The sequence below is a fragment of the Eptesicus fuscus genome, chromosome 12 (genome assembly GCF_027574615.1).
Source record: "Eptesicus fuscus isolate TK198812 chromosome 12, DD_ASM_mEF_20220401, whole genome shotgun sequence".
NCBI classification, from domain to species: domain Eukaryota; kingdom Metazoa; phylum Chordata; class Mammalia; order Chiroptera; family Vespertilionidae; genus Eptesicus; species Eptesicus fuscus.
In genome coordinates this window covers 82,055,170-82,127,258 of record NC_072484.1, presented here as the reverse complement: position 1 = coordinate 82,127,258, position 72,089 = coordinate 82,055,170, and the positions used below count along the sequence as shown (strand labels likewise).

The following is a 72,089-nucleotide window of genomic DNA, read 5'->3' as shown; positions in this document are numbered from 1 at the left end:
AGAGTCCAGCATTTGCGGAAAATTTTAAGATAAAACATGAGACTTCACAGACATTTCCCATCTACCGTGTCCTCTCTGTGGATGCCTGCAGATGTGCTGAACGTGGTCACCCTTCCCAGCTGCTGAGATGAGGGGAAATTTGGGGAACCTTGTGAGGAGCACCACCCTAAGGAAGCATGCTCCCCAATAGGGCTTGAGACACCCACTGACACTGCCAAGCAAATGTGAGGCACTGGGACTCCTCTCCCTGGAGAGTTTGCAACTTAAAGCTCATTTCCCAGTATGGAAAGAAAGAGTCTCCCAGACAAAGGGATTCCAAGCACCATTAAGCAGGTGTGTGAGGATACAGTGGGGTAAAGGGGTTGAGGATTCTGCCAGTGCTTCTGAGATTGCCCCATCTGCACCACCCGAGCAGAAAGCTGGGCTAGCAGACAAGGCCTAGGCCACATTCAGGGTCTGAAGCTCTGGGTGTATTCAAAAGTGAAGGCATACCCAAAGGTTACAAAACTGTTAACATGTAACAATTATTCCCTTTAATATACACACCTACCATGATTTTATACACGTATGACCACATTTGGAAATATTGTGGAAAGCCTACATTTAGTTTGTGTGAGAATAAAGGTCTGGGTTGAGCCAAGTCCCATTTAAACACCACTATTTCTAGACTTGCTTTCTTCTTACTGCATGTCCAACTCTTCCTCTTCCATCTCCTCCCTCCAACCACCCACCTAACAAACAAACGCTTTGCCCTGTACATTCATATCAGTTCACACAGGCCCCACATCCTCAGAGAAACAAAAGCCAGCGGGCCATTTGGTGCTGCCTTGATCTCACTCACGCTCTGTCTTCCAAATGTATTTGCTATTTGCTCCCGTGTCCCCGCGTACCCCTGCTGTTCCCAATTGCCCATTGCCTATTAGGAACTGTTCCAGCCAAGGTATTTTTCCCCTATTTATTTGCTCCTTTTTCCCTGGGAACTTTACTATGCATGAGTAACTGGCCTGCGATGCTGCTTTTGTTTGCCATTTTGCATTCATTAAAAACCAGTCATCTGCATGTTTTATAAACCCATAGGGGTCTCTCTCCCCTTGATCAATGCTGGAAGTGCTCATTAACATCTGGGGAAGTTATGGCCCCAGGTAGGGGGGATGCGCGACCTATGGAGTGTGGTTTCAGGGAAGTTGTCTAAAAAACCCCACCAAAGCACTTTATATTCATCACCAGGGTTGCTCACTAAACAGAAATGAGCCTGCCTGCCTTTGGTCCCTTGGTGTATTCGCTTCCCCTAGCCTGGAATGCGTTTTCCTTCCACTCTGTTTGTCTAGGCAACTTCTCAGGGAAGTCCTTCCTGGGCACCTCAGCTGACTCTGATTCCTTCTTTCTCAGAAAACCACCAGTCAATTTAACCATCATACATTGGGCACCTCCTATGTGCCAAGGACATGGCTAGGCATTTCTAGGAGTTAATATATATATTTTAAAAGTCCTTTGCCCCCAAGTTCTATAGAGGAAAGGCGACACACAAATTACTAGAACTGAGTGCGGTGAGAATTTGGATGACCTTGTGCAGAAGGATCAGAGGCAGGAGAGGATCAGCTTAAGCCCTTGTTGATAAGGAAGGAAAGGCCAAAGGGAATTGGTCATGCCATCATAGAAGAACTTGTGGTCATTCTGAAGGAGCTTGCATTGTGCCCTGCTGGCCGCCATGTCTCAACTGTGTTCCATGCGGACCAACCACATCAGAATCATATGAGATGGTCGTAAAAGGCAGATTCCTGAGACACACCCCAGCTGCACAGATTCACAGGGTCTGAATTTCCTCACCTGTAATGGGTAGTGTTGATGTACCCTGAGGTTTGAGACATGCTGCTGCGGCAAATGAGAGCCACTGAAGGGCATAGTTTGACTTTTCATTGGTACATGTTTATTGTTGGTATGTAACATGCATGGGGTGGGTCTCTCTCCATCCTAGTCCTCCTGCCCACCCTCCTCCTACCCTAGAAGCAACCATTGTTACGAGTCTCTTAGATGTCTTTCCTAGTGTGCATGGTGTCCAGTCATTTGCCTACTTGGTCTCAGATTCACTCCCTGCCTTCTTCTCTTTTCCCAGCACTTCCCCAGTCCAGGCCTTGAGGTCCTGGCCCTGTTCCAATTTGGGTAATTACATTTTCCCTATGCAAATTGCCCCCCTGAATTTGCATAGACAAGCTGGTGGAGGCCCAGCCATCTTGGCAGCCTCTGCAGCCTTGCTCCAAGCACTGTCCATTGGCCTTCTTCTTGGCTCCTCTGGGGGAGGCCTGGTTCCCAGTTAGCAGCATCACCTTCCCTGCTCAATGCGGCCCTAATGTTTATGGTTTTCCTGGACATCTGGGAGCCATCATTTCCCTCTACTTCCTTGCTCTTTCAACTCCTCCCCCAACCACTTTGAGAATGTAAAAGATCACATATCTTAATAGTTGATTTTCCAGTCTGTGTCCTCTAAACACTGTGATCATTTTCAGGACAGATTGTGTTCCTGTCATCTAGAACTCTCTTCAGACAAGCCCAAGGCATGGCACACAGCAGGCACTTGATGAATGTTTACTGAGTGACTGAGAGAGACATTTAGGGTAATAAGTAGGTGGTTGGTATTAGGTATGGCCTATGTACATTTTTAGGAGGGGAGTATGATGACCCTCAAGAATCAGGCCGAGGCTCTGTCTGGACGTGATAAGCCCAGGGAGCTGGGATGGGCTCTGAGAGGAGGGATATATGGACAAAGCTTGCCTCACTGAGGGAGCTCTGTGGCGGTGGGTGGAGATGGGGGCCAGAGCCAGACTGTATGCAGACCCAGTGGGTGGTCTGGGGCTGGCAGTGGCAATGGAGGCAAGGATGACAGAGATGAAGTCTGAACCTCTGGGCCCTTTGGGAAAGGCATTGGTGAGCCTGGCAACTGCTTAACTGGAGGGGACGCAGGAGCAGGAGAAATTGGAGATGTGGTTCCCAGCTTTCTGATCTCAGAGGCTGACCATGTGGTGGCTCCTCTGATCCCATGGCAGAGGGCGTGGCAACAGCTTGGGGATGAAGGTGACGGTGGAAATGGGGAGGAACTAGGAGAGTTCTGCCCATCTACACACGATGCTCTTTAAAGAGGAGAAAATATCCATCCAGGCAATGAACAGACGGAAAAGAGAGGAGGAGGAACGGAAGCATTCGGAGGGTCCATGCTCCCAGGAGATGCGGCCACCGAAGGGGAGGTGCCAGGGCAGGTGACCAATCTGTTTGCATTGTCTGTTTCTGTTTCCAGAACTGTCCGTTGTGAGCCTCTGAGTCACCTGATATGCCAGACCAGACGGACTGTTTCCAAAACCAGCCTCCTCATCTGGCTCAACCCTCACAGAGCCCAGTGCTCAGCGGACATTCACTCAGTCAGCAAGCACCTCTGGTGCACCTGCCATGTGCCCAGTCCTGTGCTGCGCATAGTGCATGCTGCCGGGCCATCTGGACCCCAGGCCACAGAGCTGGCCAGGCCCAGGCCGCTGTCTCTCTGAATCAGGAGCAGGCAGCAGGTAATCTCATTGAGTTACGGGTGCCCCACACTGGGTCCTGGACTGAGCAGGGGACAGCATCTGTGAGAACAGACAGTGGTGGCCTCTTCCACTTCGGTCTCTGCTTTCTTCATTTTCATGGCTCTGCCCCCTCTGAGAGCCGCACAGTGTCCCTGGACTTGGCCTCCACTTTTGGGGCCAGGGCTGCCCTTGCCTGACTCCAGTGACCCTTGGCTCCCTCCCTCCAGGCTCACAGCCCCAACTCCCCAGCTCTGCCTCAGCCAAGAGCTCCCATTGTGCCAACAGCCGGGCCACACAAGGGCTGCGGACCTCACTGGCACATGCCTGGCTCCCAGCACATGCCCCTAACCAGGCATCCCTGCCGCGTGAATGTACCTCACTGTCCCACCCGTGTCTTCGCTTGGCCTCACCAGTGGCCCCTCTCCCTCCTGTCGGCAGAGGAAGAGTTGACTGGGGAGGTGACATACGCTGTCCACACAAGGCCCTTGTTCGTGTCAGCAGTGGCTGTTGGAATGCGGTCCACATGTGGCTCGCGTGTGTGCCATGTTACTGTGTGTGCGCACACTAGCCTGCGCTTTCTGCGTGAGCCAACCACTCAGAACGTGTTTATTTCTCTTTTATGATCACTTTCTCTCCCTCTGTAAAGCGGCAGGACGGGGCCGACGTTCCAGGAATTGCTTGCAAGCGGTCCTCCAAGCCTCGAGCCGGCCTCTGCTGTCCCCATGCAGTGCGAGTAATGGGTCCTCCCAGGGACAATTTGCATAAAGGATAAATAAGAGAAACACAATGTGAAGTTTATTCATTTTTAAATCCTGCAGCGTTTGTGATTGAAGGCCCAAGCTCAGATGTTTGCCGGATGCGTCCCATTAAGACTCGGGGCTTTGTCTAATGTCTGCTCTGCTCCTGCAGGGGGGTGTAATGTGCGCTCCTTCCCACACTGGAGTGCCGTTTCCAGAGCCTTCTGCTCGACAAGGGACGGAGGAACGGCGGGCTGTGTTCCCTTCTACCAGGCCCCCTCACTTTAATTTGCTGTAACAGAGCCAGCACATTAAATACAAAACATATTGATGTTCTTGAGAACCCTGGAGGGTCTTTACCCTTCCTTGTCAGAGGAGCCTGGCATGCCGGGAGGGAGAGGAGATGGTGTTTGGCATGCATGCGGAGTGGCGCCTCCGGCAGGCCACACTGATCATCTGCCAAGAGCTGTGCCCTCCCAGAGGACAGGGGGCGGGCAGAGGGGCAGAGGTGCCATTGTGCATGCCTCAGGGCGAGAGGGAGCATGTGGACAGGGAGGGCACCCTCAGGTTCAGGGCCATTGTGGACACAGCAGTGGTTTATGGACTAATTAAAAAGAATGAGAGGAAGGAAGGAAGGAAGGAAGGAAGGAAGGAAGGAAGAAAGAAGGGAGGGAGGAAAGAAGGGAGGAAGAGAGAGAGAGGGAGAGGAAGGAGGGAGGGAGGGGAATGCAGGCAGAATGCCACCCAGCAATACTGACTGACTGATCTGGTCACTCCCAGGTCAGTATCAATTAGCAAGTTCCCAAGATGGTGCAAGGGTTAGAGGAAGCTGGACGGCACTCTAACTTTTGGCATCTCTCTATTCAAAATGCTCCGGGCTCCAGGAATTTGGCAGGGTAGGTCTGGCTGTCATAGTGTAAATATTTGTTACAACAAGTGATGCAAGAAGAATAGAGGCCTCTCCTCCAGCAAATTCACCATTTTCCTAATAGGGTGTCTCCAGGGCTAGAGGAAACAGGACTGAGAGAGAGAACAAAAGAGCTGGCACACTCTGGCAGGACAGGGCAGGCAAAGTCTAGACCCCACTGATGTTAACTTTACATTCTTTTCTCAGGCTGGCAAAGAGCCCTAAACTCTGGGGTGAGAACTTGCCTTTTCCTCCTGAAATGAGCTATTGAGCAATGAATGTGGTCTTCTCTGGACAAATGCGCCCTCCTCATAGCAGCTACCTTACATGTGGTGGCTATCCTGTGCAATTGTACATCTATTGCTTCTAATCCGCACAACTCTAGGAATTATTATTATTATTATTAGGACACCAAGACTCGGTTAGTTTAAATACATTTCAGAAGGTCACAGAGCTAATAATTGACTGGACTCATTCAAACCCAGTCCTGGGGCTGTGGTCATTGTGGTTGGTGTTCTGGCGGTGACGATTGTGCTGCTGGTGGGGATGCCTGTGCTGTTGTTGGCATTGGTGGTGACAACTGTGGTGCTTGTTGGTGGTGGTGAGTGATGATGGTAGTCATGGTGGTTTGGGTGGTGGTGCAGGCACCTTCTCTCTGGAAAGCGATGCATTCTCTTTCTGTGACCCATCCCGTGAGGGGCTCAGGTCATACAGGTTGGGCTCAGAATCTTGCTTTCTCCTGGCTCCTGGCCTCTGAAGCCTAAACAGACTTGCAGTGGGAAATGGGAGAAGTTCAAGGAAGCCGTCTGGTGAGGCGTCAGAGTGAGATCATTTATCTTCCCTCAATAAAAAGGTGTCTTTAATTCCGTATCAAGGGTAGCTCATTAATCCTTGCATGGGCTGAGAGCTTCATTAAAAACACAATCCAATTAATTCTCTGTGTGTGCTTTTTTGAGTCAGAACTGGTCTGATTTTGGCTTTTCGTGGGCAAAGTCATCTTAGGAATGGTCTCTCCCTGACAGTCCCAGTCATTGCCGCCCCTTGCCCAGGGTGAGTTGTGATATGGAGTCTGTGTGTGCTCCCTTTGTGAGGGCTGACAAGTAGAGGTTATAAACTTGATTGAAAGACTAAGAAAATGAAAGCACTTATTCGGGATGGGCACCTATGTCTTCCTCGGTAGATTTTAAGTGATTCCTTTGCATCTGGTCATTGACTCCCTAAGGCTCCTGAACCTATTTTTTTTTTTTTTTCATCAACGGCTTTAGGGATTGGGAGCCATAGTGTAGAGAGCTGTTGACTGCAATGTGTGAACTGGAAGTCATGGGAAGGTTCCAGTGACTCTGACCAAGAGTCTTTTCTACACAGGACTCGTGCTCTCCATTTGCTAATTCCAGACACGGAATTGCCTAGGTTCCCTCCTGAAGTGTGGGCAGGTGTTCAGCCAGTGATGACTTAAGTTGACACCTCCCAAAGAGTCTGCAAACTCAAAGAGCTTCTGGAAGAAGGAAGCCTGTCAGAGCAGAGGTGCGGAAATGGAGTAATTGGCATAGGACCCCCAAAGCTTTTTCCCAACGCACCTTCCCAATGCCTGGTGCTGCTGTGAGATCCCCATCACAGCAGATATTCAAGAAGAGGTGGGATGACCCACCAGGAAGATTTTCTATTGCGAATGGTCCATTGGTTACATGATCTCTGAGACTCTATGAATCTTGTAGTACATCTCAAGCATGTGTGTTGACATGTATTTGAAAGGTAAAAAAAAAAATAGGTAGAGGTTGAGTCATTACCTAAAGCCCTCTGGACATTTGGTGGCTTTTATTTAATAATTGGCATTTGAAGGTATCAATTTCCAGCGTGTTCTCTACCTCCCTCTGGGGAGTTTCACCCAGGAATCAGATTCCTGGCTTCTAGTCTCAGTCCTACCTCTAAGTAGCCATGTTACCTTAAAACATTTCTTCACCACCTGATCCTTGGCTTACTCACTTTGCAAATGGAGACAGCAAAGGTATCTTTGGTGTTTCCTAGATTGCTGGGCTCATGGTCCTCTTGAGGTTAAAGACAAAGTCTGCTGAAACCGGTTTGGCTCAGTGGATAGAGCGTCGGCCTGCAGACTCGGGGGTCCCAGGTTCGATTCCGGTCAGGGGCATGTACCTTGGTTGTGGACACATCCCCGGTGGGGGGTGTGCAGGAGGCGGCTGATCTATGTTTCTCTCTCATCGATGTTTCTGACTCTCTATCCCTCTCTCTTCCTCTCTGTGAAAAATCAATAAAATATATTAATAAAAAAAAAAAAAGACAAAGTCTGCTTGCTTTCTCTGGAGTCCCTCATGGGTCAAGGAATCACATAAATACTTTTGATAGTAAGCTGAAATATGGCAATAAATGGGGGCATGCTTTAGAAGGAGAATGAGAAAAATTTCTATATGGAGATATATCTATCAATTGTCAAGTTCCTTCTAGATTTGAGGATCCATGATGCTGTAATTTAAAGGCAGTGTGGAATATTGCCAAGTCCTGACTTTATTCATCATCACCACATCCCCAGTTGTCACCGACTAACTTTTGTTGAATCATTGTGCTTCTTGGGACAATATTATGTGCCCTGTCTACCTCACAGAATTAAAGCATCAAGTGATATTGGGTATTTGAGAGTGATTTAAAAAAGTACACAACATGATTTAAATGCAAACATTACTATTAGTATTACTAATAGTATGAGTTATCATCTTTGGATGTAGTTTTTTGATTTATCATTCCCCTCAGATTATTTCTCTCAGCTGCCCTTTGTACTCTGAGCAAGTTGCAGAGTCTGTATTCACTAGGTCAGTTGAGTGGTTCTCAAACTTGAACGTGCATCAGAATCTGGAGAGCTCATTAAGACAGGTTGCTGGCATCTGTCTTGAGTCTCTGACTCAGCGGATCTGGGGTGGGCCCCGAGAATTTGCATTTCCAAGTTTTCAGGTGGTGGTGCTGCTGCTGGGCCCAGTCTACACTTGGAGAGAGCTACTGGACTAGAACTACTGGTCCCATTCTTTGATGTGCTTTGTATTTATATAGATCAGTCATAGCTTAATTATGTCCCAGGTACTTCACAGCATCCCTGTGAGATGGACATAAGGCAGTATGAAGGATATTTTACAAAATCACAGAAGAGGGCCCAGAGACTGGAGGTGATGATGTACTGGGGGGTCTTACAACAAATCAGTGGCCAAATAGGAATAAAATAAGGATTTTCCTGGGTGCCCATTTCATTGTGCTTTGCATTGGGCTGGACTGCTCCCTACTGGCTGGTCAGTCATGGTCACTATCCCCCAGAGCTCTGGCTGGTGACAAGGAGCTAGGCTGTCCTCCTAGTTCAGTGTTGCAAACATCTTCTTCAGCTGGTGCCGTGAGACATCTGCTTGTCTTAGGGAAGGTGTCTAGTCAAGGAGTGAGTTCCCACTCTTACATCCACAGTGTCTATCAGGCTCAGCAGGTGGGAACTGTTCCATAGGTCCTCCTTCCTCACTGACCAGTAAGGTGGGTGCTTTGATTAAGGTGCAGGCACTCTGCAGGAAGACCAAGTCCTTATTGGCTGACTTCTCACCCACATGGCTTCTCTGGACTCAGTGATAGGAATTCCCTTGACCAGTCAGGCTCCTTGGAGCCCTCTGCTCCACTAGCCCTTGTCCTTGCCCCTCACAGCCCAATTTTAGCAAGGAATCCTGTTAAACCAGTTAATTTTGGAATGTCCCACTTTTTTAAAAAATATTTTTATTGATTTCAGAGAGGAAGGAGAGGGAGAGAGAGATATATAAACATCAATGACGAGAGAGAATCATTGATTGGCTGCTCCTGCACGCCCCCTACTGGGGATCGAGCCAGCAACCTAGATATGTGCCCTGACAGGGAACTGAACCATGACCTCCTGGTTCATAGGTTGATGCTCAACCACTGAGCCACGCTGTCTGGGCAGGAATGTCCCACTCTTGATCAAGCTCCTCTTCCTCCACCCTTGATAACTAAGCAAGTGCCTCTTTAGACATTTTCTTCCTTGTCCTGTCTCATCCTGGTTAAACTCTCAACTGGTCCCTTGCATCAGAAGTTGAGTTTAATCTCTCTCCCTTATTGCCATAGTCTTAAATAAAACTTAACTTGCCGTTTTTGCCAAGTGCCCGGTGAATTATTTTTCTGCAACATCAGAAATGCACTTGATGCTCCTCTTTCTGTGCCCAACCTGGGCAGGTGCGTGGGTGTCCTCAAAACTGGATGATTCTTGACCCAGCCTATGAACTCTCATCCCTTGGAATGATGGGTAATTTGTCCACATTCTTCTAAGACTGCCCTTTTTCAACAGCACATCTGGAGGTACCAGCAACCCAGGAAGAGGCCACCGATGCTTCAGTCCCTTCCCCACACCCTGCTATGAAGACCCCCTCTTTCCCACCTACTGAGGTCCAAGGTCTTGTGGATCCCAGGTAAGGCCAAATCCATTTCCAGACAGGGACTGCAAGTGCCAGAGACCCTGGAAGAGGTGAGTTAGAATGGCATCGAGCCTTTCTAAGCTGCTCAGCCAAGAAAGGTGGGAGGTGTTAGGCGTGAAAACCAATACATGAGCTATAAACCCCAACTACAGCACCTTGTCCCGTGAAGCCACAGAGAAATGCGAAATCTCTTGGATTTGGTGCTTATTTTTCTTTCTCCCATTTTTCCTTTCTAGATTCGCAGCAGTCTTCTTTGGGCTGAGCGGGTTTGTCTGCTGTTATGGCTGCCGCTGCTCTTGGCTGCCTGTGTGTGTGTGTGTGTGTGTGTGTGTGTGTGTGTGTGTGTGTGTCTGCATGCGCCCGCGTGTGTATGAGAGCGTGCGCGTGTTCTCTCCAGAGTGACTGGTTTGTGCTGTCATCAGCCGTTGTTTTGGTAAATGGCGAGTTAAACAGATATATCCAAGCGTAAAATCTAAAAAATGTTCCCTCTGGGCGCCCGGGGGGTGTTGTTTGAAATCAACTACATATCAATTGAGCGGCGGCGAGCGGATCCGATGATAAATTCCAGTCCACAGACGCCTTATAAATTACATTTTTTTGTTCGCGATCTTGCCTCATCTCAGCTCCCCAGAGGCCCTTAGACTGAGAACTATGATTGTGTTGGAGAAACGTTTGCTCAGCTTGAGCGAGGCCATTAGCATTGCATGTGCCAGTCCGTCCCTGCGCTCCCCCCCGGCCCCCCTCCCCCAGCCCCCCTCCCACCCCTTTAACAAAATACAATATGTGCCTGGTAATTTTTCTGTTCATTATCTCATTGTTTTCTGTAAGTACAAGGTTAGATTGAATTACTGCGGGCTCCGCCGTCTATTTGTAATTCTCCTTCCATGCCGAGCTGCTAATGAATGGGCAATTTAGTCAATTCTTTGTAACGGTTTCTTCTGTGCGTCAGCCACTTAATTACTCTGAGCCTTTCTCACTGCTGCTTTATTGCACAGAAAGTCGCGGCTGCTTTGAGGGCTTGGCACGGGATCTCTAGCTTCCAGAAAGAAAAAAAATCCTCAGAGGCAACTAGGATTCTGGATCCGCGCTGCCTTCTGCAGCGGCAGGAGTCACATTCTGTGGTCTCTGCCACACTCTCCCTTCCCATCTGCACACAGGGTTTATCGTCCTCCTTCTCGGCTGACAGTTCGCTTAATCCTGGCCGTGGCAGTCACCGTCAGGCAGCGGGGAGGTGCAGGCTCCTGCTCAGTGTAGTCTCCGAGGCAGCAGGCCTGGTTTTTTAAAACATTATGATTAGCCTGATCGTATGCTACCTACCCCATCATCAGTATCTCCAAATTATAGCCAGGGGACCCACTCTGTGGGTCGCAGAGTTTTCTCCTTGTATGCAGCACCTCACCCTCATAAACTGTGGACAGGGGGAGGTCTTTGTTATCCCCTTTCGACAAAGGGAAGTCTCAAGTTTGGGCATTCGAAGTGACATGTCTGAGGTCAATGAGCCAGGTGTGGCGGAGCCAGAGCTAAGGGTTACTCAGGTCACCATGGCACCCTTCTGTCCTCTTCCCACTCCATCCTGCTGCCCCAGGGGGCACTGCCCAAGGGCACCTGTAGGCTGAGGTGTCCCAGAGTGGAAATAAGTGTGAGTTGCCCTTAAAGAGACAGAAATAACTCTAGAAAGAGAAGGGACTTTATAGTATTGACCAAGAGGCTGAAAACTCTTTAAATAGAATATTCGTTTACAAAGCAGCACCTTTAGATACAACTGGCCCACTACCAGGATACTTCTTTGTGCCCCAGAATTGAGATGCACATATAATTTACCATCCAAACTGGGACCCTTGGAAGTGAAAGGAGGCAGGCTGAGCAATCATGCCAGGGCTGCAGGAGTAAACTGGTACTGCCCGGAGCAAACGAGGTGGCATGGTCACCCCACCCAGGTACCCGAGAATGCACGACACTGTGCTGATGGCGTATCTTCAGCGCCGATTATTCTGATGACAGTACTTAGAGAGGCATCTTACCAGCAGGATCCACCCCTCTGCTTACAAATATTCCCTGTTGCTAGGCATCCCACTGGCAGAAGTGAGCTCCAGGGCCTCTGCACCTGTGTCTAAAAAGTGACGGACTCAGCAAACACTGCCTGAGCACAGCTAGGTCATGGAGGCGTGAGGGTGAGAAGACAAGATTTTTCTGGAGCCTTGATTCGGTTGCTCTAGCAGAAGCGAGGTGAATGGTTCTGATTGGTGCTAACCTCCCGAGCAGGCTCCTGAGCACATCAGTCCCTCTGCCGGAAAGCTCACGCCCTCCTTTGGGGTCTGGCTCAGTCCTCCTCATTACTTCAGAAGTCAGCTTAAATGTCGCTTCCTCCAGGAAGCCTTCTCTGATCTTCAAGTTTACATTAGGCTCCTTGCTATTCTATTTCATAGTATCTCTTCCCTCTTCGTTACTTACCACAATTATAATGAAGTTATTTGTGTGATTATGTGTTCAATGTTGCTGTGAGTGGCAGAGGAAATAGATTTGTATATACGCTTCACCCTCCCCAAATGGACTCATTCATGAAAGAAAGTGACTATCACCCCTTCTAGAAAACAGATATCCAGGCAGGAAATGGGAACTCTGGCTGCTGGAGGCCTGGGGAACCTCTGGATTTGGGGTGTATCTAAAATGGATTAATGACTTGGAGAAAAGCATCCTGGAATGTCATCTGGAATGCCTGCCCCTCTTCTGTAGATTTCTTGCTGAATAATAAGAACCCTTACTCAACCCAAAATGTTACATATTCCTGACAGTTTGTGCTTCTCGGGAGGTTTCACTATATGTATTTCATCTGATCCCGGGGAATAGGTAGAAAGGGCATTGCCACTTCATAGCTGGGGAAACGGAGGCCAGGAGGTGAAGGTCACAGGGCTAGTGTGGAATTCCTCCGCAAATGGAATTCTTTTCTCTACAGAGAGACACTTGCTGAACACGGAGACCTCAGCGGGGCTCAGCCACCCGAGAGGGGGCCCGGGAGGAGGTGGTCAGGAGACAGTGAAGGAAACGAGGAACTGAAGTTCTCATCCACTGTTGTAACTGCCGTGGGGGAAGCACAGGAAGGAGCACACCTGTAGGTTGGCAGGGCGGGCTCTCTAAGGAGCTGGTGATTAAACTGAGAATGAAATGGTGGGAAAGAGCTGAGTATGGGAAGAGTGAGATGAGGACACTGCTCAGAGGGAGCAGCATGTGCCAGGGCCCCGAGGAGGACTGTGGTTGGCAGCCACAAGGAAGGGGAAGAGGCCAGTGAGGGTCCCGTGTGGAGTAGGGAGGAGAGAGAGAGACTGGAGGTGGGACTGGAGGGGTGGACAGAGGCCAGATTGCTTCAGGCCTTACAGGCCAAGGTAAGATGTGTGCACGTAATCAAGTCACCTTTACTTCCATATGCCAAACCTGTGGGCGTTCACACACAACCACGCATGTATGTGGTTAACATAGCCACATGCCATTTGTACATGTACACAAACATACATGAAAATGTATACAAAGGCATATCTACACAATTCCTTGACAACACATTGTCATATGCACTTAAACACACAAATGCACACTCATATGCACCAGTGGGCCCATTCATATAGACACACAAAGGCACATCCTCTCACACACCACATGCTCTTTGTAAATACACACCTGTATGATGCATGCACACATAAGGAGAGGCACCGTAGGTCTCTGGGACACACAGATACTCACACGCGCACACAGACAGCCCACAGCAAGCCCAGCTCAGATGAGCGCTCAGCCACAGATGAACTTCTCTGCTGGCTGGTTATAATCTTTCATTGGAACTGACACGTTGATAGCCCCAGTTTCTCTAGGAAGTGACCTTCATGCCGGCTATTGATTTCCAGTGGCTATCAGGCGCCCGCCACTGGAGTGACAGGCCGGGTCGGAGGTCAGCCCTTAAATAAAGCTTCTGGATTACTAAGCACCATCCACTCCAATGAAAATGGAAATTGGCAGCCCTGGCTCCCTTTTATGTGGCTGGCTCCTGCTGATGGGCTTCAGCTCTGAGTGACCACCTCCTGTTCCTGACCCCGCCCCCCCTGCCCCCTCAGTGCCGGGTGCTGTGGGGGTTTCTGTTTGACAGGGGAGCTGGGCTGAAGGCTACAGGTGGTGGCCGTTGCCAGGGCCTGAAACTTCCTGGATTCTACTTTCTAGCAAAGCCTGGGTCTGTCCCCCTAAGCCCAGCATTCTGGTAACAGACAACTACTGCAGGTCCCAGAGGCCTACGGTGATTCACTTTCTAGTCTCGGGGCCTCGGGTACCGTGCCCCCATTCCCACTTTGTGCCCCATTAACACCCACTCATATATCCCTTTTCATGTCACAACACTGTGGTCCGAATAAATGAGTTGATGGAGGTGTGTTGAGTCGTATACACACTGCACAAGAAGATAGTGCTACCAGCACCCATGTTTTAACAGGATTACACCTCGTGAATCACATCATCTACTTCATTGCGCCCATGTTTGTGACGACCCGGGAAGCCCTTCAGATGGTTGCAGCATCTTGAGGTCCGTGACAAGCAGAGGCACGGGAGGGGAAGGGCCGAAGGAACTTTCTGGTTCTCAAAAGCTTGGCCTTTTGCCTTTCCAGCCAGGAAAACAGAGGGAGTTCACCCCGCCTCACCTGGTGTTCAGGGCTCAAATCTAGCAGCCAGACACCGTCCCTGAAACCTGCCCTGCACAGCTACTCCCCATCAGCACCTGTGGGCACCCCACCCCAAAGGCACCTTCTCGCTCCTCCTCCTAAGCAAGCAACCTACTCCCTCTCCCTCTCTCTCTCTCTCTCTCACACACACACACACACACACTCACACACACTCACTCTCTCTCTCTCTCTCTCTCACACACACACACACACACTCACACACTCACACACACACTCACACACACACTCACACACACACACGCTCACACTCTCACTCACACACACACTCACTCACTCTCTCTCTCCCTCTCACACACCCACACTCACACACACTCACACTCACACACTCACACTCACACACACACTCACACACACTCACACTCACACACACTCACACTCACACACACTCACACGCACACACTCACACACACTCACACACTCTCTCTCACACACACACTCACACACACACACATACTCACACTCTCTCTCTCTCCCTCTCACACACCCACACTCACACACACTCACACTCACACTCACACATACTCACACACACACACACACACACACACACTCACACTCACACACTCACTCACACTCACACACACTCACACTCACACTCTTCCCTGCATCCTGACCCTCAGACCCACAAGCCTCAGCATAGCTCCACAGTGCTTTCGGATCGGCCTTGGAAAGTGCATTCAGCCTGCTTCTGAACAGAGATGTGATAGTTTCCACCACGAATCTGAATTATTTTAAAGAACCTTTTCTTGAATAGTCTGGCTCGGGGACAGCTGCAAAGGCTGCCAGTTTCCGGCATTTCTGGGCCTCGCTCCAGTGCCGCTGCCTGTCCCTTTGGGCTCTATTGTACGTCTGTGACCGCTGTGGCCTGTGGGTTCGCAGCACAGGAGCCATGGAATGGTGTCGGCATGTCCTGAAGGGAGGGTAAGCAGGAATGAGAAGTGTCTACAAGTTCATTATCTGGTGGAAGAGGTCATCTGTTCATCAAAATCAGAGAAGCAAGAGCTACCAGTGTACCCCGAAACCCAGATTAGCTGCCGGTGCCAAAGGGAAGAAGGGAGGAATCTGGGGAGTCCATGGAGCAGGCTGTCAGCGCAGCTGCACCCAGAGCAGGACCCACGGGGGCTCCTGGGCCACAAGCAGAACATGCAACTCAGAGACAGAGGCCGAGCAGAGTGCGGGGTCTTGCAATTCATGGGTGAGGTTGGGCCGTTTCGCTGGCTTATCTATAACCCACGCTTCCTCCAGCGCGCATGGAGCACTTCTGGGGACGGGCACCCTGGGGACAGGAGTGTTTTACAGAACAAGCACAAAAGAGGTTCCGAAATTTGTCACTTCGGGAGTTTGAAGTGACTTATAACTAAAGACTTAACACACAACTATTAAAATGGCAACCACTTAACCGAGTTTCTATTTTTAAAATATAAATAGTTCACTTAATTTACCGAGACTGAATTCCCTGGTTTGTACGCTGTGATTTAAGGGGCTTTAAAAATCCCCTGCCTGATAGTTCTACACCAAGCATGTCAAACTCTCGGCCTGTTTATTTGGCCCGTGTTAGCCTTTGAGTTTGACATGCTTGTTCTACACCAACCTGGTAACGTGAATGAAATGTCACACTCGAGTGGCGTTGCTGGGGGTTTCCCTCCCTGGGGATCTCTGTACCATGTCAGCCTCCCTAGGCGGGGTACTGAGGCCCTCCCCCCGACACCGGGTCCAGCCTGTCAGGGGTACTGAGGCCCTCCCACCCCCATCCTCACCCCCACCCCCGGGTCCTGTGTGTTGGCTACTGTAAGGGGTGGAGAGGGGCCTGGGGAAGGTGGGCTATGGGCTGAGGCCCATGCATGGGGCAGTGGCAACAGCGGGGGACATGCTATAAACATCCTGTGCCCCAGGCCGAGTGTGCAGTCCTCACACATTCAGGGGCCGGCGTGCCGGGCCTGCCCAGCCCTTACACGGAAACAGGCTCCAAAGCAGCAGCAGGACCCCGGGCTGGACATCAGACACACTGGTTTCCACCCAGCTCTGTCACTTCCCAGCTGAGTGGCCTCGAGCCAATCACTTCCCTCTTTGAACTGCCGTTTCCTCAGCTGCAAAGCGGGGTCAGGAACTCCAAGCCCACAGTGGATGGCCTTGAGGGCTGAGCAGCACATTGTTCACAAAGGCCTGCCGCCCTCTGTGCTGCTCAGTAAATGCTGATTGTCCGGGGACTTGCAGGTCAGCTGTAGTCCTGGCTTAGGCTGCCCACCAGCCAACGTGTCTCACAATCGCAGTTAGCCAGCAGCTGTCAAAGGGAGTGATTCTGCTCCCTCCTCCCGCCACCAACACACACACAGGAGACAATTCAGTGTTGTCTGGAGTTACTTTTGATTGGGCCACTGGCATCTAGAAGACAGAGGCCAGGGATGCGGCTAAGCATCCTACAACAGGACAGCCCCACAGCGGAGAACATTCTGGCCCCAAATGGCAGTACTGCCAAGGTGGGAGGGCCCCCTGTCCCTAAGACACTGCTTCCCACTTCTCTGTCTTCCCCTCGGTGGCTCCACACAGCAGCTCTGCAGCCTTCCATCTCCCGCACACCACGGACGGGATGCTGCCTCCTCCCCTCACCCCGAGGCCACTCAGCCAGATGGCAGAGGGGTCAGCGGCAACCAAACATCTAATGACGTGTGACAAGTGTGGCCAGACAGCAGGCCCAGCCTGGGCCCCTCCGAGGCCACTCATTGGGCAAGGGGGACTCATAAATAACAGCACAGTGACAGCCCAAGTCTTGCTCAGTGGGAGGGATGGAGCTCGGGCCCCAGCCCCTGGGGCAGGTCTTTATGGGACAGGCCTCCAGCAGGAGGGCCTCTGACTCGGGGCACAGTGAACGTGCTGGTGAGACGGGGAACCTGTCACTGGAACTTCTGTCCTGACAGCGACTGGCTTTGCTGCATCCGCTCTATGCCTGATGGGGAGCTGCTTCCTCATCTCTGAGCCAGTGCAGTTTGGGCTTCAAAACAGCCCAGCAAAGCATTTGCCTGGGAGGTGAGTGGCTCAGTGGTGAGTGTGCTGAGCATTGGGGTTTGGGTCTCAAACCTCCTTTCACTTGGTTCTATGCTCTGAGCCTCCAGCTCTTCATCTGTTAAATGGGGATGTTTGAGCAGCAAGTGTGCTAATTCAAGGGAAGTTATGTACAAAGTAATAAATTAACGAAGGGATGATGATGATAATGATTATGATTTTTCAGCCATTTGGGAGAGAGGAATTGATATTTGAAAAAAGCATACTTTCTGATGCTCTAAGAATATTAATCCACTTTTAGGGTTTTCGGCAGTTCCAAATAGGCTGTTTGCAATAATAATGAGAATAATAATAATGTGCATATTAAATAGTACCTTTATTTTCACAAAGGCTTACTTTTCTCAGGCCTCATGTGGCTTAAAATGGGATCCATTTCCAAGGATGCGCGTTCTTCCCAAATAAAACGGAAAATATCAAAATGAATGGCTGGCATTCACACTGACTTTGTATTTGTGATATGGAAGTCCTGGTTCAGATGGCGTGTGCGTGTGATGGGGCACTGAGCGGAGTTTGGCGCCTCTCAGCCCAGCATTCGACTTTAGAGTCTCGGTTTTGACATTTACAAAGGCGGGGGAGGGTGGGCACAATTTCTCCTGACTACCTCAGGGCCGCCAGCTCAGCGAGAACCATGGGTGTGGGAGCTCTGTGCGGAGATTAAAGCCTCATCGCACAGGGGAATATTAACATCCAGATCATTATCTTTATCATCATTATTAATTATTATTCATAATGGTGCTTGAATAGATGGGGCTACTTCAAAGTACTGTGTCTGGGAACAGCTTTTACATACTTTCCTCCAAAATTGACGAGTGCCTGTGATGAAGAAGTTGACCTTGCAGCGCTCCTTCTGGAATCTAAGCTGATTCTTTAAGATTCTAAACAAGTCCCTTCCCCCCCCTCACCTCCCCAACTTTCCTTTTTTTAGGCTGAAAAGCCTTACTAGAGGCCCTCCCCCCTGGAGCGTGCCTTATGCGTCTTCTATAGAAATGGCTCTCTTGGCCCAACACCTCGATGCCAGCGCTCAGCAGCAGCACATTTTGCAGGGAGGGTTATACATCAGAACCCGGTTCCAATGAAACCTCGGACACCCTGTAACTGTAGCGGTGAGCACTCAGGCATCACTTACAAGAAAGGAGACGTGCAGGGCAAGTGTTCAAGGGACCCGGGGCGCAGGGAGGGTGCTGTCCTGCCTGACCTAACCTCTCTCCGTCTCCTTTCTTTCCTCCTTGCCCCACTCTTGCTCCTTTTCTACTTTAAAATTCCTATAGAAATCCTTAACTCCTGCCCCATTCTGATGCCTATTTGGGAGTCAGCCTCCTGGCCAAGCTGTAGGCGTGCCCATGTCTCCCCAGCAGACACCCGCCCTGGCTCTCCGCATGGGCCTCTTGGGGGCAATGGCGCAGAGCCTGCACTATGCCGGGCAGCAGAGGGTGGTGAGGGCAAAGCCTTGGGTCCACACGGGACACTATTCCAGTCCTGGTGTGGCCACTTCCTGACTGCATGACCCTGGGTGAGATACTTAACCTTTCCAAGACTTGGTGATTAGCTCTGTGAAGTGGGGATAACCCCTCCATGGTGAGGCTGTGGAGAGGACTGGACGAGATTGACAAAGCCAGGGAGGTGAAGGGAGGGAAGGAGCAGCAGAGACCTGAGCTGGTGAGAACAGTGTGGCGACCTCTGGGGCCAGCCCCCATCCACACTGGCTTCACGTTGAACCACAGACGTCACTCCCACAGGTTGACTTAAAAGCTGCTATAGAGGGCACATCTCTCCCCAGATATCGTTACCATTGAGGCCATCAGTGTCTTTAGCAAGTCATCTGTAAGGAAGCCATCCAGGGCCGGGCATGATGCTGGCTGGCTGGATCGAGCCTCATGTGATCGCCCCAGAGGGGGAATGCCCCAAGCCCCGAGCTCCTCAGGGAGGACCGAGTTCACAGCAGGCCTGTCCTTCACCAGGCGGTGACATTTCCGTGCCTTGTCCAGTGTGAGTTAGTCTTCTTCTTCCCTAACTCTTTCCCACAAGCTCCAGCTCATACTCTGTTCTCCCTCCATGGAGCTCCTGTAGTGTTTGATGTTTTCACCACTTATTTGGCGCTGAACGGAGATGGCAATCTCCTCGATTAGATTGTGAGCCACCCCAGGCACGTAACAAACATGCCCACAATTTCTTGAAATTTCCTAGAAGAGTTGGCTTCGTAGTTTAGTCTAATTTTTCTAATGACAAAGATTTCGTGCTCACTCACATTAGAAGTCCATGGAAGGTCAGCTGCTCATCTGCTCCAGGCCACTTCTGCTCATATTTCATTGGCCAGAGCAGGTCACATGGTCCACCAAGCAGGGATATAGCACCCACCCCAGGAAGTCAGGGCACCCAGTGTTGTGAGCAGCACCACAGTCCATCACAGAACTAGAATAGCATTTTCTACAAAGCTGTTGGTTGCTCTGTAAATATTTAATGGGGCTGACCAACCAAATACCTTAAGACAAGTATTTGAACACATAATTCTGGCGTGGCTGTTAAATCTAAACTAGCCAACTAAATCTTGGGGTAATGAATCTTGTGGTCAGCAGTGACCTCGAATTAACGAAGCCCTCTGGCTAGATCAGGGTGGAGCCAGACTAGACACGGCCCCAGTTCACTGTGGAAATGCTGCCTTGGGGAAATAGCGTTAGACACATTCACTCTCTCTCTGAAAGGCGGGCTCAGGAGCAAAAGAAGGTGGGAGTTACAGGGTAAAGGCTTTGGCTTCACAGATGGAAAGGCCCCCAGACCTAGAGTCTGCCATCAGAAGGGTGAGGCTGTGAAGTCCCTGCCCCTGCAGGTGGGTGGCATGAAGGCAGGGCTGTGTGTCATTGGGGATTTCTGCAGTGGATAGAATATTGGACTAGAGACCCAGGGCTGACTCCTCCAGCTTTAAAAAATCTGCCCCGAACCTCAAAGGAATAGATGTTTCAGTTGTGGACCCACTACTCCCATTCCGAAACAAGCAGGAGTAAGGTAAGACCCTTTGTTAAAGGCCCTAAATGATGTGCTGTGAGAGGTCAGGAAGGGGAGACAGGAGGGAAGGCTTCCGGGAGGCATTGGACCTCAGTGTGATCTGGAAGGCTGCAAAAGACCAGGATACATAGGGGTTGAAGTTGTGGGTGTCAGGTAGAGAGGGTGGGTTGCAGGGCTAAGGCTTGGGGTAGAGCAGGGATGCTCCAGGTGGTGCACCCCCCTTCCTATCTCCCCTCTCCCTCCAGCACACAGGGTGCCTGGGGGATAAAAGAAATACGATTTGCTCGTGACTAAAGGAGCCCACTCGCCTTTCATATCCTTACCCCATTTCAGGTTTGCATCTTATTTTCCTGCGAACTTTTTTCCTTCCCTTTGTTGCTCTGGCTTTTGTTGGCGTAACCTCAATTTCTTTCTGCCTTTCAAAGCTTTTATTCCCCAGGTGGAGGAAGGAACTTTTAATGTCATGCTAGGTCCTTAGCCAGGCCAATTGTCTTTCTAAATCAGTCAGGGGCTGGGGTGGCTGGGGGGGGGGGGGGGGTGCGCAGAGACTGGGAGAGAGGCGATAGCAAGGAGGGAACAGCCAGTGCAATGGATGGAGGTCCCCGAGGTGATTTGCAAATCTGCTGAAATCCTGAACAAGCTTTGATTTAACCCAAGCTTGAAATGGCTTTTATTTACTGTCTATTGTGGAATAAATGACATCTCATAAACAGGCTTTATCCATTACCCCAGAATGGAGAGCGCGATGTTAGGGACATTTTATCCTCTTGATATCAAAGGAGATATGCGGGGTGTGTTATTACAAATAGAAAAATCAATGCTGAGACACACACATCTGAAATTTCATTTCGTCGAACCACATTTTCAAAGGGGGGAAAAAAGGCAATTGCTAATAAAAATGACTACAGAACCGGAGGATTTACCAAGCTTGAGCAAGGGATGGGCTGCTGGGACCCGGCCCAGACAGGGAGTAAATCGGGCCTGAGCCCTGGGGCAGTTTCTGCTCCTCCGGGCAGACAAGCCAGCCCTGCCCAGGGAGGGCCCCAAGCAGAGCTGAGGGACCCTCCAGCCTCCCAGCTCCTCTACCCCAATGACCACGCCCTTCCCACACACTGCTCACACCCAGTCCTCCCATCCCAATCACACACTGCTCACACTCAGTCCTCCCACACCAACCACACACTGCAGACCACATGGAAAACACCAGAAACAGTGAGACCACTTCTGTTTCCTGCAGGCCTTCACACCCTTCAGGCAGGGGCTTCCGAACTCCAGGTCCCTGTAAGAGTGAAAAGGCTCCAGCAGTGGGGGAAGGAAGTTGACCAGACCCCACGGAAAGGCTCAGCCTTTCATTTCCATTCCCCCAACCCCCTTCCAGAGAAAGTGGGTGAGGGGTAAATACTTCCAGCTTTTCATAAAATGTTCTTGAAGTCACTGCCCTGGGCCCCCATGCCTTCATCCCATTGTGTGGCCCTGCACTGGGGGTGACGCTGGTTTAGGGTCTCGCTTCCCCGTGAAGCTGTAATGGGGCCTGAGACCAGGCCTGACGCTGGGCTCTGTTGCATTCCCAGGGCCGAGCACAGGACTTGGCCCATAACAGCTGTTCAGTAAACACTAGTTGAATGCATGGGAATGAGAATGCATGGGTGTGTGGAGGGGATGAGAGAGGCTGCCGGGACATGGAGCTTCTGCAGGACACTGACCTCAGCTCTGTCTTCCCCGCGGTGGAAGCGCTGAGTTCTGGTCAGCAGCTCCCCACCTGAGGCAGGGACTAGGCCCAGGTTGCTGGTTTCACGCGGGTATTAGGCTCAGGAATGCCCGACTCCGCTGGTTGAGAAAAATGGGCTAGTAGACTCTGCGTGGGTTTTAAGGCCTCACAGTAAATCCCTGCCTCCTACACACACACACACACACACACACACACACACACACACACACACACGAAGAGCCAGACAGACCCATGCCCACTCCTGGGGAAAGAGCACAGGCAGGGGTCACTCTGTCTGTAGTCTTGCGAGATGGGAAAGCCACGGCTCAGGAGGGGGAGCTAATGTACCCGAGTCACACAGGAAATCGTGGCCAAGTGGGGGCCCCGTTTGGGTTTCCACTCACAGCTCTGAGCTCTTGGCTCTGCCAGAAAAGAGTCTAAGGAGAGAAAATAATAGGCCCATACATAGCAACTTCACTGCAGACAGTCATGATGTGGAGATGGCTGTTTTTTAATAATTTAATGATGAATGATCTAGAAGGCCTCCACACTGTACCAATGGTAAGAGTTGTTGCTGGTTTTAAAGAGGCACGGTTCTCATTTTCTCTCCAGACTCTGCGTGGTGGAAAGCCACTGATCGGAATGGGGAAACTGACTCCTGAATGAAGCGTTTCGGGAAGACGGTCCCCCGTGGAACGTGTCCCCACTCCCATGGACACACAGACTGCCTATTTCTTCCCCGCGTGCTTCATAAAGGCCGGAGGAACAAGCCTAAGCCAGCCAATACCGCCGCGGTTCTGCCTGAAATAGGTGGCAGTATTTAAATAAGGTTTCAATAGGAAGAAAATGTCTCTTCAGACTTGGTCTGTGATGTAGTTATCAGGAGGAGAAATTTGCAGAACCCATTACCTGCCACTTCTTCCCCCAGGAAATCCCTTGTTTGTGGAGCGTGAATCTCCCCGGCTTTTACTGGCTTTTTGTCTCTGGATTGTCCTGGGTAAACATCTGCCTCACACGGTGTGTTTATAAGAAGAGGCATTTGTGGCTTTGATTGTTTAGAGGTTTCTGCAGACACACTGGCTCTCTCTCTCCTCCTCGCCTTCCCCTCCCCTGAGCAAACAGCCACCGATGTTTATTTGGGTCCAGTTGGCACTGCACTGCATCCTTCTGTCCAGAACAGGGAAGATACGTGCCATCACCCACCTGCTCCTCCTTGGGACAAAGAGGGTTTTTATTTTTTTGTAGCAAAGTCAGTATATAACTGTATTGTTATTACTTATCCCACAAAAAAATTTCAAGCATCTTCTGTGTGCAGAGTGTTGAGTTGGCTAAGGGTGAGTTGTACCAAGAGACCCTATCCCCATCTCAAGGAGCGTATGGTCTTGCACACATTAAGTTTAAGATTTTACTTACTTACAGACCTCAGAACTTTGGAGGGACAGGAAATCTGCCACTGGCCTTCTTCCTGTTAGCCAAATTGAGCCTGTCATCTTGAGTCCTTGGGTAGTTCATGCCCAGCCATGGACCAAGTCTTTCCATATCTACCCTTGGGAAAGAGGGTGACAGTCTCCTTCTGATTCTCACATGTCTCTGTGGAGAGCTTCCTTGCATGGGGAGCTCAGACCACCAGTGAGTATCCTCACAGTAAAAACACTGTTACCTGGAGCTCAACAACATTCCTGGTAGATGGACTTATTATTATTTGTGCCACCCCAATTGAAGTCAGAAGCAAATTGCAAGCCAATAATACCAAATACCTTGTTGTTGTTTTTTAAAAAAAGACAAAAACAACACTTGGCTCAGACTTAGCCCAGGTTCCCCACTCCTTCACCTCCAGCTACAGCTTGGACAGAGAGCACTCCTGTCTTCAGAGAAATGACCAGAAGGGGTCACGGGCAGCCAAAAACAGTGAAACCAAATAGCAAAGGTGCTGCTTCGGGTTTCATATATATATGAAATAAAATAGGACACGTAGGAGATTAGATAGCTAGATTAGATAGATGATAGATATAGGTATAGGTATAGATATAGATATAGATATAGATATAGATATAGATATAGGCATAGGTATAGATAAAGGTATAGGCATAGGTATAGATGATATAGATAATAAGACATGTAGGAGATATATGCGTTTATATGCATGAAGTATATATGAAGAGGAGATACACATCTGATCAGAAAGAAGGGTCAGGCTGCATTTGCAACAAGCAAAGTCCCCCAGTCCACGCAAGCATGAAGCCCCGCTCGGAGGCTGGTGGAAAGGATGCAATTTACCTTTGGGTGGTGATGGTGAGATTCCCATTTAAAAGTCTAAGCCGGCTGATTATTTATTGATGTCTCTCTCTCCATAACTGTCTGACTCTTACTGGTTGGAAGAAGCTCCTGTGCGCCTAAAGGATTTTTTGAATTAAGTTCTTTGCAGTCATTTTCCCCTCAGGTGTTAACCAAGGAGACTGCACTTTGACGGAAGTCAGCTTCTCCCCCCCGGCCCCCAACCCCCGACCCTTACTTTATGTCATGAAGTAAAATTAAGTACCAGGAGAGAGGCCATCAAACAACTGGGCCTGACATGGTTATTTGGCATTTATTTTTTATTTACAGAGAGAGAGAATAATGCATTGGAGCCATTCATATATTACAGTGCCTATGCCTCCGCATCCTAGCGGGACACAAACAGGCACTTTAATGAGTGAAAAGGCTCACTCTGGATGACTGTCCAGTGTCCTTGCCGCTAGCTCAGAGGTAGTCCTTGAAGCTAACATTTTTCTCAATTCCCTGAAATCAGTCTGCTCACCTGTAAAATGGAATCATAGTCCCTTAGTCACTCAGGGGACTCAGGTCCCTTCCAGTTGAAATACTCATGGTTTCATGAGCTGCCACCTTTTTTCCCCACAGATTGTCCTACAAGTGACCCCAACCAGAACAGCCCTAATTTTGGCAAGAACCCCCACATTTCAGCCACCAGCTACCCTCCCCTACCCCATCCCACCCAGGAGGAAACAACAACCAAAGGAATATTCTGGAAGTATAGATGGAGGAATAGGGAGCACTTGGTAAGGCTGGCCCAGCAGAACTGGAAGCCAACAAGGAGCTTCCGGCCATTCAGGGTCCTTCTGGATAATAGGGCACATGCTGGTCCTATCTCTCCTGCATGTGGAGAGGATTTACCCTGAATCACCCCATTCTCTGGCAGGCAGAGACTTGACTCTAAATCTCTCCCCACTCTCTCCCCACCCCCCACCCCCTGCCCCACCACACACATACAAGTAGAAACAAGGCCTGTGGGGCAGTTTCTATGTGGAAAGGTCCCTCATCCTCCTGCCCCCTCCCCCAGGAGATGCCTAAAAGTCACTGACCAGGAAATACACCTTTTCATTCATTTGTGCTGGGGAAACACTGGCGCCTCTCGGGGAACTTTCAGGCTCGTGGGGGAGACAGGGCCCACCTTGTGTCCAGGCTATGGCTATTTGGTTGCCAAGATGAAAGGTTAATAGGTAGACACCTCCCCAGTCTGACCCTGTTACTGACTGCCCCCTCCACATTCTGAATCTCTTTAAGCCCCACGAGGTGGTCACCTCCGCTGAGTGGCTGAGAGATGTGTGACTACATGTAGAAAAATACAACCAGTCATTGAATTGATGGCTCCATCAGGATATTAAACAATGATTGTAACCATATGCATTCCAAAGGCAGGCCTCTGTGTCCACTGGAAAACTGGGAAACGTATTGGGTGCTTTCCGGGGAGTCTGGTGGGCTGACGATGTCTCCGGCCCATCAGGAAGGTTGCAGGACACAGAGGTCCACGGACCCCCTGCTTTTGGCAAGGAAGAAGCAGTCCCGGGGAAGAGCAGAAACCAGCTCCGGCTGGCTGACAGTCTTTATGCCCCTGACCCACAGGTGACGTCTGTGGGCAGCCAAGGTACCAAGTGAAGCCAGAGGTTGATTCCCCAGGAGCTCACGAGTTTTGCTTTGTCCGTGGCCCGGGATGCCCCGCTGCTCCGCAGCCCATGCTAATAAATCACATAAACAGAAGTCATTGATCACAATGGAGATGGCCTGAGAGTGAGGATGGCTTCATGAAAACTCAGCTTTCCTACTGGAAAATTCAATTAAAACCAGCCGACACTCAGAGGCTAAGCCCCTGCCAGCAAAGGACCCCTGTCTGTGCGAGGGGGCGGGGTTTGGGAGGGGGGACAGGATTAGGGGAAATGCAACCAAACATGAGATGTTTTCCTCTGATGGTGGGTCAGACCCATCACAACTATATGAGAAAGACGGGCCTAAATCTGCTAGTTCCTGTTTTCAGAATGAGCGGTCTGTGTGTGCATGAACTTAACCTGGTAGGGCTCCTGGGACCAGGTGTTCACAGGAGAGGGCCTGGCTTTGCAGCCAGACAGACTTGGTTTCAAATACCAGCCCCACCACTTACTGAAGGTTCTTAGATTGCTTGCTGTCTTCAAGTTTCTGTTCTCTCATCTGTTAAATGGGGCTGATATGGTCTTCATTGTTAGATTCAGTAGGAAAGCTGAGCAGCAAATCCCTGGTAAAGCAACTGCCATTTAGCTGGTACTCACTGAATCCTTCTCCTTCATTTGGTGGACCAGAATTAGTTCTGAATGCAAACCGGACAGCTATCTGCTCAACTACAAACAGTAAGATGTCAAGGATAAGATGCCCTATCCACACTACAGTCCTACCATAGTCTGAAGATAAGTGTTATTATGTCCATTTTACAGATAAGGAAACTGAGTTTGAGAGAAGTTATGATGCTTTCAAAACATAGACCCACAATTCTTTGATGCTCTTCTCATTGACAAATGCAACTCTCTGTCCCCTCCCCTTGAATCTCGAAGGGCTCTGACAGCACCCATCAGTAGAGGGTAGCAGAAGGATGCTATGTAACTGCTGAGGCTGGGTTATAAAAGGCCAGGCAGCTTCCACTTTCTTCACTGGAATACCATGACCCTGGCACCGTAACCTACGGCCTTGTGTTTCCACTGTCAGTAACAGTACAAATACCAAGGAGACCTCACATTTGCATTCCATGTTATAATTTCTAAAGCTTCTCCCTGGACATTATATCATTTGATCCTGAATGCCCCGAAGAGAAAGTGGAACAGGTGCTATTTCCTGGATTTACAGCACGTGTAACTGCATGGAGATGGTAAGTGACAAACACAAGGTGAAAATGTCAGACACGATTGGAATCCCGGTTAACACAGGAAGCCCTGAGTTTCTGATGCCCACACAGCCCTTCTGAACCAAACAGTGGCAGGTGCTCCCTTACCCAGGCTTCTGGACCAGCTCTCCTTGGCCAATGGTCCGCCCACTATTCCATAGGTCAAGGATGCAGCAGGGAGGCTTCTGGCCTCCTGCCGAGGGCCTTCTGGCAGCTCATTGGTTAGGAGCAGACAGGTGAAATGCCAAAGGCTGAGCGCCAACATGGGGATCAGAAGGGAATAAGGGAACTCTGCTGGGGTTTCCCAAAGGGCAGTGCGGGGCCTTCCAGTCTCTTTTTTTTATTATTATTATTGAGTTTTTACAGAGAGGGATAGAGAGTGAGAAACATCGATGAGAGAGAAACATCAATCAGCTGCCTCCTGCACACCCCGCTACTGGGGATGTGCCCGCAACCAAGGTACATGCCTTTGACCGGAATCGAACCTGGGACCCTTGAGTCCGCAGGCCGACACTCTATCCACTGAGCCAAACCGGTTTCGGCATGGTCTCCTGCATGTTAAAGAACATCAGCAAGGGGCAGAGTACGGGTGATGAAGAGCACGGACTCTGAGCCAGATGCTGGGTTTGATTCCTGCTGTGCCACGTGCCAGCTGCGAGACCTCGGCCTCACCTGTCTCCCTGTCTGTAAGACGGAAGTCACAACAGCACCTGCCACACACGTTTGTTATGAGGATTAAGCGAGTTAATATCTGCCAGATGCTTAGGGTGGTCCTGGCACATGGTACGGGGTTTATAAATGTTTGTGAGACAAGGACAGACGCTGACCTGGCGCCACGATTAAATGAAGGAGTAGGACACACCATGCCCCCAGGGAGCCCGCTGCCTCGTGGCTATCTGAGCAGCATGGCCATGCCCTCCACTGGGCTGTTGAGGTCAAGGTTTTATTATTATAACTGATTTATCAACAGGGTGTGTAACAACTGGTGGTATGAGCGAGAGCTAAATCACTTTAACGTCAAGGGTTATGCACCGGAAGATGGGAGTGAGGAAGGATAGGCTAGGGTCCCTGCCTGCGGATGTTCTGAATGAGGCCCAGGCCCCCACACCAAGCGTGCCAGCCTCTACCTCTGCATTCTCCAAGCAGCGGCCTCCAGGTGCCCACGGCTGTTGAGCTCTCAAAAGGTGGCTGGTCCAGACGGAAGGTGCTGTGAGACTTAGAACCCAAACAAGCAGCAAGTACCTCATTGATAGTTGGTTACATTCACCCCATGTGGAAATGATAGTGTTTTAAACACACTGGGTTAAACCTGCTATTACAATTAAGTTCGCTTGTTGCTTTTTTATCTTGTTGATGTGGCTGCTAGAAATTTTTACCTTGCACCTGTAGTTGTCCTGTGGCTCACATTCTATCTCTATGGGATGGTGCTGCTCTATAGAGGCCAATGCTAAGTGGAAGGCTCCCAGCGGATAGCGAGCTGGACCAGGGCAGGTGAGAGTTCCCTTAGGACCGCCCTCGGGAGAAGGGGAGGGCTGATGTGAGCCTCAGGGAGACACTCTGTCCTGTGTGTCCAGTGCCTGACACGGGTCCCTCCTTAGCGGCTGCTCATTTTAGATTTGGTAAATCATTGGCACAGTGTCAGTTGGCCATGGCGTGGGAGAGAGGGTGGGAAGGCAACAAGGCCTGGAACAGAACCGTCATGGCTCCGAGGATGCTCTGACTTGAAGGGCATTCCTTGCACACCTCGAGATGATGAACTCAAAGCCGGTAGAGCCCACCTTCCTCCAAGTGCAGCAATGACAGGCCATCGGGGGTGTTCATTTCTCAGAGTTGGCCCCTCCTTAAATGAAGCCCGATGGAGGACCCTGCTGACAGTACCCTCACGCCTCCATTTGAAGATGCTGTCCCCAGAAAGGTTGGGTCTTCACTGCCTCCTTGTTTGGATGGCTGAACTGAGCGAGCCCTCAACTTCCCAGGGACCGCATCCCCACGCCAACCACCTGCGGGAGGAAGTTTAGCGAAAGTCCTGCCAATGGCTCTCTCGGGAAGGGAGGGGGAGGATTCAGGAAGGCGGGCTGGGCCGCCCTTGGAGAGCCAAGACTAATTCGGCAGTCTAGTCACTCCGTCAAACATTTAGTGTATCCGGGTGATTGTTCCCTGGTAGGCCGCGACGGTCTATCTGCTGGGCCTTTTGTCATGTTAACTGCGGCCGATCAATGGATTGAGGTCAGGACTTCTGATGTAGGTGCAAGCTTAGAGGGAAAAAAGTCTCAAAGATTCATTTTTTCTCGTCTGGTAACACTCCGGTCACTTATTTTTTCTCAGTTAGCCTCTGCCGCTCTAAAGTGGATATTGATCAGTGCTTTAATGCAAACCTGTCAAATTAATTTTGCAGACCTGGGATATGACTAGCCTAAAATTGCTTCTGCATCTGTTCTCTGCAGCAAGCCTATGAATTTTAATCATGGCCAGAATGGGCTGGTGGCTTTTTTTGTTAGAAACTTGAATAGGAAAGGTTTAAACTGTAAATGCCAGGGAATGATGCTGTTTTGTTCTTTTCAGAAACTCATGTGGTGGAGGTCAAAGGAATTATTATGTCGGGTGTATTCTTGGCAGATGTTGTGGGAAGCTTTGTGGGCTGGCTTTCTATGAGCTGCGCCCAGGGACCCAGGGAGCCAGGGAGCACCGGTGCCTCTGTAAACACCCCCAGCCTGGGAGCCACGTCCTGGGGAGTGGCAGGCAGTGCTTGCAGGACATGGCACCCCAGCCTGCCCGAGCCACCCCTGGCTCCTGCTTTACCATGATTCAAGACCATTTGGCCTCCTGGGGTGAAAGAGCCTCAGATTTCTCTTTTGTGGAAGACTTAGCTTGACCTCTCTCCACTGCATTGTCAACCTGGCCATCCAAGCCACCACCTGAACCCTGGCGGGAGGCCCCTCCACACCTCCACATCTGGGAGTGGAGCCAGGGCTGTGACACCCCAGCTGCCATGTCCACTTTGAGCTGCCACTGCAGCTGCCGCCAGGCGTCCTTGCATGACTCTGCCTCCTGCACCCCCTCGGCTTTTCTTCCTATTGGACACTGGGGCAGACAGGCCCTTTTGCAAGGCAACCCCACTTCCTTGGGAGAGGGATAGTAGCATTTTGGCCACAAGCACCCTGTGGCTCTGTCTCCTCCCCTTTGTTGGCCTCACCCCTCCCCAGAGACAATTTTGCCAAAGTCCCCTCTTCAGAGAATCACCTGATGGCAGCCCTACCCATATTGGCCTTCGCTGTACATCAACTTTTTATCAAGTACTTACTACGTGCCAGGCTCTGTTCTAAGTGCTTTCCTATCTTACCATCAAAAACAAGACTGCAGGCCCAAAATGGAGTCACTTATGCTAAGCCCCCTCCACCAAGCTGAGAACTAACTTAAATAGTTCCGGCCCTCCCAGAAATGGAATCTTAAACCAGACAATCAGGAGTCACCTGATAGGCCCCTGTCATCCCCTAAACCAGAGGTTCTCAATCTTTCTAATGCCGCAACCCTTTAATACAGTTCCTCATGTTGTGGTGACCCCCCAACCATGAAATTATTTTTGTTGCTACTTCATAACTGTAATTTCACTACTGTTATGAATCGTAATGTAAATATTACATAATGTAAATATCTGCAGCGGTTCTCAATATTGTTGACCCACAGGTTGAGAACCACTAGTAGAGTCGCCTAAGACCATCGGAAAACACAGATATTTACATTATGATTCATAACAGTAGCGAAATTACAGTTATGAAGTAGCAACGAAAATAATTTTATGATTGGGGGTCACCACAACATGAGGACCTGTATTAAAGGGTCGTGGCATTAGAAAGGTTGAGAACCACTGCCTAACCTAAAGGAAAGTGACCTTGCCACAATCAATCTGCTTTCTGCCTAGCATAACTTCCTTGTTTCTGCTCCCTGCTGCCCAGGAAGGTCTTTCATGTTGTACGGCTCCTTGGGGCTCCTTTCTATCTGCTAGATTGGATATTGCCCAATTCATGAATCATCGAATAAAGCCAATAAGACCTTGAAAATTTACTCAGTTGAATTTTGCTTTTTAACATTACCTAATCGAATCCTCACAAAACCCACATGAGGGCAATACTGTTGTTATCTGGTGTTATAGGAAGGAGACTGACACACACAGAGGTGACATTTAGTTGTCCAAGTTGAACAGCTACCAATGGCAAAGCCACAGTGGAACCCAGGCTGTCTGGCTCTAGAGACCATTTTTTTAGTCTGCTTTGAGCTCTGTCAGTCTGTCTGTCTGTCTCTGCCCACGGGCAATGAAGCACTTGATGTGGTGGCCATCTTGTTGGGTCTTTGATGGTTGCATCTGTGTTATTCTCACCTCCCCAATAAAACTCGAGGCCCCACAAGGGTAGAACCCTCTTGATTCTTGAATATTTGATTAGATAAATGAAGATGAATGACCATACAGTCAGAGAGAAGAAGCCAGAAAAGTGTTTGAGAGCCACCTTGGTGGAAACTGATAGAGTAACTGAGGAAAAGGAGGAGGAGGAGGAAGAGAGAGAGAGAGAATATCATTTTATTTCACATGAACATGTCTTAACTTTCCACCTGTGAGGGGTCCTAGCAGTGGGAGGCTGTGAAGTAGATCCCTATCTCCCTAAAGTAAAAACATGAAGCCCAGAGATGGACCAAAATTCCCAGGTCAGAGGTGAGAGGCCCCTGAGGAGCCCCAGACAGCTCACACGAGAAAGCAGCATTCAAGTGCCTGCCACCCAGACATTGCCAGCTGGTCAGGGGCAAACCAAGAACCAAACACCCCAGTGCCTGCTGGGTAAAGGGACACTGATCCCACTTCCTGTGACCCCTTGAGGAGCTGGTCCCTGAGGAGGGAAGGAGCTTGGGTGGTCTCAGAGCCCAGCCAACCTCATCCTGGGATACCTCACTCAGGGACTTAATCATCATTGTGACACGCTCCCTCTATTTCTTGGCTCAGCCTGTTGACTTCATTCTCTTGGTTGCACACAGGGATGTGGCTATGGGCTCACTCTCCCACAAGAAATAGAGCTTCTCTGTCTCACATAGAGCTTTTCAATCCTGAGGAAGCACCTGACTGTCCAGGTTTGGGTCACCAACCCTCCCCTTGGACCGGTCCCTGTGGCAGAGAAGAGGTTTTGTGATTAACCAGCCTGGGTCATTGGCCCATCCGTAGAAGGGCAGAGGGTTCTCTTCACAGAGAAGCCAGGAGCTGGCAGCTGGAGTGAGTCCATCTGGATGTGAGTGTTTTGCAAGGATTCATTGATTATTTGTGGCCGTGGATAACTTGTGCTGAGTTCATCAAATTATGTCAAGGGGATTCATCTCTTACCTGCTAGGAATGCCAACTAGAGTTCAACTTCATTGCCTCACAGATGGTAGGTGAGTGTCCTGAATGTGAAAACCAACTCCTGTGAGCAGTGTCCTCCTAGAGGTCAAGCAGGGAGCCCAGGGCAGGGGAAGCACGCAATGAATATGTCGTGAATGAATGTCTGCCTGAGTGAATGAATGACTATGAATGGAAGGAAAGGAAATGAAAAGCAATTAGACACACACATACCCAGAGCTCACCTAACCACATCACTTCCTTCCCTCCCCTTCTCGGCTAAAAGCTTTGTGCCCATAACATCAGGTTTGGGCTCCTTGGTCCCTGAGGGGAGGGGAGAGAACCAGCTGCTCTGTGGTCAGCAGGAAAAGGCATGAGGCAAGGGATCAGGGGATTTGTCCTGCCATTAATTACCTGTGTGACCTTGGGTGAGCCACTTAACCTGTCTTTGCTTCAGTTTCATCATCCATCCAATGGGACTAGTGCTCTCTGTCCTATTTATTATTTCACAATAAGGTTGAGAGGAATAGACAATATTACAAATTTAACAGCACTTAAAAAAAATAGAAGAAAATTATAGTATGGGAGAAAAACAATATGACAACCACGGGCCTCCATCAGGGGAAGCAATTTGATACTAAATGTCAGCAGTGGTGTAGGGGGAAGATGTCCAGGCTCTCCTCATGGAGGAGCTCACACTTGTAAAAAAAAAATACCCAATAATCCTAAAGTCCTGTGCATGCCCAGCTTTGAGAGGCAAAGATTTAAAAGTGAAAGAAACAATACTCCCTGCCCTTAAGAAAAGGTTCACACCTAGAAAGCAGCTTATAAAGGGCCCAATGGTGTTTAACAGAATATTAGTCAGTCAAAGGATGTTTGTTGCGCACCTACTATGCACCAGGCACTGTTCTAGAATCTGAGGATAAGAGGTGGACATGCAGAATCCTATCCAAAGGGCTACACAGGAGTGAAAAAAATGAATAAACAAGCAGAGAATAAATAAATAGGAAGATTTCAGACCCTGATAAATGCTGTAAAGAAAATAGAACAGGATAACTTGAGGGAGAGTAGCTAGTGGGGCCGGGGACTACTTAAGTAGAATGATCATGGGAAGTCCAGAAGGTGATGACCTGAGAACCAAGGCCTGAATGCTGAGGAGGGGGGGATGTACCAAGTGGATGAAATAGCAGGTGGAGAGCCTGGGGGAGGGTCCGGAAAAGGGCTGTGTGTTGTGAGCATAGTGAACAAGGGGACAAGCAGGAACAGAGGACACTGGGGAGATGGCTGGGGCCCAACAAGGGCCGTAGATGAGAAGGCTAGTGTGGACTTCAGTCCAAGTGCAATGGAAAGCCATTCAAGATTAGAAGCAGGGACATTACGTGATCTGAAAGAGAAAGTGACCAAGCAACGTGGCAAAATGTGAACAAGCGGTAAACAGGAGTGATGAGGACATTAGAGTTCTTTGTAGTCTTCCTGCATATTTTCCTGCAACAGCCTTTGAAATTATTTCAGCATAAAAAGTGAATAAATAAAAAGACCACTCCGGCTCCTGGTGGTCCATGGACTGCAGGGGGTGGGGAGAAGGGGTTGTGTATGGCTGGTGCCCAGAGAGGAGGAGAGAGACAGTGAGGAGGCTCCGGCAGGATCTAGGTGACTTGGACCAAGGGAAGGGGGAAAGAGGTCTTTTTCGGGATGTATTGATGGAGGTCTGGATTAGGTTTGAATCATTGCCATAAGAAGTTGCCACAACCTTAGTGGTTATGAACAACATAAATTTATCATCTGATAGTTCTGTAGGTTAGAAACCCGACAGTTCTCCAGGGCTAAAATCGATGTTGGCAGGGCTGTACTCCTTTCTGGAGGCCCTAGGGGGGAATCCATCTCCTTGCCTTTCCAGCTTCCAGAGGCCGCTCTCGAGGCCTCACACCTCGCCCCCCTCATTACAGACCCGGCAACAGGGCGTCGAACCCTTCCCACCCTGTCATCTCTCCCGCAGACCACAGCCCAGAGAGGCCGCCGCTTTTAAAGACTCGTGACCACATTGGGCACACCTGGATGATCCAGGATAATGTTTCCATCTTAAGATCCTTAACCCTAATCGCATCTGCAAAGTCCCTTTCCCATGTAGTGTTCCCGGCATTCGGATCAGGAGATCATTGGGTGCCACTATTCTGTCTACCCTGAGATAAAACCACTAAGATTTGCTGGTGAACTAGATGAGGGTGTGTGGGTGTGTGTGTGTGTGGGTGTGAGTGAATGGCAGGGGCAAAGCTGCCAGGAGGAGCGAACTGGTGGGGTGGAGAGAATCAATAGTTCTGTTCAAGACATGCTGAGTTTGGAGTCAGTGCAACAGGAATGATTGGGGTCAGCCCAGGCCAGAGTGACTGGGAGAGCCTCATGCTGGCGCCCAGGGCAAGGGTGCAAGCAAAGCAAAGACCCGGCCAAGAGTGGCCCTTGTCTGAGTCACAACATCCGCCTCCTCGGTGCAATAAACAAGTACCGAGCCCCTAATAGTCACCAGGCAGTGTGGATACAAATACCTCCATAAATAAGAGAGGCTCCAGAAGGGAATGGAAGGCCAGATGGAGAAATGACTGAACAGACAGTTTGGGGTCTGATGTACAAGGCCTTGTGTGCTAGGCCATGGATGGTGGGCATGCTGCAGGGACAATGAACAGCCACTGTAGGGTGTCAAGGTGAATGAAAAAACACAGAAAAAGGACATGAGAACACTTGATGTATAACCGTCCATAAACGGGCCCCAAACTGGCTGAGTGTGAGCACATGCAGAGAAAGTGTGGGGAAGGGGCGAGTGAGGGCACCTGTGCTGACTCTCACCCAACTGGGGAAATCCTGGCCGAGCCTGTCCCTCCTCTGCTGCTCCTGTGCTCGGGTGTTTGCAGCTGAAGGGGTGCGCATTGGGCATGGCGGGTGGGGGAGGTGTCGAAGGAGGAGAGAGGTATCTCTTCCTCTTCCAGAAGTGCCGCTCTTAAATCAAACAATTCAATCCAGGTGGAAGAGGGTTGGCAGCTGGGAGGGGAGAAGAAGGAGAAGCAGACGATAAAAAAAAATCAATAACTCTTCCCCATAAAATAAATTGAGATTTGTGGAATTCACTTCCACTTGACATCAAAGATGCCGATTTGGTGAATTCGTTTAAGGCCAAATTGAAAACGTATCGTTTTAATCCGGGTCCCCAAGCTGCCCCAGGCTCCATGGCAAGGGCCCAGGGGGCTGGGTTTATGGCAGCAAGGGATGCTTGTTTGGGGCCGATGGATCTCCATTGCTTTAGAGAAGCTGTGCTTAGGGTGGCCCACCCACCCTAGGCCCCTCCAGCTGGGATACCCCCAGGACCGCTGGTATGGTCATGTTTGGCCATGTGACTCTGAGAGGCAGATGCAAGTCTGGCCAGAGCCTTGAGCATCTGGTCTCATGCACTCTTTGGACCTCACTGGGCCTTCGTGTTTCCATCTGTAAGTGAGTGTGGCATAAAATGGAAAACAGAATCACAGAGTCCAAAGCCCTGAGTGTATGAGGAGGGTGTGTGTGGCAGTGTGGAGGGTGAGGACACAGAGCCACTCACATTGAGGAACCAGACAATCAGCACAACACGAATTCCTTGGCCCAGGCCCCAAAGAAAAGAGGACAGGTCTAAAGCATGCTGGGTGGGGGCCATGTGTTCAGATTCAGCCCTTTCCCTAGTGCCGTGGTCGGCAAACTGCGGCTCGAGAGCCACATGCGGCTCTTTGGCCCCTTGAGTATGGCTCTTCCACAAAATACCACGGCCTGGGCGAGTCCATTTTGAAGAAGTGGCGTTAGAAGAAGTTTAAGTTTAAAAAATTTGGCTCTCAAAAGAAATTTCAATCGTTGTACTGTTGATATTTGGCTCTGTTGACTAGTGAGTTTGCCGACCACTGACTGCCCTAGTAGATATCGCTCTGAGGTTTCCCTCTGCTCAGTGCAGGAGTCTGCAGGCTGGCGTGTCAGCATGACATGGTCTACGGTGGCAGAGGAATGGGTGGGTGGCTAGGAAAACTCAGAGGTGGGCACCACAGCAGCAGGAGGGCAGACAGTTCGGCCCATCACCAGGGGAGCTGGTTACCAATGAACAACCTTGAATGAGCATGTCCAGGTGCAAATCTCAGCTGCATGACCTCAGGCAACTTATCCACTCTGTGACTGCTCCCTAATCTAGAAAATGAGGAATTGTTTTTGTTTGTTTGTTTGTTTGTTTTATTTTACAAAGGTCTTATCACAGAGGATGGCCAGGAGCCTTAACTGAAAAGGGGTAAAGCATTCACCATGATGCCTGGCAGGTTGTTGGCACTCAGTAAATGTTACCGTTCTGATGATTAACCTGACCAGCTGGGGGACCTTGAACAAGCTGTGGAACCTAGTCGCAGTGTCCTGCTCTATACAGTAAAGGGGTAGAGGCAGATCTGTGACCCTCGTCACCTAAGTGACCACACAGATGAGCAAGGGCTGCTCACCAGAGAGCTTCCGGTCTCAGCAGCTCACCAGCCCTCAACCTCCCAAACCTTGTCCAGAGTCATGTGGGCACTGGAAGGGCCCCGAGGGGATCAGCACAGAGAGAGGCCCAGGAGGGTGAGCACGAGCTAAAGCAACACCAAATCCATGGCCACATCCACCCAGAGCCACCCCGGCTGGCTGGGCCCAGGCTTTGGGCTTTGGGGCCCAAGCTTGATTTGACCTCCTCAAATTGAATGTTCACTTTAGCCTAGATTTGCAAAAGCAATTTGTTAATGCTCCTGTGCAGGGGCTGTTTTCTCTAGGGTTTTAAAGAAAAAAACTAATTTCAATGTAAAATTCACAGCACCAAATTGAAATGTATTCTGAGCCAAGTGAGCAGTTCAGAATTTCCAGGTCCCAGCGATCAGCGCACATCACATTGTAATTACACCTTTCTCTGTGCGTCAGCTGCAGGCCTGGCGAGGAAAATAGAAGATAATGCTGACCCTTTTGAGAAGAGAAAGGACTTTTGTGCCCGTTCCTTTTCAGAGAGAGCTCTCCCGAGATGATAGGAGAGGAACACCTGAATCAATCTATCGAGGGAACAAAACCATTTGTGGCTTCAGCCTCCTTAGCCAGATTGGTTCCACTCAACAGTTTTTGGAGCTTAACTCTTATTTCTTAAATGCACTGGAGAGGGAAAAATAAAGCATCTTCTTTCTAGCACATCTTGGTTCAGTTTTCTCTAAGATGATCACCAGCATCTCCCTCCTCAACACATATACACACACATACCATACATACACATGTACATGCCATATAGTACAAACACTACACATGTATATGCCACATACATACACATATATACACACATACACATGTACACATATAACAAACATGAATACACAACATACATGCTCACACATAAATGCACATGCATTCATACTTACACTTACCACACATACCCACCACACTTCACAAGCTTAATCTCATACACACACACACACACACACACACACACACACACACACTTCCACATGTTTAAAAAAGAATATCAGCAGACCTTTAACTGGATTATAGTTCCAGAAATAGAGAAATTTGGATAAGTCCTGGTTAAACTCTACTAGAGAATTCTTATTAATTTTCTTAGGCATGATGATGGCATCATGATTAAGTAAGAGAATGTCTTTGTTCTTAGGAGATACAGGCTGAAGTATTTAGTGACAAAAATGTCTGAAATTTGCCTTCAAATGGAGAGAGAGAATATAGCAACTTGGTAACAATCATTGATTTCTGTGCAGGACAGACAGATATTCACTGTAGTACTCTTTAATATTTTGTATATTTGAAATTTTTCCTAATTAAAAATTAAAGAAATAAAGATTAGGAAAAAATTCCAAATTGCATCCAGTTGGCAGTTTCTTTAAAATCTGCACTTTCTACCCCATTCTGCCATCCGTGTATGTAGGCTGGTGGGTAAGGACTTCACACTGTGATAACCCCGACACAGATCTGGCTTTGCAAGCAGGCATTAGGAGTTTTGTAGTTCCTGGGAAGGGAGAGGATCTGAACAGCTAGGAAAGAAGAACAGGGGAAGACTTTCCTGGGGCTGGTGAAAATGTGTAACTCTCTTACCTTAATCTTGGTTAACAAGTCTTCATTCTTTTCCAGTAAATATTTCATGTAGGTGTCATAGCCTCAATCACTCAAACTACTGAGCATCACCAATTCATATTAGTAGATTAGACCTGTAGAGTATGAATTCAACTTTATAGGTTTTAAGAAAATGCCCCAAATAAAATAGTATAATATCAAGTCTTTGCTTTCAACCCACACACCCTTCCCCCTGGAGAACCACTGGTCTAAAGCCCCACGTGGTCAGAGCAGAGACCAGACAAGGGCAATAAACCATGGCGCTGGTCTTAGGCCACTGCTTCAGCCTTTGCCTCAATTGCCTACTTGGCTAACTGATGATTATCAACAGTGAAATACCATATTGTGCTGGCTTTCTTTTTATCTTTGGGCCCAAGGTTAATTGTGTGTGTGTATGGTGCGGGGGAGGCGGGGAGTTGTTTCAAATGCCGTTTGGTAATTGAGAGATGTACATGATGTCTGCAGCCCTTAATTAAATGAACCAAATGTTAGGACTGGGGACAAACGTTCATAACAGCCTCACAGTCACAGAGAGCCGAGTGTCTCTAGCCAGTTCATGAATTTATAGAAGGCCTCTTTTAGGCAGGAAATATGATTGTGCAAAACCAGGAAACAGGAAAAGACAGCAACACCTGGGACCAAGAACTCAGAGAGATGTGCGACCTGCAAGGCTAACAGCCCCAGAGGGCCACAGGCTCTCTGAGCAGATCACTGTCCTGGACATGGGCACAGAGCTCTGTGGGGCCCAGCCTCTCCTCCTTCAACCCATCCTGCCAGTGGGGAGACCCTCCAAAAATACTCACCACATCACTCCCTTTAGTTCACCCATTCTATAGACATTGATCAGACATCAGCTATTATATGCCCAAGGGGCTTTGGGGCTGCAAAGACGAAAGACAGTGGTTTCCCCTTCTGGGGCCCTAGTGGAGGAGGGGAGATGAGGCATGGCAGATATGGCATAAATGTATGCTGTACTGTAATCATCGGAGCACATCTCTAAGGCATCGTAATGCACGCACCCATACAAAGTACTAGAACAGAGGCCGCACATGTGCCAGGAAAGAATAAGCTTCACTCTGCCTCAGTTTCCACATGTGCAAAATGGAGATTAAAAAAAAAAAAACCCTGCCTCAGAGGGCTGTAGGGAGGACTAAATGAATTAATACATGCAACGTGCTTTGAATAGTGCCTGGCACATAGAAAGCACTGTAGAAATGTTTGCTACCATCATCATCTCTTCCAGCTAAGACAAGGAGTAGCATGGGGTTTGTGGGTAAGTGTGGAATAAGAAGCTGGTGCCTGAAAGAGTGTTTAGACTCCTTAGCCCAGCCTCCAAGGTCCCAATCTCACATTGACCCTCCTCTGTCCAGAGCCCTACAGCTCAGGAAGGTGTGTTCCTCCTTGGGTTAGGATACTGTGCTGCTGCCTGACCTCTCCAGCTCCCCCGCCCCCACCCCAATATGGTTATTTAGGGTCCTAGCTGTTGCTTTCTTTGAACAAACTTAGGAAGACTACTCAGTGAATAAACATTCTCCACGAGTCTTTGTGAATAGGAGGCCCGATTCTGATGGATTTATTCTAACTGTGGTCATTGGGCTTCGTGAAGTCAGAGGCCTGGGCTGTGCGTGGTCCTTCCTCCCTCCCTCTTTAACATGGTGCCATAGCTCTTGAGCACACGAGAAACCCTGAGCGATATGGAGGGAACCCTCCGGCAGCAGCACAGTCAGGTCCTGTTTCAAAGTGACTCGTGATTATATTTAGAGGACAAGATGTTGCAATGGGCCCAGATGTGCTCCCTGTACAGCATGTTAGACATGAGCCTGTCTCGTAGGAGTTAAATGTAGTCAAATATATGTCCATGTGTCCACCACTGCACGAGAGCAGCTGGAACATGTCCGTCACCTGCATAGGATTGTGTGCCAACTGCTTTTGGTCATCTTAATCTGGATGGTGCCCAGAGCCGGGCTCAGGACGCAGACCTCAGTAGAGTTTGCATGCAGGCAGGCAGGCTTGCTTAGGTCCCAGGCAGCCCAAACCACCTCCATCCCCTTGCTCCTCAACCTGAGACCCTGGAGAACAAGAGAGTAAGCTCTTTCTCCTTCTCCACATCCGGAAGTTAGAGGGAAAACAACAAACTTTCAATGCCTTCCATCAGGGCCAGCCCTGGGCAAAACCACAACAAATCCACAAACCTGGACTTCACTTCTTTCCCACGTCCCTTCCCAGGGTCATCCTTCTCCCCTCCTCATCCCCTTCCCCCATCACGGGCCCCAGTGCCAGCCCCTGAGACCTCGCTCTACACTGGCAGATACCAAGCGCAGTGGTCTGCCCCCCACGTGCTGAAAGCACACAGCAGGCCTTGATGAGCCCTTGGATGAAGAGCAGGCTCACAACTTGAGGGGTTCAAGCTTTCCTGACACCTTTCATGGCCCCCTCGCTAGGGGTCCACAGACATTCCCACACGATCCGCAGCATTGGCTGTGCGGGCTGGTTTTTCTTTTCCTGACAGTGCAATATTGCATATAATAACAATTACCAATGACCTCCACTGGGTTGTCCGATCTCATTATTGCCGATGCATTTGGTACCTGCCACTGCCAATTTGCCTCAGCTGAGGTTTTATTCAGTGGGATATGATAGAGCTGTACAGCAATCTTTTTCCATTTAAATAGTTTAATTGAGGAAAGCTATCAGATGTTTCCAAATTTAATGTATACAACAATTTGCTTTTTTCCTATCTCTTTTCAGAGTTGAGTTGGAAGAAAATGACATCTGATTCTTATAGAAGGAAAGCAATTACATTTTGGCGTCTGCCTTCCCCGGCTTGCATATGTTTTTAAACATAAAAAGAAATTCTTAATATGTAATTGTCAGGTAATAAAAAGGGAAAAATATTTTACTTTGCGTTTATGAAGTAATTTTTCAAAAGCATAAGGGAATTACGTGTTAATGTTTTATGTTTATGACTACACTCTAATACTGCACTATTTCTTCAAGTTTGGGGCTCTTTCCTCCCTCCCCCTTTCCGAAGATGAGAGCTGAGATGATCAGGCCTAGCTCAAGCCCCAACTCCCTGCCAGAAACATCCTTGTGTTCCCAGACTTTCCTTCTCTGAGCTCCCTCCTCGGAAGTCCCACTGGCTGCACCATAATCTGACTCCTGTTTTCTATGTTGTATTATCACAAAGTGACACCAAATAGTCCCCCTATCTAGATGGCCAGCTGCCTGAGAGTAGAGAGAATTCCCTTTTGCATTCTGTGTCCTCCATGCATGATGTTCAGCAAAAGGCTCAGCTCCAAATAGCCGGTGCTCAACAAACACTTGTTGAATAAATTTTTTCCACCGAATAGCCAAATAACTAGTCATCAAATAATGAGAGAGATGTTATTCTAGCACACCATGCATGGTACAGGGATTCATTGAATGGCCTGGGCAGATGGATGGACAGACCGCTGGATGGATAATAGACTCCACACAACTCATCTGAGAGTTCTCTGACATTTTGCCCAATGAAATTAGACCTAACAGTTCCTGAAGCTCTTTTTTAGAGGTCTATTTGCACCAGACAGACTCAGAATTTTCCAGAAAGTACCCAATGGCTACTGACAGAGTCGTAGAGGACCAGAAAAGTCTGGGTCTTACTACCTCCATTTTTCACAGGAGAAATTGGTGGCTTTATAGTTTTTAATGAGATTTTATGATTACAAACTTCAACTCAGCACTGCCCAGGAATTCTATTTCTCTTTAAGTACCCTTACCCACTCTTGTAGATGACTCTCCTCTCTCCTCAAATATCCTGTATCACTTCTCAGTTGATGACCTCACCTCATACTTCAATGAGAAAAGAGAAACAGGTGATGGGAACTCCCTCATCTTCCTCCTGCAAACCCTCAGTCTGACCTGCATTGTGCCATCTCTCTCTCATCCATTGCATCTTATTGAATACCTACCCTTTCCCATTAAAGCTGACCCCCTACTTGTGTGCTGGATAGCTGTAATCATCATGTGTATGTTACATCCCGACTGGGGATGGGCATTTTTTGTTTTGGACTATTACAGGTTTCTGCTATAAACATTCTTGTACATGACTTTTATTGCACTTGGGCCCACATTTCTGTTAAGTGAATATCTAGGAATAGAATTGCTCCAACATCATGTATATATGTATATGCAACTTAATCAGATAGATTTGCAAAGTGATTTTATCAATTCATATACTAACCAACCGTGTTTTCACACTCCCTTTGTTCCACCCCCTGCCAACATTTTCATTTTAGCCATTCAACATGTATGTTTATCTCATGATGAAGTTTCTTGGTGATTGAAAAGATTGAATACCTCTTCATATATTTATTGACCATTTCTATATCCTCTTGTCTGATACTCGTTCAAGTCTCTTGCCATTTTTCAATTGGGTTGTTGGTCTTCTCTGAATGATTTGTAGGAGTTCTTTGTGCATTTGGTTTTTAGTTCTTTGCTATTTTTTATACATTACAAATCTCTTCTCCCACTTTGAGGCTTGCTTGTTCTCTTAATGCTTTCTTTTGATAAAGTGAAGTTCTTAATTTTAATGTAATACCATGGAACAACTTTGGTTTTGATTAGTGGGATTTATGTCAGATTTAAGAAATCTTTCCCTATCCCAAGGTCAAGAAAAAAGTCTCCTATTTTCTTCTAGAAACTTCATTGATTCACCTTCCATATTGACAGCCATGATCCACTGGGAGTTCACTGTTGTGTATAGTTTGAGGTAGGAGTCGAGCTTCATTTTTTCTTCACTTAGATATCCAATAGACTTACTATCATTTATTAAAAACTTTTTCCCCAGCGCTCTGCAGTTAGCCTTTGTCATAAATAAAGTTTTCATTTGTGTGTGTTCCTGTTGCTGGACACTCTATTCAACTCCATTGGGCTATTCATCTTTCTTTGCATGGGCACTATACTGGCTTAGTTTCTACTGAAGTCTCGATATTTGATAGTGCAAAACACCCCTTTCCCCCTCATCTTTAGTTTTTTAGTTGAGGTCTGTTGGTTGCTTTTGCCTTTTACATTTTTATATAAATTTTAGTATCACCTTGTCAATTTACACACAACATAAAAATGCATGTATGCATGTGGACATACAAACACACACACACAAATCTGCTGGGATTTTTACTGGGATTATATTGAATGTATAGATTAATTTGGGGAGAATTGGCATTTCTATTATATCCAATCCATGAATGCATCATTAATATTTTAATGAATATTCTTTCATAATTCTCTCTTCATATACATGTTTTTATATACACAAGCACATGTTACATAAATTGGATCACATAATTCATTTTTATTTTTATCAGGGTCAACATTCTTTTATATCTTTTTTCTCTGATCTCTCTGATTTTCTGAACACGTACACCAAATCTCCTCCTCACCCCCATTCCTCTTCCATGTTTACTGCTATCAACCTGTTTTCAATATTTACATAATACTCTTTATGCTCATACCATCATTTACATACATAAATATAGGTATGTACTTTACAATGGTCATAATTACAAAAATGGATTCTATTATATACCATTTTCTGTTTGCTTTTTTCACTTAAAGTATATTATGATAATAATCCTGCCCTAACTGGTTTGGCTCAGTGGCTAGAGCATCAGCCTGCAAACTGAAGGGTCCCAGGTTCGGTTCTGATCAAGGGCATGTACCTTCATTGCGGGCACATCCCCAGTAGGGGGTGTGCAGGAGGCAGCTGATCGATGTTTCTCTCTCATCGATGTTTCTAACTCTCTATCCTTCTCCCTTCCTCTCTGTAAAAAATCAATAAAATACATTTTTTTAAAAATCCCTCCAAGTCTACAATAAATGATATCCAATACAATCTTTTTAAAAGACCTATGCAATATTTCATGGAATAAATGTCCCACAATTCAATCAATTACTCCTCTTTTATAGACTTTAATTTTTTAAATATATTTTTATTGATTTCAGAGAGGAAGGGAAAGGGAAACATCAATGATGAGAAAGAAGCATTGATTGGTTGCCTCCTGCATGCCCCCTACTAGGGATCGAGCCTGCAACACAGGCATGTGCCTTTGACTGGAATTGAACCTGGGACCCTTCAGTCTGCAGGCCGACGCTCTATCCACTGAGCCAAACTAGCTAGGCCTGGACATTAATTTTGTTTTCAAATCTGTGTAGTTGTAAACAATGCTAATGTAAACTTCTTTGACCTTGAACAAGTATCTCTTCTTACTGGAATTTTGTTTGTAAAGGACAGATTCCCAGAGTGGTTTGCTAGATTGAAGGGTATGTATATCTTACATTGAAAAAAGCATTACCCAATTGTTTCTAAACTCATATAATGACTCAGGTTTCCTCTAATCATTCTAGTACATAAGAGGATCCTTCCCTCCAACATGTCTACCCATGGTAGGAGTTTCCTCCCTTTTGAATTTTTATTAATCTTGTAGTAGACATGAATCTTATTGTTACTTTCTTTTGTATTTGTCTGATTACTAGAGAAGTTAAAGATTTTTTCACATGTTTATTGACATTTGAATTTGATCTTTTCTGAACTGTTTCTTCATATCCTTTGTCCATTTTCCTATTTGTTCTTATTCATTTGTTAGAAAATTTTGGTGTAATTTAGATATTAACATTTTATCAGTCATCTGCATTAAAATGTTTCTCAATCTATTATTTTGCTTTGTTTATGGCATCTTTCACCATACTAAGGTGACATTAATTTTTATATAACCAAATATGCCTCTATCTTTCTAAAAAATAGTTCCTAAATTTCCTCACTTGGTTAACAATTTTTTTTCTGCCCCACGCTACTCTCTCCTTCAACCATGGTCCTTGGGATGGATATATAGATATATACGTATCCCCTGAATTTTCTTACAATAAGTTTATGCTTTTATTATTACTTTAAGCCTTTAATCCAGGTGGGATTTTTTTTAGTATTTTGTGAGGCAGGGAATTCCACTATATTTTCCTTCTAGGCAGATTATCAGCAACTTTTATTAAATAGGTTACCTTTTTTTTTCCCACTGGGATCTATTTCTGGGTTTTCCATTCTATCCCTATGTCAATCACGTTTCTTATGTATAATGTTTTTATATCTGGTAAGGAATCAAGTTTTCTTTCCCCAACTGTTCTTTAATTTTTTTCTTGGCCTTTCTCAGAAATTTATTTTTATATTAAGTTTTAGATAATTTAATGTGAGAAAAATCAATTTAAACTCTAATTAGAATTCCATTTCATTTATGCAGTAATCTTGAGGAGAATTGAAATTGTTATGCTACCAAGTCTTCCAGTCCAGATGATGGTATGTTTCCCATTTGTATAAATATTGTTTTATTTCTCTCAAAAGTATACCAATGTCTTCCTATAGGCTTAATTCTATAATTGAATTTCTTCTGTGTTGCCTTTAACATCTAGGAGTCAGGCTCAGCCAAGTATCATAGACGGAAGTTGCCAACTAAGACAGCAGACGTTAATTAAACCACCAACCTGTAAAATAAAAACAAGCCCCCTGGCAAATTTTTAAGGACAGTATACTATACTGACTTTGAAGTCAAATAGATCTGGTTCAAATTTTGAAGTCAAATGCTTGCTAAATGAGCCCCGGTTACCTCATATGTAAAGTTGCCATCATAATACCGACCTCGCTGGATTGAAGTAAGAAATAAGACCTGATTTGCAGTTCCTATGACAGTGTTGGCATGTAGTAAGTAGGTGGCCAATGAGTGCTTAGGAAAGGTGTTTTGTTTTTTCTTTAATTGCTTGATATTATAAAAGAGAAAAAATATCTATGCATTGCATATAATTCACCTGGAAAAATACAGGTGGTCTTTGGTCTCCCAACTGGGGCTCACAGTTATACCCCCTTCCTATCCCATGCCCCTCCCCACAACCACCATCTTCTCTCCCCCCTCCCAGGCTCTCTCCCTCTACGTTTGGAATCTGTGCCTCTTGGGGACTTTAATCAACAATGTTTCTCTCAACAGCAGTATCCTGGGCTTGGTACTCTACCGATATTATTTGTGCAACATTTTTGCTATTTTGGACATCTCACTATTGTCCCCCCACTTTTTTTTCTTTTGAGGAAGAAACTAAGACCCAGGAAGTTAACAGCAGTGGTTTTCAATTCTAAAATACCTGAAACCCTTTTTAAAAAATCAACACAACTTTTTAGTATAATTATAAAGAGGGGAAAAAATAAAAGTAATTTATAATCAAATAACATGCATTTCTGTATGTAAATTCAGGCAAATTCAGAGTAGTGGACAGTGAGTCTTGTACCTACTCATCTATACTAATAAAATGGTAATATGCTAATTAGACCAGGAGACCTTCCAGACATCCTTCCGGACAAAGTCATGGTGGTGGGGCTGAGGCAGAGGAAGTTAAGGGCGATCAAGCCAGGAGGGGAGGGCAGTTGGGAGTTGGGGGCAAGCAGGCTGGAAAGGAGGGGCAGTTGGAGTTGAGAAGGCTGGCAAGGGGGGCAGTTGAGGGTGAGCAGGCTGGCAGTGGGGGGAAGTTGGGGGCAAGCAGACCAGTGGGGGGGGCAGTTGGGGGAGAGCAGGCTGGCAGGCAGAGTTGTTAGGGGTGATCAGGCAGGCAGGCAGGTGAGCAGTTAGGAGCCAGCAGTCCCAGATTGCAAAAGGGATGTCTGACTGCTGGCTTAGGCCCGATCCCACAGGGGCATCAGGTCTAAACCAGCAGTCAGACATGTCCCGAGGGGTCCCAGATTGGAGATGGTGCAGGCCGGGCTGAGGGACCTTCCCTCCGTGCACGAATTTCATGCACCGGGCCTCAGCGGTAGCACCACTGAGGCAGAAGCCTGGCTCTGGGGCTGGCAATTGCAGCAGCGGTGGTGGCAGGAGCCTCTCCCACCTCCCCTGCAGGCGGGCAGTAAGGAGTGAGGGGTCCCGGACTGCAAGAGGATGCAGGCGGGGCTGAGGGACCCCCGCCCCCCAGTGCACAAATCCGTGCACTGGGCCTCTAGTATACATACGCACAGATACATAGATGAGATGGCTATTCTGATGCAGATGTGTTATATCACCATTGTTCCAGTATTGTAATGTGCCTACGTGGTAAACAGCTCTTAACGAGATGAACTGGAAAAAGCGTTCCCTTTCCCTTGATTTACGTGGTAGTCGTTTTCTTGCAAACACCAGAGTTCTTTATAACAGCGCCACAATACTTCGATTTATGTGTGAAACAGAGTCCAGGCTCAGATCATTATAAGCAAGTTTTCATCTCTATGGACGGGTGGGTCGTGCTAAGCAAATGTGGGCTTTGCCCACACGTGTCAGGGTGCCCAATACCCCAGGCTTATCCCCCCCAAGTGTGCAGGCACCCCAATTGTAGGGCTATTCTGGAACCCCCCACAAAAAGCCCTCTAGAGGGCAGTCCCAGCCCCACTGAGAACCTCATGCCAGCTCGGGACCCAGCGGTGCGCCCTTCTGGACCAGGGCACCGGGCGGGGAAGATGGATGCGGTGGGCGCGCGGCTCGGCTGCCCAGGCAGGATTTCCCGGGACCTCCGCGGCCCCTTTGTTGGCCCGGAGAGCAGCTAGCTCCCGGCTTACGGAGGAGGTCAGGGGAAAGGGATTTCAATTAGAGGGGGATCACTGAGGTCTCAAGCCAACACAGACAAGTTGTGTAACACCTGCGCGCAGCGACCGGAGTCATTTATCCCTTTGCTGCCCCCACCGCCATCTCCCCTCCCTTTCTGGCTTTTGAACGGAAAGAAAAGCAGAAAGAGTGGCCTGCTGCTGAGTCTCTCTTCTCTGCAGGGAGAGTGGGGAGGCACTAATGCAAGGGCGGCAGCAGGACCTGCGGGAGGAGGTGGCCAGAGGTCTGCCCCTGGCCCCCAGGCCCGGAGGAAACGTGTGGTCTCCCAGGGTGCCAGGGTTGGAAGCAGAAAGGAAAAACAGGGAGAGGCAGGATGCATGCCTGGTCGCCTCCCCGTCACCCCCTTTCTTTCTATGGGAATCCTCCCGCACTCAGGGCCTGTCTCCAGGCCACCTCCTCCTTGAAGTCGCCCGTACCTTGACTTTTGGGCGTTCAGGGCCCATATTGTTCAATCCAGAACATGGCACCCTATCCTCCGATGCTTCTTTTTAAATATATATATAAAAAAAATATATATATTAATTTCAGAGAGGAAGGGAGAGGGAGAGAGAGATAGAAACATCAATGATGACAGAGAATCATTGAACAGCTGCCTTCGGCACGCCCCCTACTGGAGATCGAGCCCACAACCCGGTCATGTGCCCTTGACTGGAATCAACCCAGGACTCCTCAGTCCTCAGGCCGACGCCCTATCCACTGAGCCAAACCAGCTAGGGCCCGATGCGTCTTGAGGTTAATCTTTCTCCAGCCGCTGTTTCGGCCCTCTGCTGCCTAACTGGCTGTATGCTATCCGCCTGCTTTCTAGGTTCATTTCTTTTCCAAGGTGCCAAAAAGAGGCACAGGCAAACTTGGGTGTGAGCAGCAGCCGGGTGCAGAGGGCAGGAGGGCCGAGGAAGCAGGCGGCTGGGGAGCATGTGGAAGGACTCAGGAGGCCGGTGCCGGAGAGCATAGGGATGAGGGAGGGGGGCCAGGGGAGCTGTGGGTAAACCCTGGAAGGCTGTGCCTGGTGCTGGGACAGCAGCACTTCCAGGAGGGACTGGCGCGCAGGCTGGTGACCCTCATCCAGCAGGGTGACTGGCACGTGAAGGCAATAAAAATGGCAGCTATAGCATTCATGTTTCTATCGGCACAGTGTTCAGCCCATCTGGTCCAAAATGGGCTGATGGATGGCAATTAGGAGGCTTTGCATTGTGAAAGTCTTTGATTCTAAAATGCCCTTCACCCCAGACAGAAGAGGTTTGGAGGGGCACAAGAACCCCGACCCCCTGGGAAGGAAGAAAAGGCTCAACTTGGAAAATAACTAAGTTTTATTTTTTTAAAGGAGGATTCACAGATGTGTGAAACACAGTCCCTTGCCCTCTTGTGGATAAAACGCTACAAAATCCAAATAGTGTATGCATGTCCGTGTGCGTGTGCGTGTGTGTGTGTGTGTGTGTGTGTGTGTGTGTGTGTGTGTGTGTTGGCATCCCAGATGTCCTGGTCCAGAGGCCCGGGCTCTAGGCTGGCCCTGCTGCTAAAGTATATGACCTCAGCAAAGCCACTTAACCTCTGCCAAATGGAGCCTCACTATCTTTCCAACTCACCTCACCGGGGCATTGTGCGGATCAACAGAGATAATGGATGTGGAAATGCTTGGAAGGAAGGGAACGTGCTGCAGATGCCAGGCAGAGTGAGTCCGGGCCGGGCTTCCCTCTGACCGGACGGGAGGCGGGCCCACTTAAACAACCCTCACACCACGGCCATGTCCTCTCCTGCTCGTCACATTTCCACCCAGCTGTTTTAATTGTTTTACAGTTATGTGTGCAGCGCAGAGAACTGTGGGGACTGGAGAGCTAAACTCTGCCTGGGTATTTTCTTCTTTCACTCAGAATAAGCAGTAGACCATGGGGTGTGGTCTATCCTTGTCCCTTCAGGAAACAGCCTTTAGGTTTGAGGTCATGGGGGGTGGAGGGGGCGTCTTCAGCATCTCTTTGCCTCCGATGCACCCTTACATGCCACTCCTCTGCATGCCCTTCTCCTCAAAGCCACCAGGCAATACCCTTCCTCAATCTGGGCTTTCCGGCCTCTGCACCCCTGAAACAACCATGGCTGTCCAACCGCTGGCTGCCCAGCTCTGGAACTACCTCTCCCCTTCCCTCCTCTGCCCACTGCCCCCACTTAAAAAATACCCAGGTCCCATTTTATGGAAACTATCTTCTTTAAGGGGAAATGGCAATTATTTATACTTGGACAGAGTGAAGGTAACAGTTTAATGTTACCCCTTCTGTGATTGTGAAACAGCTAATACAGAATAAGGGATTTCAGTAGTGGAATTCGGATATGATTATAGGTAAATCAGAGAATAGCACCCACAAGTCACCAAACTCAGGAGAACATAAAGCTGGCCCCAAACTATTACCTGCCTATCCTGTGCCCATAAGAACTGAGCTATGGCTGGTTCTAGTGAGGCTCCAGCCATACTCCTAGCTTCACTCTCAGTGAATGATACATTTGTATATTGCGTGTGCGTTGGATACATGGGTAGGCAATAAAGATGGCACTGATGATCCTTAATATATATATAGATAAAGGTATAATAGATACCAATATATTCCAAGGCCCAGAGTCATAAAGTAAGTTGGTTTGTGATATGCACATGTTTATAATAATGAAAGTCCAACTCACAGTTTCTATCCATAGTTCAAAAAGACACGTTTCCTATTCAAAAATCATCCTTTCATTTATCCTCCTTCTCCAAAGCAAACAATCAAAATTTCTTCTTCCAACAAGTATTAATAAGTGAAAGTGTGTTTATATTTTAGATACTAGCATGAGCTCAGCAAAACCACGATGGGTTTGCACCTCTGATTAAGGGTAGAATATTTTTAAGTAATATGCTTTTTAGACAGAGGTATATATAGAAACTCAAATATAGTCCATTTCATGCTCATCCAATTTTTAAAAAATTAAGTCTGGTGAATACTAACTGTAATGAGTAGTATAAATTAGTATAACCACAAGTCTAAAACTATGCATTCCCTAGAACCCAGGAATTCTACCTACACTGTCATACATGTGTGTGAGGAGTGTCAGAGCGTGGTCACTGTGGCAGTATTATTGCAGGAGATAACTGAATATTCATGTGATAGAATGTTGGGCTGCAGGTAAAAAGAACGCTGTTTTAAGATATATCCAATGACCACACATCCTGTAAGGATTAATCAAATACTATGTTGCCCATAAACTCTGTCCTCCTAACCCACCCACAGAAATTTCTCTTCTGAACTTCCATGGCACTGTCTGTAGCATGCCTGTGAGTCCCAGATGATAGTGGGTTTGGCACCTGATCATACTTGTCACATGACACGTTCTGTTGTTGGTGCCTACGAGTCTTGTCTCCTGGAGGTGCAAACATCAGAAGGGCAGGGCCCCTGAGGGCTCCTCTGAGCAGGCAGGGCTCTGAGGACACTCCCTCTCGGGGCCTTGTCAAGCAGAAGGACACCTTTTAATGTAAAAATATTTCAAGAACTCCACTTGAGAGTAGAGCGTTCATCAGCTGAGAAAATTCAGGCTGATCAAATCTCCTAAGAATGTGATAGGGCTGAAATGCATTGGTTTATCAATCACAGCTACTCATAAGCATGTGAAAATGCTACCCTAGTGTGCAGGGGCATTTTTCCTTTCAGCTCCTCATAACGCTGGGTGACCAAATGCAACCCCAACCTGTTTGCAGCCAGTGCTCACACCCCTAACCTCAACACTCCATGGCTTCCAGGTGAGCACCACAGCTCCACCTAGTGCTCCGCCCTCCCCCGGGACCCCCACCTCATCCCCTTCGTATCTGCTGTGGTCCAGCCTCATAGACCTTTCCCAGTTACCTGTCCACAGTCCATACTGACTTAGCACCAGCTTCTACTCTGACCTGCTTCTCTGCAAATGTGGATCACCATTCTCCCTTCCCCCAGGCCCCATCTTCTCCACTTAAACCAGCTCAGAGGCCCCTTCCCCCCAAACCTTCCCTGTTGCCTTTCACTTGGAACTAACATCTCCCTTCCATGGCCCATTACCTGAACCCTGCTTTGGCACCCAAACTTTCTCTCTCATCCTATAGTTTGGGGGCGTCACCTTACATTTCTTTGAGGATGTGAACTCCTTAAAGACATGTGGTTGGGAGGTAGTTGTTGGATAACCAGATAGCCTCCAGTTGCCTATAGTCCATGCCCAGTGAGACTCGTGTAAAATCACACTCCAGGAATGATGGAGAGGCACATTCCAGTGACCCCTTCAGGGCAGAAATGGGCCCTGAGTTCAATGCCAGGCTGCACAGCCCTGTTTGTCACATCAAGAGAATCTGAACCTATGCCTTCCACCCCTGACGGCTGGGCCCACAGTGTTAGAGGCCTGTAGACTAATCTTACAGCTGTCTCTGATTTTACATCTGTGCCCCTGTCTCCCACCCCCTCGGGGGCTAGGAGCTATTCTTTCCTGCTGAACCCATAACTGTGCCTCCAAACCTTCAGACTGCTAGGGTCCTTGGACAGAGTTTGGCTCACTCTTCCATTCTCCCATAGTCTTGACCCAGAGCTGGGCCAGGAGTCCAGAGGCCTGGGCTCTCTCCTCCTTGGTCGTGCCATCTGTAAAATGGGCTTGCTCAAGCCCCTTCAGCTTTCAAGTTCCCTAGATCCCTTTTCATTCTGGATGGCAATTAAAGAAAAGGGGGGGGGGGTACTAATGGTGACTCTGATCTGCAATTCCAAAATGATTTTAGTGCTCTGACTGTGGATTATAAGCAAAATTTTTAATTGGCTGCTGTATGATTTTTTCTATTTAAAGGGCGACAGAATGGCTTGCAGTGGTGCCACCTCCAGATCTCTAATTCTGACTTACTCAGAAGCACCTGGGCCTCCCCATCTAACTTCCACCCACCCACCTTGCTGTTGAAGAGGCATCTGACCATGGAAGGTGCATTTTATTTTTATTGATTGATTGATTGATTGATTGATTAAGGTATTACATATGTGTCCTCATCCCCGACCAGGGAGCAGCAGCTCTCCTTGTCCCGACATCACAAACAAGCTCCTTCCCCAGGTGGCAGAGGACTGGCTAGTCTGGGCTCCGCTGCCCGAGGACATTCACCGCCAGGAGTGCCTGGCCCTGGCCGAGGCTGGGCTGCAGCCCAGGGTGGGCGGCTTGGAGGGGGTCTCAGCTCTGCAAAGCTGTCCAGAACATTAAGCCTTTGCAGTCCCACCCCCCACGAGATTGCTGATCAAAAAAGGGAGGCAAACAAAGGCGGGTGAATGGGAATCAAATTGAGTTGGGGCAGCAGACAGATGGGGCCTGCCAGGCGCCCACAACCCATCCTATTCATTAAAAACACACAGAGAGAGATAATCCGCCTCCTCCCTGAGGCTTTGCCAGAGGTGGGAGGTACCGGATGGGGGTGGGGGGCAGGGCCTAGGGGCCCAGATGTTTCCAAACCAGAGGATCCCAGCCGGCCAGCTTGGTAACCCTTGGCCTCCAGGTTAATTGTCTCGCCTGTGCTTGGGACTTCTGTATTGTACACCAGGTTTTTCTAAAGCGGGCATCCCTGTACAGAAAGGCTGAGATGCTGGGAAGGGAGGGGTGGAGGTAGCAATGCTGGAAAGTTGCCCAGTTACTAGGTGATCTGTGCAGGTGCAGGGAGCAGAGAGGAAGGCATGGGGAGTTGGGTCTGTCCTCAGAATGCCTGGAATTATTCCTACTGAAGCCCCCTTCTTGGGGAAGTGCATGGTCAGTATTAAGTTAAAAAGGAGCTGGCCTAATAGGAATTACCCCAGATTCTCCTCCCTGCCCCCTGCTTCTGGGAAAGAGCCACATCTAACTATTGACACGTGTGTGTGTGTGCCCACTTACATGCAAAATAAGATGTTGAGAGCTTTCTAGTTACAGAGAACATTCCTCCATCCTCTCATTTAATCAGAGCAACAAACATGGAAGATGCATAGGGCTTGGTGAGCAGTTCCAGGTTATGTAATTTAAGTGACTTCTTAAAGTCACATGGTTACTAGATTACAGACTCCTGGCAAAGCACTATCTAACATATATACAAATGCACTCATGCATGTACCATACATATGAGCACATGTGCCAAAGCTTACTCATGCCTCTGTATGCCTACTGATGGGCACTGGGTTATATATGCATCCTTGTGGGTGCATGCAGAGAGAATCCTTTCCATTTGTGAAGCATCTTGCTGCTAATACCCCCTCTACTACATCTCTTTTTGTATCAACTCTCCCAGATGCCCAGCAGTCCCAGGCGGTCACTGACCTTTGCTTTGGGCCTATGTTCCATCCTTCAAGGGGCCAAACCAAATGAACCCAGAGATACTATATTAATCCCCATAATATTTCTCAGAATCAGATTACAAATTTGTTCTTTGAAAGTTGTCGGCCAAGCAGAAGAAGTCTACCCTGTTAATGGGGAGGAGGGATCAAGAGAGCAGCCTGAGAAATCAGGTGTCAAGCTGACCTTTTGGAAATAGCCAAGTACTCATTCTTACTATTGATTCCTTTCAGGGAAGACAGTAGACACTTTATCTCCCAGCTGTTGAGCTAAGGGCAGGGCCAGCAACATGTGGAAGCAAAGACAACAGTCTTCTATGCCACTAGAATACACAGGCAAAGGGCCCTACTGACCTATATCTCTTAAATATTTGCCACAGGTCTTGCAATTCCACCATTAGAGATGGATTTTTTTAGGGTAAGCGTTGCCCTCCACAATCTTCAGAAATAAAAATTCTTGCTTCAATATGCCCAGGATATACATTGGGTCTGTTGTAGAGTAGTTCTCAACCCTACTTGTTAAATGTTTGAAATAGAGATTTCCAAACTCTACTCCCAGAGATCATTATTCATTCATTTATTCAATAAATATTCATTGAGCACCTACCTTCCATGTGTCAGATGCTAATCTTGACACTAGGGATATGACAATGAATTAAATGGCCAACATTCCTGCCTGCTGGGAGTTTATATTCTAATAATGAGGGTGTAGGCAATAAGTGAACAGATAAACACAAGAATGTCGGATAATGGCAAGTACTATGCAGAGACTTAGAATGATGCCAAGGTAATTTCACTTCGATGGGCAAAGAACATGACACTAAAGCAAAAGTCTACTAAATGCCAAAGTCTAGGGGAAGAGCGTTACAAGCAAGGTAATGGGCGAGAACCTGGAGTGATTTCTCCAGCTGGGAATATAGCTTCAGTTGCCGTTGACCTGGAATGGGTTTTTTAAGCCACTGGATTGGATGAGACACTTAGAAAGTGTAGCTAGAGAACAAGGACTGAGTCCTGAGACACCCAACCTTTAAAGTTAAAGAAAAGAGGGTGACAAATTAGCATTGAAAAGAATGTCCAGGTAAGACAGCAGAAAAACCTGTGATATTCGAGAAGCCACGGGAAGGATTTTTCAAGAAGGATGTGATTAACTATACCACATGCCATGAGGAGTCAGGAAAGATAAGAACAGAGAAATGACTTTGGATTTGGCTCCGTGAAAGTAATTGGTGACTCTGATAAGAATAATCTCAGTGGCATGGTGGGGATGGGGCAGAAGAGAATACGAGAGGAGGAGATGGAGACAGCAACTTGAACGAGTCCTACAAAAAGTTTTCATGTGAAGGAGAGGAAGGCAGGTAGTAGCTATAATGAAGTGGGGTCAGTAGAGACTTTGGGATCCTTTATTTTAAGATAAGAAGCAAAGGCAACCCCTAGAGTTGGAAACCCATGTAACTCTAGAGCTGTGAAGTATTGTCTGTGCTGAACACTCATTTCAAAAGTGAGAGCTTGAGGTCCAGAGATGTGAAGTCACTGCTTGCTGGCACCGACTGGTCTGCAGCAGGACGGGGCTGTAGGATTCCTGATCGTGGAATGGACCTTGTAGGGGGTAGACAGGCTCACGAGGATCTCAGATTAGCTACCAGGGAAGCCTGCTCCTCCTGAGTTAGTGGCCCACTCCTGCTTTCCTGTTCCTGGTAAGCCTGGCCCGTTCTCAAGGGTCTTTGGTGAGTTCCCCAACAGGGCATGAGCGGACAACCCTAGTTTAATCACTTTGGTTCACACACTTGCAACTTTTGGGGGCCCTCCAGGGGGCTAAACTCAATGACTGACAACCTAGATCAGATAAAATGACTCCAGGGGAAAAGAGATAGGTGGGCTCGCATTCTTCTCCTTCTTAAGTGACCTGCATGTGCAGACATGCCTTGTAGAGTTCTACTGGCCTGAAACCATGTATGACCACATGGCAAGAGCCCTGGATGGGATTGAAGGGATCTGAGTTCTGGTCCTGGCTTTGTTGGCACTTCACTGTGTGGCCTAAGGTTAGTCACTTTCTCTTTCTGAGCCTCAGTTTCCCCATTTGTATAAATAGAGGAGACCAAAACAATTGCTTTCCCTGGTCCCTTCCAGATGGGTAGGAGGACACTTGCCATGTGGTCATACATGGTTCAGGGCCAGTGGGACCCACAAGCCATGTCTGTATATACATTCCCTCCTGCAAGTTCTACAGGAAGGAATACCCTCCTCACAGTCCCCAAACCCAGCTAACACGCACCATGTCTCTCAATGGGCCAGCTCCTCCATGATGCCACCCCATCCCATTGCACCCTCGGGAGATTGTCCAGGATATGGATGTCCTAATGCTCTCCTCTGGGAGCCTTCTTTCCAGGCTTCTTCCTCTTTCTAATCAGAGCCCCACCTTGCCAGGGTTCGCTTCCTACTTCAGGTGCTCCCAGGGAACCAGCGAGACCCTGGCCTTCTCTCCAGGCCTCTTGACACTGTGAGCCAATGGTTTGGAGAACAAGACTCAGGTTGATAGTCATTTAATATCTCAAAAGTATGATCTGAGCCCAATGGGCAGGCTCTTCTACTCTGTCAGAACCAGCAACGGTTGTTATTTTACTTGTTCTTGCTTCAGCTTTTTTTACAGGGAGGGCAAAGGTCTTTTCCATTTCTCCTCCTAAAGCAAACCAAATCATATAATCAATTTGACTGGTGCAAGGCTGATCCAGAGCATTAAAGCGGGTATTTGTGGCTGATATGACGGGGGAATAAAGTGCTTGTGAAAACCAACTGATTAGTCCAGCGGTTGGGAATGAATCCACGTCCGTGTTCATCGATCTTTCCTAATCTTTGTCAATGCCTCTGTGCTCCACTCCCACGCCACTGCTGGCAGCAAAGGGCCCTGGGAATGGCAACAGGGTGAGCACAGGGGCGTCTCTGAGGTTGCTTCCCATTTAAAGAAACAGACCCAGTCAAACCATGGGTGCAGTAATCAAACCACCTTGGAGGAGAGATTCAGGGGCTAGGAGGGGACACCCTGCTCCCCCAAACACTTGCCAATCTGTTCCCTGATAAAGTCTACAAACCCAGAACTCTCATCTAATACGGGCCTTGGGCAACATAATGCTTTGGGCCAGAGTGCTTTGCAAGAGTCTGTAAAATTATTTTGCAACCTGAAAAAAAAAATTGGCTCTAAAATAAGAAAACTTCAAAATTAATTAAACTTTAATCAAATGTTCTGCAAAGTATATCGTTTTGTCAACTATTCAACCACAACTCAACTCAGATAGTTAAAAATAAATGAGATTTCTTGTATTCATGTATAAATGAGTGCATCTGTAATGTTCAATATGATGCGGGATGGAGTCATCTCAAGCAAGAAGACATAAGAACGGCCCTGTGCTACAGAGGAAAGCAACCCCTGCAGTGTCACCTCACCGCCAGGACCCTCAGGTTGCTGGAGACAGGCCACGGGGCAGATCAAGGAGCCTCATGCAGCCCCCTGAGGACTGGCTGCAGGAGAACGCACCAAAAATAAATTGCACCTACTTATGACTGCCATTTAATAGACATATCCAACAGTCCATGTCACTGTATTGACACTTTGGGAAATAGCACTTTCACTTATAAGCTTTGTGATCAAGGAGAGAAAAAATGTGTATCTAAATATCTATCATAATAAAAGCATAATATGCTAATTAGACCGGACGACCTTCTGGATGAAGCCAGGGCTGCAAGGGCCAAGCCCCTTGCACGAATTTCATGCATTTGGGCCTCTAGTTTGTAATAAGGACACAGTCAGTAGTATGTGCCTGTGAGTGGTACAAACACATAAGGCAGTTTGCTGTAGGCCACGGGGATTGGGAAATTAGGAGGAGAGCTAAAGCTAGTTTAAACCCACCAAACTAGGGTAGGCGACCAGCAGTGGCCTAGATGATGCCCACCTCATGACCTCCTTGTTGGTCCCAGGGCATCTGATGGCTAGAAAACTCTGGAGTTGATACTATTTTGATCCTTCAGTCCCGCAGGCGATCTGGGCCTGACATACACTTTCCCCCCTGTTCTCCTTTAGCTCCTTTCCCAAGACTTTCATTTTCTCTTTGTTTTTATTGAGATAATAATTCACACATCACAAAATTCACCCCTTTGGAGTATAGAAATCCTTGTTTTGTTAGCAAATTCACAACGCTGTGTTACCTTCACCACTATCTCATTCCAGAACATTTTCATCACTCATTTATTGGTTCTCATCATTTTTTTGGTCTATTCCTTAGGATTGTCTATATATAAGATTGTGTCACCTGCAAATAGAGATAGTTGTAATTCTTCCTTCCCAATCTGATGACTTGTGTTTCTTTTTCTTGCCTAATTGCCCTGGCTAGACCCTCCAGCCTAATGTTAACTTGAAATGAAAAGAGTGGATATTTGCATCTTGTTCCTGATCTTAGGGTGAAAGCTTTGTCTTTTACATTAAGTGTGATGTTCACTGTGGGTTTTTTGTAGATGTCTTTTGTCAGGTTGAGGAAGTTCCATTCTATTTCTAGTTTGTTAAGGTGTGGTTTTTTTGTTTCTTTTCATGAAAGGGTATTGGATTTTGTTGAGCGGATTTTTTATACACTTGTTTAATGAGATGATCATGTGTTTTTGTTCTCTATTTTATTAAAATTGTATATATGTTACCTAGAGACTTACATATGTTGAACCAACCTGGTATTCCTGTGATACATTCTACTTCTAAGTCTTTATTTTCTAAGTTAAACACATATAGTTCCTTTGCCACTTGTATCTGGTTTAAGACCTGGAGTCAGGTCAGGTGAAAAGCAGCACTCTGAAAAATTCCAGAGAGAGCTAGAGAGGTGGGAGTGCAGCCTCCTGGATAGGGGAATTTCACAATTTGCAAAAGATTTTCACATTGTTTGCTTCTGCTCAGTGGCTATTTGAAGTAGAAATATTATACTTATTTAGACAAATGTGCCCCTGCTCATGGATTATCTCTGTCTAGTGACAACAGTAACCAATGTAGTCATATACTTTCTTTTTCAAAGTTGTGTTAGAAATTTTGAGAAATGGAGAAAAGAGAAGAATCACCTTATTGTACCAGAACTATGGATAGCTTTTTTGGAGGTGGAGGCCAGGTTAGTTGAGGTGTAATTTACATACAGGAAAAAAAAATGACCTTTGAGAATTCATTCTATCTATTTTGACGAAAGCATACAGCCATGTAATTAACACCATAATCAAGATAGAGAATAGACCCACCAAAAAAGTTCCCTTGTGTCCCTTTGTAATCAATCCCCTCCCTCCACATGAAACTGCTGGCAACCATTGATCTATTTTATGTCCCTGTAATTTTTTATTTTCCAAAATGTCATAATTAAAATCATACAGTATAATATCTAGCCTTTCATGTCTGGTTTCTTCCACTTAGTATAATGCTTTTTGGATTTATCTATATTGCATCTATCAGCAGTTCATTTCTTTTTATTGCTGAGTAGTATTCCACTGTATGGATATACCACCATTTGTTTATTCGTGTACCAGTGATGAATACTTGAGTTGCTTTCATTTTTGGCAGTTATGAATAAAGCTGCTATATGCATTCACATACAGGCTTTGGGGTGGGTTCATTTTGTTGGATAAATACTCATGAATGGGATTTCTAGGTCATATGGAGGCTATATGTTTAACCTGATAAGAAACTACCCAACTGTTTTCCAGGGTGGGTCTACATTTCATAGTTCCACCATCCCACTAGCAGCGTGTGTGATCCAGCTGCCTCCCAAACTTGCTGTTACTTGGTGTCATCAGTTGTTTTGTTTTGTTTTGTCTTATTCATTATAATCGGTCTACAGTGATTTTTATCTTTTTTATATGTGCATGGAAATTATCGTTTACTGGAAATTATAGTTTATATCCAACTTTGTATACTACTTTTTCATCTAATGGTAAAGAAAGCCTTGGTCCACGTGGCTACCATTTGAAGACTGACTAATATTCTGTCAAGTGGCTCTGACACAAGCACCTCTTGGTGTGAGTTGTTTTCAGTCTTTCTTGTTATAAGCCGCACTGCAATAAAGGCCTTTACACATTAGCTTTTTCATCTTTTGGAATACTTCCTCAGATTAGAGTTCCACAAGTGGGATTCCTGTGTCGAAGGGTACACATATTTTTATAACTTTGGATTGCTTTCTGAAAGGGTTTTATCTATTTACAACACTACCAGGAATGTACAAGAGAAAACACTTTCAGGGCACTATTGTCAATGCTAGGTATGTTCATTTAAGAAAAACACTTATTTATGAATGAATGATTCTTTTTTAAAATTTACATTTATTTTGCCCCTAGTGAAGCTGAACATTTTCTTAATATTCTTGTTTACTAGTTGTATTTTCTACTCTATAAATTATGCTTCTCTTCTTAGCTTATTATTGGGACGTGGTATTTTATTATCAGTTAATATGACCAATTTAAATAATAAAGATATTAACCTTTGTCAGAGTAGCTATAAATATTTTCCCAATCGTTTGTTTGCCTCTTTTTTTTTCAACATACGGGAATGTTTTGTTTTTGTATATAGTCAAATCTGCCACTCTTTTCCTCTGAGAGTGTCTATATTGCTTCTAAGCTTAGAAAAATCATTTTCATACCTCTCTCCTGAGGCTTGATAAATGGTCAATTTAATTTTCATCTAGATTTTTTCAAGGTTTAAGAATATTTATCTCTGTAGGATACAGAGTTTATATTGATATCGAATGGGACATATGCACCTACAAAAGATATTTTCTAACATGCCTTAATGTAAGTAAACTATTCTATGAAATCACTAAAGGATTGAACCTAAACTCATCTAAATGTGATGACACACTGCTTTTGAGTCCCACTTCGCCCATCCCAGGTATCAGGCGTGCATTTTAAGAGGACTCAACAAACAAGCCCTGAATGCCCGCCAAACGTTGACTCAGTGGAGGGGTGTGCAGGTCCCTTGGCAGGCTGATGGTGGTTATACACCAGGGGGCTAAACAGGTCCCCATTCAGTATTGGGGCCATGGGTCCCATGCTACTTCCCGTCTCCCCAAGTCTCTGCCCCATTTGTCCACATTTCTGGAACCTCTGCCCCCTAGCTTGGACGATCTTGGGCCTGCATCTGCTTCTTCTTGGGGAACAGGAGATGCTCCCATCTGCACCCGCCAGAACTCACACTGGGAACCCTGGTGTCCAGGATTTCCAGCCTGTTCCTCCAACCCCCAGAGCGGCAGGGAAGCCTCCCCGGCCTATTTGGCCCCATGATAAGACTTTACCCAATTCACTTTTCTGATGATATCAGGAGCAGATAACTCTCCTCCCTCATTAATCCAACAGAGGTAACCCTTCTCCTAATACTATGCAATTTCATATTTAATTATGTCCTTCCTCTAGATATTGGTGAGTGGAATGACCTCTCTAAGTAGAAAAAAAAGCCCATTTCTCAGACAGAGGCCTCCTGAATGAAGGGGCCCTAGCCATTGCCCTGTTTTGAACAGGTAGGAGAAATAGTTCCATTTCTCACAGTTATGCTGGGCCTGAGCCATGCAGCAGAAAATCCACTCGGGAGCCCGGAGAGCGTGGGAGCTGAGAGAAAGCAGCTCACTGAGCCGAAGCCCCTCTCACTCAGGCTCAGATCAATATTAACAGGCGCAGGGCCTCTGGTCCATGGGCAGATGCCCACATCTCCTGCGGGAGGGTGAGGCGTGGGCCGTGGTGGCAGGGGTGGGGTGGCCAGACCCCTCCATCTGCGCGAGCCAGACCCCCTCAGGGTCCATTAGAACACCCGGCGTTTAGTCAAAAAGTCTCTCCAAAAGAAAGAGCGTTAAGGCAGAGAGCTTGAAGTGGATCCCGAGTAATTAAGTGTATAAATTAATTCTTCCCCTAAGAAATGTTCTTCTCCTATTATTAGATTTGGTTCTCAGAGGAGCTACATCCAAGTAGTGGGTTTCCAGTTGTGTGTGTGTGCGTGCGTGTGTGCACGTGTGTGTGTGTGTGTGTGTGTGTGTGTGTGTGTGCGCGCGCTTGCATGCACGCTAATACACATTCTGGGTTTTGCTGCCTGAAGCCTACAATTAAAATAAGTGACACGAATGTGTCTTTAAAAGAGAGATCTGTAGAAAACTAACGGATTGTCTGTCAGGGGAAGAAAGAAAAATGAAATATAGCTGCCTCAGTCCACTGAATGGATGAATAAGAAAGTACTTGTCCATCCAAGTACCCAAAGGGATAAAACCCGATGATAGCCTTCTCAACTGCTTAGCGTGTAATGCATGTGCTGTGGTGATGCCAGTAATGTGTTTTTTACTTCTTCCTATCTGGGAGGGATGAATCAAATATGAGGAGAATTGGGACATGATTTTCAACCCATTGCTTTTGATTAAGTGCCCAAACAGGCAGGTCCTGGGACTTGCAGGAATATTAATGGGGCATAAAGTGTTATAAAAGGGACGGGGCCCTACTCTTGTCCAAATGGCATTATCCTGGAATCAGAGACCCTGGTGTGATATGTCCACGGTTAACCTTTTTTCTCTGACAGGAAATTTTCTCCATCCACTCACACCATCAATTATGCTGCATTTGGCCAGAGTGGTGAGTGATGACTTTATTGCAAACGAAAGAGGCACACGCGCCAGGCTCCCAAATACCACCAAACGCTGCCCAGGGGGCAGGCCCGGAGGAAGATGGTATCAGGTCTGCTGGCCAGTAGGGTTTGGACAAACTGGTTCTTTTGTTTTTAGGCTGGTTTTCCAATTTGCTGGCTCCTTTGCTTGCTTTGGGGGAAAAAGAGAGACTGAGTAACTGAAAACGATGATTATTAATATTTGGATCCAAAAAATGGTTAATTGAACAAGACTTTGGCTATCCAAAACCGGGGGAGCATGACCGGCAGGGAGAATCTCGGTTGCCCAGGACAGCAGGAGGAATGCCAAGAGGTTCCTTCCAGCCTGAGCTTCCCAGGGGAAGGCTCATTGGGACAGTGTCTCCAGGGAACCGGGCCCTCGGCTCTTGTCCCAGCTCTGTCCCACGCACAACGCTCCCCTCCATCTCCCCTGGCTGCCTCTGCACCACCCAAACTTTGTGATACATTTTTTTTCTGCAATCAGCAAGTTGCATATTGTCCAGCTGTTCTGTCATTTATTGTAAACGTCTGCAAAAAGGAAAAAAAAAAAAGAGAGAGAAGGAAAAGAAAAAAAATTCCACAGTGCTATAACCTAGTCCTGAGTGTAAATCAAACATTCCCTGTCATGTTGATAGCTTGTGTTAGTCTAATGTATTTTATATTACTCAAAAGCTTTGAAACCCTGCAGCTTTCTTCATATAGGCCATTATGCGGTTATCATTAAATTGTCTTGCAAAGAACATTATCGGTAATTATAGCAGACACTAAAATCAAATGATCAGAGTGGGACCTTTAACACCAAGAGGAACCATTAGAAGTTAATCAAATAAAAGGATGAGAATAATTATGTTAGGATTAAGCAGTAATATGCCAGAAGTTATATACTTTGCTGACTATATATCTTTACTCCCAGCTTCCTGAATTTCCTTTTCGTTGATGTGTTTTTATATAATACTTTGGCACAGAATGTAAACGACAATATTTTTGTCGTGGCACGATCAGGCTCGAAGGTTCATAGGCGGTTCGAATCTAAATGCCATCAGAGGCACGGAGGTAATGATGAAGATAAAAATAATAGTAATAAACAAAAGTGCAAAGCTGGAAAAAAAATCCATCGGTCAATGAAGCGTGGCAAAATGATAAAAATGATTGCAACAGGCACAGGTGCAAGGAAAGTCGTTACTGGCTGGTGGCTCTGCCTTGGAGCCTGAGGATTTCTCCTGCAGGCCTTGCTGCAAACCAGCGTGCCCCGAAGGCTCCCTGGCACGTTCGTGCCTCAGAGAAGGAAAAGCCAGCATCTTGCAGGCTCTCCGGTTGCCCCTGCCAGGGCTGATATGTAGGGCTGTTGTGGAGTGGGGATGCTCACAGTGCAGGCAGGAGGGGAGCTGGGTCCCCTGGGTCTGAGTACTGCCAGCAGAGGGTCACTTCTGTCCCCCTCCTCTTCCCAGCATACACACAGCCCTCGGGCACCTTGAAGATGCCCACCTCTACTTGGAAAGAGGCTGGCAGGAACCCATGGCCTGGGCTGGAGGGTAATAGCTCAAGTGGAAGGAGGGTGCCTTCCCAAAGGCTTGGCCCGTTGTAGCCCCCAGATTAAACCTGAGCCACAGGACAAATAAAGCCAAGGTAAGCAGCTGGGAGGACTGAGAAAGTCTAGATAGTAGGGCTTTAAAAAAATCTCCCCCCCCCCCTTTTCCTCTCTTTCCTTATAAATAAAGATCGGTTGCTAATAACAGGTTTGCATTTGTGTCCAGCCTTGTGCTGGGCACTGGGATACAGTGGTGATTGAGACAATAAGGTTTCTGCCTCATATATCGCTATGATGACATACAAATACCAAAAAAAAAAACAACAACAACGAAGTAACTTATAATGGAAAATCCTAGTCTAACATTGCTGTATGTTTCATAGTTTTACAGTTTTGGAGGTTTTGTGGAATTTAAAAATAAGGGCATTGCTCCATTTCACGGAGGTCAAAACTGAGGCATGTTGGGGATGGTGACAGAGTTTGGAGGGGGAGACGAGAGCAGCCTCTGATGAGCATCCAGATAGGCTGCTCTGCTACCCTGACGTGGCCCTACTGGGGGACATCAGCTCCCACTGTCCTCTTTCCCTGGACTAATATTGTGTATCATCCATAGCTCCTGGGGCCCCGGTAAGGAGGGGATGAGGCCGAGGGTACAGAAGGGCTTCAAAAAGTTAAAAGTGAGTTTAGAGAGCACAATTGGGGCTGGTTGTTCCCTACATAGCAGCTCCAGCAGGGGCAACTTGAGAGCCTGTGAGATGCTGGCTTCTCCTTTTCTGAGGCACAAACCTGCCTGGGGAGCCTTTTATTGCTTTTTGTTTTCAGGTTGTAAAGGCTGCTCCTATTCGGGGAGTTGGGAGGGGGCCCTTGAGGAGAGAAGGCGGAGCTCACTCCCAAGTGATGTTCTTCCTCATCAGGGGGCTGGCCTGGGAACTCATGTCCAAATACTAAACTACACAGCAGGGTCCAGAAGGCCCTGAGAACCCCTTGCCCCAGCCCTAGCGGCTATTTCCACCCATTCCACCTCTAGCCTCAGTCTGCGCATCCCATCAACTCAGAGTCCGGCAGGCAGATCTTCAAGGCAGGAACCAGAGTCAGGCCCTGAGGAAGAACCGTCAGGGAGGAAGCCACAAAGAAGGCTGGCCTGGCCCACTGGACAGCCCCAGACAGATGAGGGACAACCTCAGGTGGGATACGTCGTCTGAATTTTGCTCTTTTTGTTTAGTTTATTTTGTTTTTGTTGTTTTGCAATGCCTAGCAATCAAATCCCCATTACTGTGTTTGTATCGGATGATACAAGGATGGTGGGGATAGAACTGGAGTTTGGGCGGCAAATAAGGAAGATTTCTAGCACCTACAGGACAAAAGAAATGTCTGCTTGAGGAGTTGGAATTCAGCTGGGAAATACCCGTGTTCCCCCTTCCCCCACTGTTACCAAGTTGCTGTAATGAAACCAGAGGAGGAGGAGGAGGTCAAGATCACCATCAGTGTCTTACCAAGCTCAGTGAGTGTTTGCGCGTTGCTTGGTTTGGTCATGCCTGTGAGGTTGTTAGGGGTGAAAATCTCAGCTGACACATAACCATTTGGAACCTTCTTCCTTCTACTTGGGAGATGGGATGGAACACAGTTGATGGTCTCTCTATAAACCCACTTCTACACTTACACAGTATTTTACCAAAAAATGTTTCTCTTCCAGGGTTTCATCTGAGATTCACAATAACCATGTTAGAGAGACGCAGGGGCATCTTTATCCCATTTTATGGATGAAGAGTCTAAACTCAGTGAGGTTGGGTCTGATACTGACAAAACGTGAACCGAATTCAGCCCTTCTAACCTGAACACAGGGCAGGGCCATGCCTCTGGGGACAGTCCAAATGGGACTGGTTGGGGCTTGTCTGGAGTTCTCAGAGTCGTATCGGGTACAGTGCAGCCCCAAGCTTGATGATGAATTCGTAGGTGCAGGTTAGTGGGCATTGATCACTGAAGACTGAGGCAAATATCAGGAGACATTCGCCATTCACAGGCCCCTGGCTATTTCGCAGGGCTGGTAGTGAGGTGACTTGTAGATCCGGTTAAAGCAGTGAACGTGTCACCCCGCCTTGTGCTGTTTTCAAGGCCACAGCCCAGAATGAGGCCCAGAATCACTGCCCTGTTTGTTATTCAGCAGGTTTAGAGGCAGCAAGGTCTCTGGCAAATGTGGTCAAGCAGTGTCACCCTTGGGGGGAGGGGGGCTGGCGAAGGGGAGGTGGAAGGGATCCTTTTGCACACACCCTCACCCCCTTCTCTTGAGCTTTTAAATTAGCCCTGAAAACCCAGGTGTCAGCCATCCCCCCCGGAACAACCCAGATAAGCCATTAAAAACGCCAAGAAGAAATGAATGCCTAAATCACCCTGTCTCTCCGAAGGTAGAGTCTTGCCTAATCACACGTCAAATCATATTTTTTTCTTCCCCAGATGGATGTCTTCTTTCAAAATCTGATGGTCACAGGGACAAAGGTACCGCGTCAGCCTTAAGTAACCATTGAAGTTCTACCCTGAAAGATTATTTGCCAGGAGTAACTAACATAAAAAATGCCCTGTCAAACAACAGCTTGCCTCCCTCTCATTTTTTTTTAAAGGGTAATATTTGGTTTCATCTTGCAACTACTTGGGAAAATTTAGCACTGAGTCAGAAAGGTTGGCCAACAAGTAGCACTTCATAAATTGCTAGAGCCCTAATCAATACATATTGTCATCCACTCCAGTCCTCCGGGCAGATTTCTCTCTGCCCTGAGTCGTTGCTGTATTTTATGAGGTTGTTACAGGCTGGGCTTGCATGGCCTGGGCCTAATGAACCTGTCACGGCGGCTATTGATTGACATGCCAGTGTAAGTGAGACAGGCGATTCCGATTGACTTCCTAATTACTGCTGCTGGGCTGCCTCTCCAACTGCTCGGGCCAGAGGTTAATAGTTTTGATGTTCAGCCGCTCCTAGCTGTGGAGGCCGGAGTAAAACTGGCTCCTCAGAAGTCAATACCTGAATCAAGTTCTCAAGGCTACTGCCCGGCCTGATCAATTAAGGCCTCCGAGTTCCTCCTGGTGGCGGCTGACAAGAGGCTGATGAGTGGAGCTCACAAGCAAATGGTTTCAGGGAGTTTCGGAGGCTCTGAAAGCACCACCCCATGGCCCAGGATTGGCAATTAAGGGGGTTGGAGTGGCGGGGGAGGGGCGGTGAGGTGGAGCTACTTCAGGACACCACACCCAGGTGTCAGCTGTTTGGGCTTGTTCTTTTCTCAGTTTTTCACCCTGAGGATTAAAAATGAAGTGTTTATTTCGTTTCTCTAAAGTCCAGAATTTGCTGGGCGCTATGGACTCCAGGAGAGGAAAGAATGAGATAAGTTGCATTGATTCATCTATTTGGCAGAAACTAATTAAACGTTTGCTTTATATCCAAGGTATGGTGGGAGTGTATAGATTTGTAATTATCTTTCATTGACATCATGTCTTAGGAGTTGGGAACATTTTCACAACCCATTTTTATTTGAGCCTCATGACACACCATGAAAGGGGATAGGGGTTACTAGATCCAATTTTGATGAGAAAACTGAGGCTCAGTAAAGGTAACTAACACCACCCCCACCACCCCCATCAGATTTTGCTAATCTGTTTGTGCCCATAAATCTCAGAAAAGAAAAGAAAAGCAGATGTCCTGGTTCTTCATTGAAAGTTCTTGCTAAGATGCTGAGATGCCCAATGCCTGCATCATAGCAACTTGCCAGGATAAGTAAGGCTGATAGACCAGTGTGTCAGGGGCTCCAAGACCATCACCAGGTTCAGCGATCCACTAGGCCAGTGGTCGGCAAACTCATGAGTCAACAGAGCCAAATATCAACAGGACAACGATTGAAATTTCTTTTGAGAGCCAAAATTTTTTAAACTTAAACTATATTGGTAGGTACATTGTTATTAACTTAATTAGGGTACTCCTAAGCTGGCCTTTGCTAAAAACTCAAGAGGCCAAAGAGCCGCATGTGGCTCGTGAGCCGTAGTTTGACGACCACTGCACTAGGAGAACTCACCAGACAGAACACAATAATAGTCACGGCTTATTACAGTGAGGAGGTTCAAAGCAAAATCATCAAAGGGAAAAGGTGTGTGGGGTGAAGTGTGCGGAAACCAGGCATAAGCTTGTAAGAGCCCCACAGGACCCAGTTCCCCCAGCAATGAGTTGGGACATGGGTGAAATGTTGTCTATCAGGCAAGCACCTGAAGGACTCAATGCTCAAGGTTTCTATTGAGGGCTGGTAAACCACCTCTGCCTAGCACGTACCAAAATTCCAGGCTCCCAGAAGGAAACCAGGCATTCAGCACCAAAACATTTTGTTTGCCTTAGTAGTTTGAGAATGGTAGAAAACCTCCCGAAATTCAAGTTCCTAGATACCTTCCAAGGGACAACCTTGCCCACAGGACTTTTAAAAGACAGCAATCACAAATGAAAAGATTTCATTCTTGTTTATGGCTGGGTAATATTCCATTGCATATATGTACCACAGCTTTTTTATCCACTCGTCTATTGATAACTATGTATGGTGCCAGGGGAACTGGAAATATCAAGGGGAACATTATGTAAAGTATATGATTGTCTAACCACTAAGATGTGCAGCTGAAAACAATACAAAATAAAATAAAAATAAAATAAAAGTACAAAAGGTAAAAAAAAAAAAAAAAAAAAGGCAGTCTCAGGCCTGCTATGTTAGTTCTTTTCTTCACAACCAAGAGCCTCCACATAAAGCAGGAGATGGAAAGAGCTTATAAGGAGTGCAGACAACAGACACAGTGGTAAGCAATTCAGAAGAGGAGGAGTGTGCTTCAGTGCGGGGTTTGTAGAGGATCCCACTGTTAAATTCACCATCCAAACGATGTTAACCAGGCCTTGTGACTTTCTGTACTTCAATCTTTGACATTTGTGGCCTTGCTGACTCTGGGGGGATTGCCCCCACAGGGATAGCTAATCCCTAGAGCTAGTAAAAAAAACTTACCTGTAAGTGTACCTTAATCATGCAGACAAATCCAGAGTCCATGCCTCCTGCATGCCACCCACTGGGAATCGAGCCTGTAATGGGCATGTTCCCTGACTGGAAATCTAACCAGCAACCTTTTGGTTCACAGGATGATGCCCAACCTACTGAGCCACACTGGCCAGGGTGATAATGCCAGGGGTTTTTTTTTGCAAATCATTTATAATGTTCTCCATTCCCACCAATGGAGGTTGTATTGTTCCTTATCCTTACCCACACATACTTTTATTTCAGACTTTTAAATTTTTGCTGATCTGATAGGTGGGTAGTATGATCTCCTTATGGTTTTAATTTTCATTCTCCTGATTCCCAATAAGGCCGAGCACCTCTTTACTTAGTTATTGGCCAAGCAGTTTTCTCCTTTGGTGAGAGGCCTGTGTAAGCCTTTTGCTAGCACCTTGCTTTGAAACTGTTTGCCCTCCCTGGAGCACATCACAGTCAATTTTTTCAACTACATGTAGTATAAGAATTCAATAATGTTCAATAACCACTTGTTCAGTTTTGTTGAATTAAATAAGGCTTCTTACCCATTTTCAAGCCTTCCACTCTATCAGCAAAATCAGCCCTTGGCATCTTACTTCAAACAGTCCACATGCGCCTTGGCTATGTCAAACAATTCTATGATTAAATGACCAGAAGAAGAAAAAAAGAGAGGACATGAACATGCATTTCATGCCTCCTATGTATTGTATACATTCAGTGCTGGGCTAGCACCCAATAAATGTTCCTCTGAGGAAGGACGCTGGCCCCAAACCATTCAGGAGGTGAAAATCTGATGCTGGCAAAGAATAGCAGTTACTATTGATGCCACTCGTGCCCACCACACAGCCAGCAAACACTTCCAAGAGAAGCAACGTAATCCCAGTAGGTTCATTCTCCATCGTGAACATGGGAAGTCATCTCAAGTCTGCCTCAAGGACAGTGAAGGGAATAAGGACGTCAGCTGATCATGACAATAAGCTGGGGGTTGATGAACCTTCCAAGGTCCTTTGTGGTTTGCCTTCTTATGTTTCCCTCTCTCAGGGAGTTCATAAGGATGTTTTTGGCTGCCCATCCGGCAGTAGCTTAAATAATGACCCTCATTAATTCTCCCAACAAGAAGTCCAGCCGCAAGGATGCTGCAGATTTGGTTCCTTCAGTGGCTCAACAAAGCCAGGTCCCTCTGAAAGTTTCCTGAATGTTCCCTTTAGGCCACAGGCAGGCTACAGCAGCTCAAGCTTCAGGTCCTGGTGGGACCACAGAAAAAACCACAGGACAGGTTCTTTTCACCAATCTCTTCACTGGGGAGGGCAATCTTCCCAAGAATCCTGGGGAAATTTGTGATTGAATGTCCTTCCCAGGCGCCAGGAAAGAAAAATACTGGATCAAAGCAGAGCTTCTATCCCCAAGGGAGGAAGAAGAGGGGACCAAGTTGGTTAGCTCAATGCCTGCCACTCCCAAGACCAGCTTCACCTCCTGCAACCTGCCCAGTGGCTTAGGTCCCGCCCCCAGGCTTGTCTACTGCCCCATTATCACCATCTTAAATTTCTCAATAGCTTTGAGTCGAGAGCTCTGCTCGTTCATTTTGCAGTTGGACCTGCAAATTATTCAGCTCTTCTAGACCACACCTGCAATGCCCCTCACTCTGCACTTGGCACCACTTGATTTCCCATACTCTTGACACACCATAGCACACGTTTCCTCTCCCTGAATCAGCGCTGATTGATTGGATGCTGAAAATCAGTAGCCGCTAGCTACTGAACATTTGAAATGAGTCTAGTCCAAATTGTGATGCACTCTAATTATAAAATTTACACCAGATTTTGAGGACTTACTATTAAAAAAATGCAAAACAGCTCATTATTAGTTATTATATTGATTACCTGTTCAAATGAGAATGTTTTGGATATACTGGGTTAACTAAAATACACCATTAAAACTAATTTCTCCTTTTTATCTTTTTCAAATAGGGCTACTAGAGACTTTAAATTACATATGTATTTATATTGCATTATACAATATAAGTTATATATTCTTTTATGCTATATTACATTTTCTTGGCTAGCACTGGCCTAGATCAATCTGCATTCCCTCACCCACCCCTTTCCTGTTCTCACCCTTAAGATTTTGGTTTCTCTTAAC

The 72,089-nt window shown here is 47.4% G+C and overlaps 1 long non-coding RNA gene across 4 annotated transcripts; it reads left to right on the top strand.

Annotated features, from left to right (window-relative positions):
* Window positions 1–32,345: 32,345 nt before the first annotated feature.
* Window positions 32,346–67,500, top strand: LOC114234022 (uncharacterized). Of its 4 annotated transcripts, none has more exons than XR_008557725.1 (5): window positions 32,346–32,732; window positions 41,548–41,673; window positions 46,068–46,123; window positions 53,253–53,381; window positions 67,366–67,500. It is a non-coding gene; the product is annotated as an uncharacterized LOC114234022 (long non-coding RNA). The 4 variants fall into 4 exon arrangements; XR_003620223.2 differs by lacking the exon at window positions 67,366–67,500 and adding an exon at window positions 65,942–66,093 and having other exon boundaries at window positions 32,346–32,590; XR_008557724.1 differs by lacking the exon at window positions 67,366–67,500 and adding an exon at window positions 65,942–66,093 and having other exon boundaries at window positions 32,346–32,728.
* Window positions 67,501–72,089: the final 4,589 nt, after the last annotated feature.